This window comes from Phyllobates terribilis, unplaced genomic scaffold (genome assembly GCF_046119375.1).
Source record: "Phyllobates terribilis strain yellow unplaced genomic scaffold, ASM4611937v1 Scaffold_8__6_contigs__length_399053987, whole genome shotgun sequence".
NCBI classification, from domain to species: domain Eukaryota; kingdom Metazoa; phylum Chordata; class Amphibia; order Anura; family Dendrobatidae; genus Phyllobates; species Phyllobates terribilis.
This window is the reverse complement of record NW_027362768.1, coordinates 45,130,159-45,202,247: the sequence shown is the minus strand read 5'-3', so window position 1 is coordinate 45,202,247 and position 72,089 is coordinate 45,130,159. Positions and strand designations below refer to the sequence as shown.

The 72,089-nt window shown below is 44.8% G+C and overlaps 1 protein-coding gene and 1 long non-coding RNA gene across 2 annotated transcripts; one reads left to right on the top strand and one right to left on the bottom strand.

Annotated features, from left to right (window-relative positions):
- Nucleotides 1-39,458: 39,458 nt before the first annotated feature.
- LOC141156362 (uncharacterized) lies at nucleotides 39,459-42,930 on the bottom strand. The gene is made up of 3 exons (XR_012247594.1): nucleotides 42,644-42,930; nucleotides 42,391-42,456; nucleotides 39,459-40,170 (listed from the first exon to the last, which is right to left on the bottom strand). It is a non-coding gene; the product is annotated as an uncharacterized lncRNA (long non-coding RNA).
- A 3,881-nt stretch (nucleotides 42,931-46,811) lies between these two features.
- On the top strand, nucleotides 46,812-51,437 carry LOC141156361 (uncharacterized). Its single transcript, XM_073642555.1, has 3 exons — nucleotides 46,812-46,888; nucleotides 47,455-48,459; nucleotides 50,680-51,437. The coding sequence occupies exons 2-3, from the start codon at nucleotides 47,475-47,477 to the stop codon at nucleotides 50,745-50,747; spliced, it is 1,053 nt and encodes a 350-aa protein (XP_073498656.1). The 5' UTR covers nucleotides 46,812-46,888; nucleotides 47,455-47,474; the 3' UTR covers nucleotides 50,748-51,437.
- Nucleotides 51,438-72,089: the final 20,652 nt, after the last annotated feature.

The window sequence follows — 72,089 nt, the reverse complement described above, 5'->3', positions numbered from 1 at the left end:
GCCAACTGTGGGACTGTCGAGTCTTCAGCACTCAAACCATAACAGAAACACAGTATCTGCTGGTAACAGCAATTTTGTGCAATCATTTCACCACTTTTTTAGCCCATCCTTTGCAAGGCCACAGGAGAGAAGGAGTCTGACAGATAGTCAACGCCTAGAGACGATGGTACAGGAGTATCTCCGAGTGAACATCGAAGCCATGACTGTGTCACTGGACCCTTGCTCATTTTGGGCTTCCAATCTGGAAAAATGGCCTGAGCTCGCCTTGGAGATCTTGTCGTGCCCCGCAGCCAGCGTTCTCTCTGAACGTGTGTTCAGCGCTGCTGGTGGTGTGCTGACAGATAAGCGCACGCGGCTGTCCACTGAGAATGTAGACAGACTCACATTCATAAAGATGAACAAATCATGGATCCGCAAGGACTTTTCTACCCCTGTGTCATCCTGGGGATTGTAAAAGCTTGAGGTAAAATCACCTCACCAACCGTTTTAAGCAACTCTGTGGCAATTGATGCCACTTAAGTGGTGTCTGTGCCACAAATTTTTGGAAAAAATGGAGGCTCTTTTTGGAGTCCCCTTGCTGTGTTTTACGTGACGTTGGCATCGTCAATTACAGGTGGGTTGGGTCTTCCCCTCCCCCTTTTATCCGTAAGAAACTACATACACTATGGCTTGGGGTAACACAGATGGTTGATTCTGAAGAGCTGTTTACTCTTACTATAGCCTTGGAATCAGAGGTCTGCTGCAAAGCTTCAGTGTCTGCTAGTCAGCGGAGTAGCCACCGCCTGTAGATCTAATTACAAATTTTTAACTGCATCTTGCCCAGGCAATACATTGGGCCTAGTAGCAGTGTCAGCTAGTCAGCGGATTATCCCAGCTGTTAAGCAAGCTACACCACCTGAAGTTTGGACACCTAATTTTTTCAAAGGAAATGCTTCGGGCCCCCGGGACACTAAAAGCTTTTTAACTGCAGCAGCTTTAGTGGACGCTACTGGAGCTGGAATTACCACGGCTGCTGGCATCAAACTTGTCCTCCAATAGATCCTTGTAAAAGGATTTAAAGTGTACTCATTCAAATTAGAGAGACAATTTAAATTACAGAGTTTAGACCAGCCTCCACCGCGGGGGGGCTCGACCCACCAGCGGACAGGCACCAGTATTGGGAGAGGGGGGCTGGCCGTCAGGGTCCACAGCAGCTCTGGCACAAACCCGGTGACACGGACGTCGAACGGGCAGGAACGGACTGGCCGTGTCGGTTTCGCAGTTTTTTGGTTTTAGAAGGGCATGACATGCCTATATCTGTGTCTCCCCCTCCTTTTACTCCTCCACCTCTTTTATTTTCGCATGACTATATGTACTTGTCACTTTTCCATGTGTTAGTTGTGTCTTCTGAGCAGTTTGTCAGGTTTTGGACACCTTTGAAGGTGTTTTCTATGTGTTTCTCTGTGTTTTTGTTTGCCTGCCATTGGTTTTAACGGTGTTCGACGGTGTTCGACGAACAGTTCGGCGAACATACCGGTGTTCGACGAACCGAACCGAACCCGAACACTACGGGGGTGGCTCAACACTACTGATGAACTGGTCTGGTCCCACATTCCACCATCAGCATAAACAGAAGTGCTGGTCAGTTTGTGAGGAAAACTGCACTAACAAAAGCAAGTGGCCAACCTCTTTGATTGTTTTTGATCTTTTTGCGTTATTTGCATCTGGGTATAACTATATAGTTAGGCTATACTGTATATTTTACCATTTCAGTTGCCCCACAGTATACAGTAAATGCAGATGTTAGTATAAAAAACTTTAAAATGCCTGATAAAAAGTATTTCTGAATTTAAACTGAAAAAATAGACTGCATTTTATCACTATATTACAAATGGGACTCATTTACTTGAAATAACAAACAAGATCACTAAATAACATATCTATAAATTAGGTTTTCTTCTACATCCACACAATCTTGATATTAGCACAGTGAGTGTTATTACAGAAGTCTTTACAAACTTTTCACAGTTTTTCAGAAAAGTGTGAATGATTCTTCATTTTGCTGACATTTTCATATGGTGTACACCAACTGCAGATGGTTGAAAAATCTAATCACGAGATTTTGTACAAATCAACAGAAAATCTCTGGCTAGCAATGGCTCTGGGTAAAAATATAAAACAGCCATATGTCCTTCTTTCTTGTTTGATGTCCTAATCTGATGTTCAAGCACCATTTCATCATCTAGTATATTTCTTTAGTCAGCAGTTCTAAGCACTAATAAATTCTCTGTAGAAGATAAAATATTCACATTTCTTAGTATTTTCCTGTAATGTTACTTTATCAGTTTATAGTTAAGGCCACAGGATGAAAACAAATTGAAACGATAATGGTAGATAAGTTAAGAAAGTAGAAATAGATACATTAGCACCATATTGAATAAATGGATAGTTAGATAAAATGATAAATAGATATGAGATAGACAGATTATAGAGATGAGATATACAGACAGACAGACAGACAGACAGATAGATAGATAGATAGATAGATAGATAGATAGATAGATTATCGAATCAATCCGCTTCAAATTGGATACTTGTTGAACTTCCTGAAATTCGCAGATTTTGGTAAATTTATGTTAAGGGCTCACCTGGTCAGGTGGATATTCTAAGCAAAGGTCAGGGTGGACACATGAATCCTGGGCATTGATACAGTTACAGGCAGGCACATATGGAGCGAGAACTTGAAGCACTGGAGACCACAGGCAGATGGGACACAGGAAAACCTAAGACTATTGAGGCAGAGGCAAGCCAGGAGCAAGTAGTGGTGGACAGTGAAACAAACAGAATGAAGAGTCTAAATACCAAGACACAGGTATGTGTCTTTGTAGGCCTTTTATAGAATAAGCAAGAAGATGACATGGGAGCATGCAGAGCCACTTGTAAAACCAGACACGGAGCACAGCAGAGGGCAGTGGCAACAGGGGAAAGTGATGTAGCCCTGCCAAGCCAAGTCAAATGCGTACCCCCCTTTTTGGGACCGCTCCCAGATGATTCGGTAATAAATGAAACGAAGCTTTGCACAAAATTTCCTGAGAAACAATGGAGCATCTACGTCTTTCTTAGGCACCCAGCATCTCTCCTCGAGACCACAAGTCATTTTATAATCATGAACTTGTTTGACTTCATACTCTGTAATTGGAAAAGAAGCAGAAGCAGAAATTGTTTTGACTGTAGAAGAAGACTCCTGAGGGTCAGATGATAACCTTCAGATGGCAAGTTGGAAAACGAAGAAACAGAAGCAAGGACACACTCAGTCATGGAAGACAAAAAGGGGGTGGGGTGGAAAAGCGCAGTGCTTGTGTGAACCTGTATGGAAGTGGAATATGCGTGCAGATACAGTGGTCTGCTCACCTGGGTGGGTTGTGCAGACTGCACAACCCAGGTTGAACAGCTGCTGGTGCTGATAGCACTGCCATGATGCCTTCAGCGTCTCCTCTGGGTTAGCAGACGGAGCTTCCAATCACGTGGTTCCGGGAGGGATCACGTGGGTGATGACATCAGCGCAGGTCCTACAGGTCCTGCAACTGAAATTGTATCCAGATCTCCGTAGCCCCGAGCCACAACTGCCAAGGGAAAAGTGAACAGTGTGCAAATTGAGGTGGTCAGTGGGGTGCTAGAAACTGGATAAGGCGCTGGAAAAGGATAAAACAAACCTCTTTATTGAAGTTCTAGCGCCCACCACGCGTTTCTGCAGCGATCTGCTGCCTTCATCAGGTAGAGTTATGGGAAAATGGCAGAAACAGGCACTTTTATACATAAAGCAAGGGAACTCAATGGGAGGTACCAAGGGAAAATTTGGTACTTAACCCCTTAATCAACATTCAAATAAACAATTACAATTTAATAACAAAGAGTTCTTAGAAAAGCATTACGGGTGAATAACTACACATTATAAGCTTACTATGAAGATACAAGATGTAGACATTAACGGCAATGCTTTAGAAATACATACATGTAAAAATACATATATAAATGAGGGTAAATAAGCATATTACATAAAAATTGGTGAGGCATATCCTAAGTATACACCTCGACCAGTCTTTATCTCAAGAAAATATATATATATTAATATTAATAATTCATCTGCACACATTATGAATCGCTAAATTCAAACCTTCCGGATATAATGTACCCAATTTAAAAATCCAAAAATTCTCTTTCTTCATAAGATAATTAAGCCGATTTGTTACATTATCAGGGACTTGTTCTAAAATCGTGAGTATCAAGCTACTGGGATCCCTCTGGTGGGCAGTGCTTGGAAACACTATGCTGCACATACCCATTCTTAATATTAGAGCGATGTTTATTGAGGCGAGCCTGCATTCTTTGTATGGTTCGGCCCACATATTGCAAACCACATCCACACTGCAACAAATAGACCACATAGTCAGAATAACAGTCTACTTTACAGGTGATGGAGAATTGTTCACCAGTGGTTTGCGAGCAGAAGGATACTGCCCCATGATTAATGGTACTACAGCATAAACAGCCATGAGATCTGCAAGCAAAACAACCTACTCCTTCTTGCCTTTGCCTCCCATATCTCCGTACTGAAGCTGCAGATTTCAATGTTGTGTTACTGGGCCATATAAAGGACCGTAAATTCCGATTCTTCCTATAAACAATCCTGGGTTTACTTGGCAAATGCTTGGACAAAAGCGGATCCCCCAACAGGACGCACCACTGACGACTTAATAGTTTCTGTATGTACACTCTAGATTTATTGAAAGTAGTCACTAAACTCCAATCTTGATATCCTGTATTCGCATGCTGCCTTATATTGTGTACCAGCCCTTGCTGCACTCTGGTACTGACTCTGCCTGCTGCACTCTGATAGAGACTCTGCCTGCTGCACTCTGATGCAGACTCTGCCTGCTGCACTCCTGATACTGACTCTGCCTGCTGCACTCTGATACAGACTCTGCCTGCTGCACTCCTGATACCGACTCTGCCTGCTGCACTCCTGATACAGACTCTGCCTACAACACTCTGATACCGACTCTGCCTGCTGCACTCCCGATACAGACTCTGCCTGCTACACTCTGATATAGACTCTGCCTGCTGCACTCCTGATACAGACTCTGCCTGCTGCACTCCTGATATAGACTCTGCCTGCTGCACTCTGATACAGACTCTGCCTGCTGCACTCCTGATACAGCCTCTGCCTGCTGCATTCCTAATACAGCCTCTGTCTGTTGCACTCCTGATACAGACTCTGCCTGCTGCCCTCCTGATGCAGACTCTGCCTGCTGCATTCTGAGGCTATGTGCCCACGATGCAGAAATTCTCATGATTTTTTAATGAGCATTTCAGCATCTCCCTGGCAGAAAAAATGCATGTGGATTGTGCATGCATTTTTCCTGCCAGGGACATCCAGATGTGAAGCGTTCTTCACATGCATTTCCGTATGCAGGATGACAAGAGCTTTCCAAGCGATTTTAGCATCACTTGGAAAGTGCTTGTCAACTTGGTCACACTATATTAATCCATGCAAACGGCATGGATTTATATACTGTGACCTTAAAGAATGGTAAAAAATAAAAAAATAAATCTATACTTACCTTCCGATTGCCCCCGCAGTCTTGCTTCACTCTGTCCTGACTTGCCGGCAGCTCGTGGTACTCTACACTGAAGGACCTGCCGTCACATGACTATGACATCAGCGCAGGTCCTTCAGTCCACCATGAGCTGCCGGCAAGGGAAGACAAGCGCAGCGGGGGCCATCAGAAGGTACAGTTAGGTCCATATATATTTGGAGAGAGACAACATTTTTCTAATTTTGGTTCTAGACATTACCACAATGAATTTTAAACAAAACAATTCAGATGGAGTTGAAGTTCAGACTTTCAGCTTTCATTTGAGGGTATCCACATTAAAATTAGATGAAGGGTTTAGGAGTTTCAGCTCCTTAACATGTGCCATCCTGTTTTTAAAGGGACCAAAAGTAATTGGACAGATTAAATAATTGTAAATAAAATGTTCATTTCTAGTACTTGGTTGAAAATCCTTTGTTGGCAATGACTGCCTGTAGTCTTGAGCTCATGGACATCACCAGACGCTGTGTTTCCTCCTTTTTTATGCTTCACTGTGGTGGTTTTCAGTTGCTGTTAGTTTGTGGGCCTTTCTGTCTGAAGTTTAATCTTTAACAAGTGAAATGCATGCTCAATTGGGTTGAGATCAGGTGACTGACTTGGCCATTCAAGAATATTCCACTTCTTTGCTTTAATAAACTCCTGGGTTGCTTTGGCTTTATGTTTTGGGTAATTGTCCATCTGTAGTATGAAACGACGACCAATCAGTTTGGCTGCATTTGGCTGGATCTGAGCACACAGTATGGCTGGAGAGTGTTGTTCACTTGGTTGGCTGTTGTGAAGGGGTTTCTCTTCACCATGGAGATTATTCTGCGATCATCCACCACTGTTGTCTTCCGTGGGTGCCCAGGTCTTTTTGCATTGATGAGTTCACCAGTGCTTTCTTTCTTTCTCAGGATGTACCAAACTGTAGATTTTGCCACTCCTAATATTGTAGCAATTTCTCGGATGTTTTTTTTCTGTTTTTACAGCTTAAGGATGGCTTGTTTCACCTGCATGGAGAGCATCTTTGACCGCATGTTTACTTCACAGCAAAACCTTCCAAATGCAAGCACCACACCTCAAATCAACTCCAGGCCTTTTATCTGTTTAATTGAGAATGACATAACGCAGGGATTGCCCACACCTGTCCATGAAATAGCCTTGGAGTCAATTGTCCAATTACTTTTTGTCCCTATAAAAACAGGGTGGCACATGTTAAGGAGCTGAAACTCCTAAACCCTACATCCAATTTTAATGTGGATACCCTCAAATGAAAGCTAAAAGTCTGAACTTCAACTGCATCTGAATTGTTTTGTTTAAAATTCATTGTGGTAATGTCTAGGACAAAAATTAGAAAAATGTTGTCTCTGTCCAAATATATATGGACCTAACTGTAAGTATAATATTTATTTTTCAATTTATTCTTTTTTTTATGGTACCTGGGTCTGGAGGAGAGTGTCCTGTCCTCCAGACCCGGGTACCATGCGCACATTGAAACGCTTGGATTCCGCATCTACAGATGCAGTGATGCGTAATCCATGCGTTTCAATGCAAGTCAATGGTGGTGAAAACACAGCACTTCTGCAAAATTATTGGTAGTGCTGCGTATTTTTCTGCAATGATAACCCGCAGCAGAAATTTCCGCAGCATGTGCACAGCACATGCGGATTATCTTTGGGGAACATGGCAGGCCTTCTACCATGCATTTGTTAAGCATTTCTGCAGCATTTTTGCCGCTGCGGGAATGCTTAAAAAACGCATCGTGGGCACACAGCCTGATACCGACTCTGCCTGCTGCACACCTGATACAGCCTCTGCCTGCTGCACTCCTGATACAGACTCTGCCTGCTGCATTCCTGATACAGCCTCTGTCTGCTGCACTCCTGATACAGACTCTGCTGCACTCCTGATACAGACTCTGCCTGCTGCACTACGATACAGACTCTGCCTGCTGCACTCTAATACAGACTCTGCCTGCTGCACTCTGATACAGACTTTGCCTGATGCACTGTGATACAGATATGCCTGCTGCACTCTGATACAGACTCAACTTGCTACACTCTAATACAGACTCTGCCTGCTGCACTCTGATACAGTGTCTGCCTGCTGCACTCTGATGCAGACTCTGCCTGCTGCACTCCTGATACAGACTCTGCCTGCTGTCACAAGAAGGCAGATATGGGAAACTGCAATTACTGTCTCAAGAGGTGGATGATGATGAGACACAATTCAGGAGGAAGACCAGGGTGCGGAAGTGGAAGAAGAATTGGTGGACAATGAAGTCACTGACCCAACCTGGGAAGGTGACATGCACAGTGAGGACAGGAGTGCATAGGGGGAGGGATCCGCAGTACCACAACAGGCAGGGAAAGGCAGTTAGGTGGCCAGAGACACAAGGCGGGCAACTGTTCCCCAGGACACAAACACAATGGAAGTTTCCAGTCCAACTGTTAGGTTTTCCCAAGTCTGACACTTTTTTCAAGACTGTCCATATAACCAACTGTCCAAAAAAAGCCATTTGCAACATCTGGCATGCCAGCAACAGCAGGGGCAACATAACTACCATCCTGACCACCACGTGCATGCTCAGGCACATGACAGCAAAGCACCTGACTAGTTGGGCTAAATGCCAGTGTTCAGAAACAGTGTCTGCGGGTGACACCACTTCTCCTGTCCATGACGCAGATGAAGATGCCTCCCACACTGCATCTGTTGTTGCACACTTGCAACCATCGTCAGCACCCATGTCCACTTCTATCCCAGCACAGCATTAAGTTGTCCCTACCCAAGTCTTTGTAATGCAGACAGAAATACGCAGCCACCCACCCAGGCCACCATCCTAAATAGCAACATTTCCAGACTGGTTGCACTAGAAATATTGCCATTTTAGTTTGTGGAGACAGAAGCTTTCCGCAACCTCATGGCAACGGCTGTTCTTCTGTACTCAGTCCTCAGCTGACACCATTTCTCCTGGTGTGCCACTCCTGTTTTACAAAAGAACGCGTCCCATAACATTACCCATGCCCTGACCAACTCAGTTACAGGGACGGTCCACCTAACCACGGACACATGGACAAGCGCTTGTGGCCAGGGACGCTTCATTTCCCTGATGGCACACTGGGTGAATATTTTGGAAGCTGGGTCCTAGTCGGACCCTGGGAAGGAACACATGCTACTGACGCCAAGGACTGCGGGCCCTGATTCAATCAGGGTTGCCCCCACCTTCTACAGCAGTTCCTGTGCCTCCTTCTCCCCCTCCATCTTCAAAAGGCCAACATCAGTCGCAAGCTGGAAGAACTGCAGCGCTGCCTCAGCCAAGCGGCAACAGGCTCTCCTGAAGTTAATCTGCTTTGGTGACAAACCCCACACCACTGTGGAGTTGTTGAAAGCTTTACAGAGCAGACAGATCAGTCGTCTCCAGGTAGGCTAGCAGGCGAATAGCAGGTGAGCGCTCCCAGGTGAGCTGGTAAGAGTCTCTCGGCAGGTATCAGGCAGGTATCAGGCAGGTGCTTCCTGATCCGCAGGCGGATTAGTCCATAGACAGACTGGCGGATGCAGGTAGACAGACTATCGGACCGCAGGAATGCAAGCAGGAAGACAGAGCTGGAATGCAGACTGGCAACGGGACCTGAGGGCTGAAGCAGAGGTGAAAGGCTTTGCAACAACTTTGCTCGGGCACCTCCATTTTGGAGGAGGTGCCATATATATGGGAGCTCCACCGGCAATTGGCCGGGGACTCCTAAGGATGGCGCGCACGGCCCCTTTAAGAGAGAGGGAGCGCCCTAAGCACAGTGCCCGAGAAGCAGCGAGCTCTGCCAGCAGCACGGGAAGAGGACGCCGAGGACGGAGCAGGGAGGTGAGAGGAGTGGCGTCTCTGCCTAGCAGGAGGCAGGGACGCCGACGCTACAGTACCCCCCCCTTTAGGCCCCCCCTTTTTTAGGCCGGAGAGAAATTTATCAAGGATGAGCGGGGCATGGATGTTCTCCCGGGGCTCCCACGTTCTCTCCTCAGGACCAAAACCCTTCCAATCCACTAGAAAAAAAGTCTTTCCTCTTACCCTTTTGGTGGCCAGAATGCTCTCTACCTCAAACTCATCTTCAGCGGAAACCAGAGCAGGAGGCGTACCTGTAGACTAGGAAAAAGAGTTAAGTACCCCAGGTTTGAGGAGAGATACATGGAAGGAGTTAGGGATCCGCAAGTTGGCCGGGAGTTTCAATTTATAGGCCACCGGGTTGATTTGTTTGATAACTTCCAGTGGGCTGATGAACCGAGGCCCTAACTTGTAGGAAGGAATCTTGAGCCGGACATATTTGGACGAGAGCCAGACTTTATCTCCAGGACGGAATTGGGGCAGATCCAGACGTCTTTTGTCAGCCTGTTTCTTCATCCGCTTGGAGGACTGACGAAGTGCGGATCTGGTACTCTCCCAAATGGAGGAGAATTCGCTAACAAGAGATTCCGCGGCCAGATTATCCACCGAGGCGGAGACAGGAAACGGGATCCGAGGATGTTGACCGTAGACAATAAAAAACGGGGATTTGGAGGAAAACTCGCTCTCGTGATTATTATAGGAAAATTCGGCCCATGGTAAAAGATCCACCCATTCGGAATGGTGGGCATTAACAAAGTGCCGGAGGTAACTGGTTAAAGTTTGGTTGATCCGCTCTACTTGACCATTGGACTGTGGGTGATAAGCAGAGGAGAAGTCCAAGGTGACCACCAGCAGTTTACACATGGCTCTCCAGAAGCGAGAAGTGAACTGAACTCCTTGGTCGGATACGATGTGGAGAGGGAGACCATGAAGATGGAAAATATGATGGATAAAGTCTTTAGCCAATTCAGATGCAGACGGAAGGCCCAGCGGGGGGATGAAGTGAGCCATCTTAGAGAAGCGGTCAGCGACCACCCAAATGACCGTGCAACCAGCAGAGACAGGGAGATCCGTTATAAAGTTCATGGCTATATGCTGCCACGGGGCAGCAGGTATGGGAAGAGGCAGAAGGCGGCCGGCTGGCAGATATCTAGGAACCTTGTTGTGGGCGCAGGACGCACAGGCTGAGACAAAGTCTATTACGTCCTTGTGCAGGGTAGGCCACCATTAATGCCGGCTAATAAGCAGGAGGGTCTTTTTCCGGCCAGCATGGCCAGCTAGCTTAGACGAATGTCCCCAGTGTAGGACTTTCTCACAATCAGGTACTGTTACGAATGTCTTACCGGGTGGAAGACGATTTAGATCCACGGGAGACACCTGCATTACCTTGGCGGGGTCGATGATGTGCTTTGGCTCCTCCTCTAGATCGGAGAACAAAAAGGATCGGGACAAGGCATCAGCTTTGATATTTTTGTCTGCCGGGCGAAAATGAAGAATGAAATCGAAGCGCGCGAAGAACAAGGACCATCGGGCTTGGAGCGGAATAACTCTTTGGGCGCTCTGGAGATAAGCCAAGTTTTTGTGGTCCGTGTAGATTATTACTGGGTGAAGAGCCCCCTCGAGCAGGTAATGCCACTCCTTCAGTGCCAACTTAATGGCTAACAATTCTTGGTCTCCTATAGAATAATTGCGCTCAGATGAGGAGAAGAGTTTGGAGAGGTAGCCGCTGGTTACCATTCTTCCAGATGACGACTTTTGGGTGAGCACCGCTCCGGCTCCGGAGGAGGAAGCGTCTACTTCTAAGAAGAATTGTTTGTTGCTGTCCGGACGGTGCAGCACAGGAGCGGAGGAGAAAGCTTGTTTCAAAGACAGGAAGGTCTCCACTGCCTCGGGCGGCCATTCTTTGGGATTAGCGCCCTTACGGGTGAGCGCAGAGATAGGGGCAGTCCGGGAAGAGAAGTGCGGAATGAAGAGGCGGTAGTAGTTGGCGAAGCCCAGGAACCGCTGGATAGCCTTCAACCCCTCCGGTTGGGGCCACTTCTGGATGGCAGAAAGTTTCTCAGGATCGATTCGCAGACCGGTCTGAGAGATGAAGTAGCCCAGAAATGGAAGCGAGGTCTGCTCAAAGAGGCACTTCTCAAATTTTTGCATAGAGGTGGTTTTGCCTGAGCCTGAGCAGGACCTGACGAACCTCCCTCCGGTGTGTGGGGAGATCCGGAGAGAAGACCAAGATGTCGTCCAGGTATACCACCACGCAGGAGTAGAGAAGGTCACGGAAGATATCATTGACCAACTCTTGAAAGACGGCGGGAGCATTACAGAGACCGAAGGGCATTACGAGGTATTCATAGTGGCCGTCCCATGTGTTGAATGCCGTCTTCCATTCATTCCCCTGACGGATACGAACCAGGTTATAGGCCCCACGGAGATCCAGCTTGGTGAAGATTCTAGCACCCCTCAGACGGTCAAATAATTCAGGAATGAGCGGAAGGGGGTATTTATTCTTCACCGTGATCTGGTTAAGGCCTCTATAGTCTATGCAGGGACGGAGTGAGCCGTCCTTCTTTTTAATGAAGAAGAAGCCTGCTCCCGCCGGGGAGGTAGATTTCCAGATAAATCCCCGGGCCAGGTTCTCCTCAATATATTCAGAAATGGACCGGGTCTCAGCAGCGGGCAAAGGGTAGATACGCCCTCGGGGCGGAGTAGCGCCAGGTACCAAGTCGATAGGGCAATGTTATGGTCTATGAGGAGGTAATGTCTCTGCTTCCCTTTTATTAAAGACATCAGCATAAGACCAATAGGGTACCGGCAGGCCGGGTAGATTGGCTGGGGAAGGAGAAGGACGGGCAGGATGAACGGGAACTAAACAAGTCTTATGGCAGTCCTGTCCCCAGCGAAGGACTTCTCCGGTCTGCCAATCAAGCACGGGTGCATGTCTCTGGAGCCAAGGTAGGCCAAGCAAAAGGGCATGAGAGAGTCCAGGTACAACATGAAAGAAGATTCTCTCAGAGTGCAGCATTCCCACCTGCAGAGTTATGGGTTCGGTGATAAGTTGGATGGGATGCGGTAAGAGACCCCCGTCCACGGAGGCGACAGATAAGGGTTCGACCAGAGGTTTGGTGGGAATGCGGTATTTCTCTACCAGGGACTGAGAAATGAGATTTCCGGCAGCTCCAGAATTAAGTTGAGCTAGTTCAAAGTAACGATTCTCCCCGCAGATGATAGAGACCGACAGCATCAGAGATGGAGAGGGTTTATTCTTGTCTAGGATGACCTCTCTGAGCGATCCAAGACACAGGCGTTTCCCGACCTCTCCGGGCAGGAACGGATCCGGTGCTCCTTACTGCCACAGTAGAAGCAGCTCCCCTCGGCACGGCGTGACTCTTGACGGGTTTTGACCATCTTGGTCTGGTCGACCTGCATAGGCTCGGGTGAGTGCACCTAGGGAGTAACAGAGGAAGTGACGGGATTCTGGAAGGTAGGAGCAATGCGAGGAAACCTCCTCTCACGGGTGACCTCTTTGGTACGCTCCTGGAACCGGATGTCAATCCGGGTGGCAAGTGTTATTAAGTCGTCGAGAGTGGTAGGAATGTCCCGACCGGCAAGTTCATCTTTAATCCGGCCGGATAGACCCTCCCAGAAGACAAACACAAGGGCTTCGTTATCCCAAGCAAGCTCAGAAGCAAGGGTACAGAACCGTATGGCATATTGGCCCACGGCGAGAGTCCCTTGACGGAGGCGTAGCAGAGATGAGGCAGATGAGGTCTTTCGTCCTGGTTCATCAAAGACTTTCCGGAAGGCCGTGAGAAAGGCTGGCAGGTTGGACACCAGGGGGTCTCCTCTCTCCCATAGAGGATTTAGCCAAGCCAGCGCCACCCCAGTGAGATGGGACATGATGAAGGCCACTTTGGCTCGGTCGGTAGAAAACTGGTGTGCCAAAAGTTCAAAGTGCAGAGTGCACAGGTTAATGAAGCCCAGTGCCTGACCGGGATCTCCACCAAAACGAGGCGGGGCGGTAAGGCGGGGACCGGGAAGGGATGCCATGGTATTGATGGGCAGCGGCGCTGCCGGGGTAGTAGTTGTGCGAGTGGAAGCAGCTCCTGACGAGGCAGTCAGTGTGTCCAGGCGGGAGAGAACACTACGCAGGTGGCCCAAGATAGAGTCCTGTTGGGACCTCTGACGGGAAAGTTCACGACATAGGTCCGAGAGCGAGGGAGCTGGGTGCCACCGGGTTCCATGGCCCAAGCAAACTGTAATGGGTCTGGGAGGTGGAACCTCTGAGCTACTATACAAAGGGCAGTCCTTGTAAGGAAGCGGGTGGCTCCCAGGGAAGGTGGGTAGGTAGTCACGCCAAGTGACAGGAACAGTCTCTGGGTAGAAGGGCAGGAGGTCACGGCAAGTGATGGGAACAGTCTCTAGACAGGCGGGTGGTCACGGCAAGTGACAGCAGGATAAGAGTCTCTAGACAGGCAGGTGGTCACGGCAAGAGACGGCAGAGCCTCCAGGTAGGCTAGCAGGCGGATAGCAGGTGAGCGCTCCCAGGTGAGTGGGTAAGAGTCTCTCTGCTGGCTGGCAGGTGGTCACAGCAAGTGACGGCAGAGCCTCCAGGTAGGCTAGCTGGCGGGTAGCAGGTGAGCGCTCCCAGCTGAGCGGGTAAGAGTCTCTCGGCTGGCTGGCAGGTGGTCTCAGGCAGGTATCAGGCAGGTATCAGGCAGGTATCAGGCAGGTATCAGGCAGGTGCTTCCTGATTCGCAGGCGGACTGGTCCATAGACAGACTGGCGGATGCAGGTAGACAGACTATCGGACCGCAGGAATGCAAGCAGGAACACAGAGCTGGAAAGCAGACTGGCAATGGGACCTGAGGGCTGAAGCAGAGGTGAAAGGCTGTGCAACAACTTTGCTCGGGCACCTCCATTTTGGAGGAGGTGCCTTATATATGGGAGCTCCACCGGCAATTGGCCGGGGACTCCTAAGGATGGCGCGCGCGGCCCCTTTAAGAGAGAGGGAGCGCGTGCGCGCCCTAAGCACAGTGCCAGGGAAGCGGTGAGCGCTGCCAGCAGCGCGGGAAGAGGACGCCGAGGACAGAGCAGGGAGGTGAGAGGAGTGGCGTCTCTGCCTAGCAGGAGGCAGGGACGCCGACGCTACAGCAATCATGAGAAAAGCTACTTAAAGTAGCCACTTGCAAATTCTTCTCCTGTTTGAATCTCCTCTGAAGAGTGGCATCATGGGCTCCTCCAAACAACTGTCAAATGATCTGAAAACAAAGATTATTCAACATAGTTGTTCAGGGGAAGGATACAAAAAGGCTGTCTCAGAGATTTAACCTGTCAGTTTCCACTGTGAGGAACATAGTAAGGAAATGGAAGAACAGAGGGACAGTTCTTGTTAAGGCCAGAAGTGGCAGGCCAAGAAAAACATCAGAAAGGCAGAGAAGAAGAATGGTGAGATCAGTCAAGGACAATCCTCAGACCACCTCCAGAGAGCTGCAGCATCAACTTGCAGCAGATGGTGTCACTGTGCATCAGTCAACTATACAACGCACTTTGCACAAGGAGAAGCTGTATTGGAGAGTGATGCGAAAGAAGCCATTTCTGCAAGCACGCCACAAACAGAGTCGGCTGAGGTATGCAAAAGCACATTTGGAGAAGCCAACTTCTTTTTGGAAGAAGGTCCTGTGGACTGATGAAACCAAGATTGAGTTGTTTGGTCATACAAAAAGGCGTTATGCATGGCGGCAAAAAAACACAGCATTCCAAGAAAAACACTTCCTACCCACAGTAAAATTTGGTGCAGGTTCCATCATGCTTTGGGGCTGTGTGGCCAATGACGGCACCGGGAATCTTGTTTAAGTTGAGGGACGCATGGATTCCACTCAGTATCAGCAGATTCTTTACAATAATGTTCAAGAATCAGCAAGACAATGATCCAAAACACTGCTCCAAATCTACTCAGGCATTCATGCAGAGGAACAATTACAATGTTCTGGAATGGCCATCCCAGTCCCCAGACCTGAATATCATTGAACATCTGTGGGATCATTTGAAGAGGGCTGCCCATGCTCGGCGACCATCAAAATTAACTGAACTGGAAATGTTTTGTAAAGAGGAATGGTCAAAAATACCTTCATCCATGATCCAGGAAATCATTAAAAGCTACAGGAAGCGACTAGAGGCTGTTATTTTTGGAAAAGGAAGATCTACTAAATATTAATGTCACTTTTCTGGTGAGGTGCCCATACTTATGCACCTGTCAAATTTTGTTTGAATGCAGCTTGCACATTTTCTGTTAGTTCAGTAAACCTCATTTCAAGGCAGAAACATTACTGTGTCCAACAGTTATTACATATATCAAACTGAAATAGCTGTTGCAAAAACACCAATTTTTATAAAACATTAAGCTTAAGATTAATAGGGGTGCCCAAACTTTTTCATATAACTGTATCAGGCAGGCAGTGTATATAGGCAGGCAGGCAGTGTATATAGCAGACTGCAGTGCATATAGCACAAGAGGCTCCATTCCAGTTCTGCTTTCTGCTGCTGTTAGATATTTCTAGACAAAGGCCCAGGTCTCAGGGCCAGGAATATTTTTTTTTTGGATCTTAACCCTAGAACGCATTACCATAAAAATCTACACTTTCACATACCTGGGGCCTTTTAGGCCCGTGTGCAAATAATAAATAAATGACCAACTGGAAATGACAAACAACTATATACCTGAAGAATACCTAGAGTTTCAAAATTCTAACTAAAGAAATCTTGCAGAAAATAGAAAACAATTAACAGGGCGGGCCTGCGAGGCCCCAGGTATGCGTTCTAGGGTTGACCATCATTATTTGTTTAAAAAGCAATCCAGAGAACACCGTTTTTCTGCGCCATTTGCTTGTTGGCACTGCAGAATACAGCCAGGTCCTTTCCACATTACAGCGCTAAAAATCAAGCTATTTAAAACGGTGTTTTCTCTGTCACACGGATCACATATACGTTTTCAGAAAATACTGCCATTTCTGGCCTCCATTGAATTTTTTTTTCAGTGTGTCAGCAAAGTTTTTGACACCGGTTTGCTGTTCAAAATAGTTATCTACAGGCAAGGTATGTAAAACTGCGTTTTCTCCGTCACATGGATAACATATACGTTTTCAGAAAATACTGCCATTTCTGACCTCCATTAAAAATTTGTTTCAGTGTGTCAGTGAAGCAATTGACAGCAGCTTGCTGTTTTAAATAGTTATAGTGCAGAAGTGGAAGACGAGGTGGTGGATTATAGATGATATAGTAACTGACCCAACCTGGCAGGAGGACATGCAGAGCGACGACAGCAGCACACATGGGGAGGGAGGCAGAGCAGCCCAACAGGCAGGAAGAAGCAGTGTGGTGGCCGCAGAAAGAAGGCAGGCAACCACTCATCGAAACACCAACACGAAGGAAGTTGACAGTACAACTGTTAGGTCTTCCCGAGTCTGGTTGTTTTTTAAAGATTCTGCCGATAACCCTAAAAAGGCCATTTGCACCACCTGCCAGGCCAGCATTAGCAGGGGTGGAAAAGCGACCAGCCTGACCACCACCAGCATGATCAGGGATATGGCAGCAAAGCACCCAACTTTGTGGGCCGAACCCCAGGGTCCAGGAACAGTGTCTTCGGGTGTCACCATTGCTTCTTCCGCTGTTGTGCATGCATGACAATCCCCTGTCCTTGGTGAATGCGAAGATGCCTCCTGCCCCGTACCTATCATTGCACACTCTCAAGGAGCAGCATCAGGAAGCACGTCCACATCCTAGTCCCAGCGCAGCGTTCAGTTGTCCATACCCTAGTCCTTGGAACGCAAGCGCAAATACGCAGCCAAAGACCCACAGGCCACAGTACTAAATTCTCACATTTCACGACTGCTTGCGCTTGAATTGTTGTCTTTTTTGGGTCGTGGAGATGGAAGCATTCCACAACCTAATGGCGGCGACTGTCCCTCGGTACTCGGTCCCCAGCCGCCACTATTTCTCCGGGTGTGCCGTCCCCGCATTACACAAGCACGTGTCCCAAAACATTAGCCGTGCCCTCAACAATGCAGTTACAATGGAACACGTTCTCCCGACGCCATGGATTGCGGGCCCTAGGTAAATCAGGGTTGCCCCCAGAGTCTACAGCTCCTGCACCTCAACCTCCTCAGCCTCCTCCTCCTCTTCAGCCTCCATCTCCGAAATGACCACATCAGTAACAAGCTGGAAGCACTGAAGCACTGCCTCGGCCAAGCGGCAACAGGCTGTGCTGGAGCTAATATGCTTAGGTGACAAACCGCAAAATGCTGAAGAGTTGTGGACAGCTCTGAAAGAGCAGGCAGAACTGTGGCTCACACCGCTGAACCTACAGCCAGGCATGGTCATGTGCGACAATGGCCGGAACTTTTTGGCGGCTCTGAGGCGAGGCGAGCTCACACACGTACCATGCATGGCCCATGTGCTTAACCTCATGGTTCAGCGGTTTCTCAAATCCTACCCGGATCTGCCGGATCTGCTTGTTAAAGTATGCCACCTGTGTGCCCATTTTAGAAAGTAAGCTACAGCTTCCGCTGCCATTGCCGTGTTTCAGCAGCGTTTGCAGCTCCTGGCTCACAGACTGGTATTTGATGTCCCCACTTGTTGTAACTCTACACTGCTGATGTTGGGAAGGATTTGTGAGCAGAAAAGGGCAGTTGTTCAGTACCAGCATCAACAAGACCGTTAGTATTCAGTTCAGACTCCACACATAAGACCTCAGGAGTGGACATGGATGTCAGAAATATGTACCATCCTCCAAAACTTTGAGGACTCCACCAACATGGTGAGTGGCGATGACACCATAATTAGCGTCACCATCCCACTTTTCTGTCTTCTGAAATGCTTTCTGCTCACAATCAAAGAGGATGCTTGCAGGTGGAGCATGATGAGATGGAGCAAGGAAACATACAGCTTGATTACACACAGCCCAACGTGGATTGGGTGACAATGAGGAAGAGGAGGAGGAAGAAGAATAGGAGCTAGTTTCATGCGCTAAAGACAGTACCACCTGCACAACTGTCATACTGTCTGTTCAGCGTGGATGGCCAGAGGACAGAGAGGAGGAGGAGGAGATATGGTCAGTCATCCTCTTGGTAAGGACACGGAAGTCTTGCGTTTTAGCAGTCTGGCACGCATGGCTAAGTTTATGTTACGCTGCCTTTCTCATGACCCTCGCGTTCACAAAATTTTGGGTGACAGTCATTACTGGTTGGTGACACTTCTAGACCTACGCTACAAGGAGAACTTTATATGTCTTATTCCTGAGGCGGACAGGTCTAAAAAAATTTAACAGTACCAGAAGGCCCTTGTTGCGGAACTATTAAAAAAATTCCCATCAGAAAACGTTTGCGGCAGAGGTCACAGATAGTTGGACAACCAAGGAGTACAGGCGAGAGAGACTCAAATGCAAACCAGCAGAGGCAGGGCAACACTGTCAAAGTTCTGGGACAGATTTCTCAGACCCTCCCATCACACAGGCTCTGAGGTGAGGGGTACTCTCACAAGGAGTGCAAAGTTTGGGAAGATGCTGAGAGAGTACCTTGCCGAGCATACCAACTTCTTCCGTGATTCCTCTGTGCATTTTAATTACTGTGTATCCAAGCCGGATACGTGGAATAAACTGGCTTTCCACGCCTTGGAGGTCCTGGGCTACCCTGCCACCAGCGTTTTAATAGAGCGGGTTTTTACTGCCGCTGGTGGAATTATAACTGATGAGCGAATCCGCCTGTCAACTGAAAATGCTGACAGGCTGACTCTTATAAAAATGAACAAGGGCTGTATTGGGCCAGACTTCTCAACACCACCGAATGATAGCAGCATAATATAAACTCAAATACAGTGTCTTTTTTTGGGAGGTGTATCCCATATAGTGTTAAGCCACCCCCGTAGTGTTCGAGTTTGGTTCGGTTTGTCGAACACCCGTATGTTCGCCGAACTGTTCGTCGAACTGTTCGTCCAACACCGTCGAACACCGTTAAAACCAATGGCAGGCAAACAAAAACAAATAGAAACACATAGAAAACACCTTCAAAGGTGTCCAAAAGCTGACAAACAGCTCAGAAGACACAACTAATACATGGAAAAGTGACAAGTACATATAGTCATGCGAAACGAAAAGAGGTGGAGGAGTAAAAGGAGGGGGAGACACAGATATAGGCATGTCATGCCCTTCTAAAATCAAAAAAGTGCGAAGCCGACACGGCCAGTCCGTTCCTGCCCGTGCGACCTCAGTGTCGCCGGGTTTGTGCCAGAGCTGCGGTGGACCCTCACGGCCAGCGCCCCTCTCCCAATACTGGTGCCTGTCCACTGTTGGGTCGAGCGAGCCCCAATGCGGTGGAGGCAGGTCTAATCTTTTTAATTTAAATTGTCTCTCTAATTTGAATGAGTACACTTTAAATCCTTTTACAAGGATCTATTGGAGGGCAAGTCTCATGCCAGCAGCCGCGGTAATTCAAGCTCCAGTAGCATCCACTAAAGCTGCTGCAGTAAAAAAGCTTTTATAAGGATCGAGCTTGGCGGTCCACCGCAAGGCGTCCTACCGCCAGTCCCAGCCCCTGTGCCTTGGGGTGCCTCCCCGATGCTCTTCACTCAGTGTCCTGGGGGCCCGAACCATTTCCTTTGAAAAAATTAAGTGTCCAAACTACAGGTGGTGTGCCTTGCTTAACAGCTGGGATAATCCGCTGACTAGCAGACACTGCTACTAGGCACAAAGTATTTCCTGGGCTAGATGCAGTTAAAAATTTGTAATTAGATACTCTGTTTGGATGCTGAGAAAGCATTCCATAGAGTCTCCCGGCACGCCATTTATTATTCTCTTAAAAAGCTTGGGGTAGGGGTCTAGGGGACCCTTTTATAGGCAAAATCACGGCCCTGTATCGCAATACGTCACCTAGGCTGAAGATAAATGGAACATTTTCATCACCTTTCATAATTACCAATGGGACAAGGCAGGGATGTCCTCTGTCCCCTCTATTATACATACTAGTGATGGTGCACCTGCTCTCATCAATTCGCCATAACCCCAATATTAGGTGGATTGAGGTGGGTGGCACCGAGTACAAGTGCTCTGCATTTGCTGATGATGTCATAGTATATATCACTCAATCACATATATCCATCCCTGCTGTTATGGCTGAAATAGATCACTTTGTTACATAGTCAAATTTTAAAATCAATGCAGCGAAGTCTGAGGCCCTCGGTGTCTCCCTCCCCAAATCCATACAGGATTCCATCCAGTCCAACTTTCCCTTTGCCTGGCCCTCACAGGGTATCAAATACTTAGGAATTCCTATTCATAGAGACCTCTCCCGTCTATGTTATCTTAATTTTGGGCCCTTTATTGAACAACTCCATACAGACCACGGTTGGCAAGTTAGAACTGTAAGATTCACTACGTGAACCACTGGTGTTTTGTGGAAAAGCACATGTACACTGTGTTCCAAATTATTATGCAAAAAGTGTTTAGGAGTGATAAGGTAAGATTTTTTTTTTTGCCAGTTAAACTCATTGATGGTGATGTGTGTCATGGCTCTTTATATCACTGTAAGCAATTGCAGACACCTGTACTAATTAGTTTGGCAGGTGTGTCCAATGAAAGTCAAGACTACTTAAGAAGGCTGTCCCACATTATTAAGCAGCCTACATTTTCTGCCAAAATGGGAAAGAAAAAGGATGTGTCGGCTGCTGAGAAGCAACAAATTGTGGAGTGTTTAGGTCAAGGCATGACTACAATCAACATTGCCAAGACACTTCATCCTGATCATTGCACAATCAAGAAGTATGTAGCTGATTCACAGTACACATGTGTGCATGCTGATGAGGGAAAATTGAGGACTCTTTCCTACAGGCAATTACGTCAGGTTAAAAGAGCAGCGGCAAAAAGCCTTGTCATAGCAGCAGACAAGTTTTTGAAGCTGCTGGTGCCTCCAACGTCCCCCGAACAACAAGATGCAGGGTCCTTCAGAGGTTTGCAGCTGTGCGTAAGCCATCCTGTCGACCTCCTCTATCCACTGTACACAAGCAGAAACAGCTCCCGTGGGCCAAACAATACATGAAGACTGACTTCAAAACTGTTTTGTTCACCGATGAGTGCCGTGCAACACTCGATGGTCCAGATGGATGGAGTGGAGGACGGCTGGTTGATGGATACCCCATGCAAACACTGCTACGGCGCCAACAAGGAGGAGGTGGAGTAATGTTTTGGGCTGGAATCATGGGGAGAGAGATTGTCGGCCCCTTTAGGATCCCTGAAGGGGTAAAGATGAACTCCATAATGTATGTGGAGTTTCTCAAACAGCACTTCCTGCCCTGGTTCAAGAAGAACCGTGTATTCCGCAACAAGATCATTTTCATGCATGATAATGCACCGTCTCATGCTGCACATAACACACCTGCATCTCTGGCTGATATGGGCATAAAAGGGGACAAACTTAAGGTGTGACCCCCATGCTCCCCTGACCTCATCCCCATTGAGAACCTCTGGAGCATCATCAAAAGGAGTGTCTATGATGGAGGGAGGCAGTTCACATCTAAGCAACAGCTCTGGAAGGGAATTCTGTCCTCATGCAAAACAATTGAAGCAGAAACCATCCAAAACCTGACAAATTCAATGGACGAGAGAGTTCATAAGCTCCTTTCGAACAAGGGGTCCTATGTGCAAAAGTAACATCACCTAGAATAAAGTTTTGAGTTGAAAACTGTTTGATTTCAGTTTCTACTAACCCGCTAATGCTTATAATTTCAAAAATGACCATTTTTTTGTTCTTTATTAAAATGAAAAGGTTGATCGAAGAGTGTGGGGGATCTAAGAGTGTGGCAACCCAGTAGTCAGGATTATTTCGAATTCTGACAACCTGAGGGTCATGTTGCAGGTAGTGCAGCAAGAAGGCACTCATGTGTCTTGCGCATCTAGGAGCCCCACAATTTTTTTCCCGGCTAGATGCAGCTAAAAATTATTATTAATTTGAAAGCTGGTGGAGCATGGTATAGATGGCCTAATAGAATCAGTACTGCAAACTGCTACAAGGCCCAAATTATTTTCCAGCCAAGATACAGATAAACATGATTAGTAATTTTAAATCTGGTGGAGTTTAGTATAGATGGCCTAATAGAATTAGTACAGCAAACTGCTACAAGGCCCAAATTATTTTCCAGCCAAGATACAGATAAAAATGATTAGTAATTTTAAATCTGCTGGAGTTTAGTATAGATGGCCTAATAGAATCAGTACTGCACACTGCTACAAGGCCCAAATTATTTTCCAGCCAAGATACAGATTAACATGATTAGTAATTTTAAATCTGGTGGAGTTTAGTATCGATGGCCTAATAGAATCAGTACTGCAAACTGCTACAAGGCCCAAATTATTTTACAGCCAAGATACAGATAAACATGATTAGTAATTTAAAATCTGGTGGAGTTTAGTATAGATGGCCTAATAGAATCAGCACTGCACACTGCTACAAGGCCCAAATAATTTTCCAGCCAAGATACAGATAAACATGATTAGTAATTTGAAAGCTTAAAACGGTTGGTGAGGTGATTTTAACAAATCATCAAGCTTTTACTCTCCACATGATGACACAGTTGTAGAAAAGTCATTTCGGATACATGATTTGCTCATCTTTATGAACGTGAGTCTGTCTACATTATCAGTGGAGAGCTGCATGCGCTTATCTGTCAGCACACCACCAGCAGTGCTGAACACACGTTCAGACAGAACGTAGGCTGCGGGGCATGACAAGATCTCCAAGGCGTAAGTGGCGAGCTCCGGCCATTTATCCAGATTGGAAGCCCAAAAAGAGCAAGGGTCCAGTGACACAGTCATGGCTTCAATGTTTGCTAGGAGATTCTCCTGTACCATCGTCTCTAGGCGTTGACTATGTGTCAGACTTCTAGTCTCCTGTGGCCTTGCAAAGGATTGGCTAAAAAAGTGGTGAAATGATTCCGCAAAATTGATGTTACCAGCAGATACTGTGCTTCTGTTACGTTTTGAGTGCAGAACACTCGACGGTCCCACGGTAAGCAAGTTGGAACTGTGAGATTCACTACGTGCACCACTAGTGTTTTGTGGAAAAGCACATGTAAGATTCTGCAACAGTCTCTGCTGATACTCCTGCATGCGTGCATCTCTTTCTATGGCAGGAATAATTTCTGCAAATTTACTTTTGTACCGGGGATCAAATAGTGTGGCAACCCAGTGGTCAGGATTATTTCTAATTCTCACAAATCGAGGGTCATGTTGCAGGTAGTGCAGCAAGAAGGCACTCATGTGTCTTGCGCATCCAGGAGCACCAAGTCCCTGTTGTGTTGGTGCCAAGGTAAGAATCATGCTTCCTTCCTCTGCCCTCTCCCCCCAACCTCGCACAACAGAAATGTGATCAAGGTCTCCCTCATCTGATGAGTCTTCCATCAGTTCGTCCTCCACTTCTTCCAGAACTCCTGCACCTTCCTCACTAGTTTGGCTGCTACCATGCGCCCTGGTAAAACCATCTCCCCCACCCTCACATGCCTGCCGCCTTGGTGCTGCCGACCGTCTTGACCTTGCAGATGTTAGCCCTTCCGCATACAACTCCTCCTCCTCTACTTCCTCCACCTCCACTTGTGCCACCACCTGACTCCGAATTCTGTTTAACATGTGCTCCATCATGTAAATCACCGGAATAGTCATGCTGATAATGGCATCGTCAGCACTAAACATCTTCGTCGCCATTTCAAAACCGTGCAGAAGGGTGCATAGGTCCCTGATCTGAGACCTCTCCTCCAGCGTGATTTGCCCCACATATGGATCTCGTTGGCCCAGGCTATACGTCAGAACATATTGCACCAGGGCTTGTCGGTGCTGCCACAGTCGCTGCAACATGTGCAGAGTTGAATTCCACCGGGTAGGCACATCGCATTTTAGCCGGTGAAGTGGTAGTCCCAACGACTTCTGTAGAGATGTAAGTCGCTGAGCTGCGGGATGCGAATGGCTGAAGGGAGCACACAGCGACCGTGCCCTCTGCAGAAGGCCATCTAGTCCTGGATAGTAGGCTAAAAATTGCTGGACAACCAGGTTCAACACGTGAGCCATACAAGGCACGTGTGTGACATTGCCCAGGCGAAGGGCCGCACCCAGGTTTGCAGCATTGTCGCACACAGCCTTCCCTGGTTTCAGGTCCAGTGGAGAGAAAACATTCATGAAACTGGTTCTCCAGAGCTGACCACAACTCCTCTGCTGTGTGACTCACATTTCCCAGACATTTCAAAATAAAAACCGCCTGATGACGTTGAGCCCTGCTGCCAACATAGTAAGGAGGTTTGCAGGATCCCTTCTGCGCACTTAGAAAGCTTGTGGCATGATCAGACAGGCTTTGGGTGCAGGTGGAGGACCGAGAGGAGATTGAGGAGGCAGAAGCAGTGGAGGAACTTCGAGATAAAGAGGATTGACGCACAACTCGTGGGGACGGCAAGACTTGGACAGCAGCCCCTTGTCCTGCTGTCACCATAGTTACCCAGTGCCCTGTCAGCGACATGTAACGCTCCTGTCCATGCCTACTCGTTCAAGTGTCTGTGGTGAATTGCACCCTGTCACACACAGAGTTTCTCAAAGAAGTGGTGATGTTGTGTGCGGCATGCTGGTGGAGCGCAGGCACACCTTTCTTTGGGAAGTAGTGCCGAATGGGCATCTGGTACTGGGGCACCGTGACGGACATAAGGTCTCGAAAATCCTCTGTGTCCACCAGGCGGAAAGGCAGCATTTCTGTAGCAAAGAGCTTGCAGATGGTGAAATTCAACCTCTTAGCTTTCTCGTGGCTAGGACGAAATGGTCTTTTACTTCTGAGGGACCGAGGGCTGGCTGTTGTGCTTAGAAGGGGTTGAGAAGGGTGTCCCCAGAAAACTGCCGGTCTGTGAGGAAGATGCAGGTGGACATGTTAGGTTGCCTTGATCCAAAGCAGGTGCTATCGATGTCAGACAGCGCTGAACACCATGTGGTGTTTCCACCTCTAATGAAAATGATGACCTGCCAATCACGCTGGCTGTTGTGGGTAAAGAGGTGGCAGGTCTGCATCCCAAAACAGGTGTGACTGCTGTCCCCCCAATCACAGAGGATGAAGAGGCCGCGGATGCACAAGATGTGGCAGACGGTGGTTGGCCCTGCCGGCTAGGCCGCATTGTAGCACAGTGAGCTTCCCACTGCAACTTATGCTTCATATCCATGTGGCGGTTCATGCATGAAGTACTCAAACTATGTATTTTTTGGCTACTACTTAGCTTTTGCTGACAAATGTTACAGATAACACGAGTTGGGTCACCCTTATCGATCTGAAAAAATGCCCAGGCTATGCAAGGCTTATCACCCATGTGACCTGAAGAGCCACCACGACTTGTGGTCAGAGGCAGAGTTGTGTTTGAGGATGCAGTTGTTGACGTGCTTCCAGTACTACGTCTCTGTCCAGGAAGGCGCAACCTGACCTCGTCATCACTAGTATGCTCCTCAACCTCCTCTGCTGAACTCATCGACTGGCTGCCTGTGGGTTGACAGTAAGTGGGATCTCCAACCTCGTCATCATCACCCTGTGTGTTATCACACCCATCTTCCTCAGAGCCAACCTCTTCCTGCCCTGACAAAAAACTAAAATTGTCGCTCCAATCAGGTATTTGAGTCTCATCATCGTCTTCCTCATTGTCTCCACCAACAGGAGTTACAGTTTGGGAACGAAGGTCTACATTATGGTCAGAACCTTCTGCGTCTGGTCCTGGATCCGACTCATAAAGATTCTCGGCATCAGTACAGATCATTTCCTCGTCTGGATTCACAGAAGCTCTGGAGCCGACCTCTGATTCCCAGGCTATAGTATGAGTAAACAGCTCTGCAGACTCAAACATCTGTTCTACCCCATACTCAGACGGGCAGCTGGAGACTTGGGAGATGTGAGGAAGCAAGTGCGATTGGGGTGACACCTCTGAGGACTGGAGTATTTGTGATGTTGAAGTTGAGGTGGAGGAGAGCCCACTTAAAGGAGCACTTGATATCCGTTGAAGCACCTGCTGTTTTTGTGCCTCATCTGGAATTTGTAGCGATTGGCGTGGCCGTAAGAAAGGGATCTTATCACATTGTCTGCTAAAAGAAGTAGACATCTTAGTTTGGCTGGAAGATGGTCTTTCTTCTGCAGATGTTACTGTTGCTTTAACACCTACCCCACGGACACATCCTTTTTTTTCCCTTCCCAACACGCCTATTCCCCTTTCCACCAGAAGCAGGCCTTTTTCCACTCATTTTGGTGGTTAACTAATTGACAACTCTGGAGTTGTTTGCACAAAAAACAATGGATGGGAACGGAGCAGAGCTGAGTGGCAAAACTGTGGTATTAGCCCAAAAGTATTGGCTGGGCTATATGCTGATAAAAATTATTTTGAATTTGCAACCAGGTGGAGGTTAGTATAGATGGACTAATAGAACAAGTCCCACATACTGCTACAAGCCCAAGCCCAAATATTTTTTCAGAGCTAGATGCAGATAAAAATTTTTTTTTTGAATTTCCAACCTGGTGTAGGTTAGTATAGATGGACTAATAGAACAAGTCCCACACACTGCTACAAGCCGAAGCCCAAATATTTTTTCAGAGCTAGATGCAGATAAAAATTATTTTGAATTTGCAACCTGGTGGAGGTTAGTATAGATGGACTAATAGAATGATGCTATGCCCAAAAGGTCTTACTTCACTAGGTGCAGTAAAAAAAATTGTATTCTACACAGATAGGCTACTCCACTGACTAACACACACTGCAAGAGGTCAAAAAGGATTTGCTTTGCTAGATTTAGCCAAATGCTGTGAAAAAAAACTTGCACAGCACTGGCACAGACCTGCCTGGCAAAAAGTGATACGAACTGATATAACCTAGCCCTCAAAAGGACTGCAATTACAATTAGTCTATACTCCCAACCTATCTATTTAAGAGCACAGACCTGCCTGATAAAAGTGATAGGAACTGATGTAACCTAGCCCTCAAAATGACTGCAATTACAATTAGTCTTTACTCCCAACCTATCTATTTAAGAGCACAGACCTGCCTGATAAAAGTCGTAAGAAATTATGTAACCTAGTCCTCAAAAGGACTGCAATCACAACTATTCCCTACTCCCAAGTTATCTGTAGATTTGTGCGAAAATTGGCTTGAAATTAACACTGAAAGTATAGTGCACACAGCAACAGCAGTGCCGTCTAACACACAGCTGCAGCAGTGAGAAAATGGTGGCGACGGGGAAAATGGCTTTGTCTTATAGGGCAAGGACATGTGACATACACTGCCAATGACACATGCCCTTGCTTGTGTTAAAAAAAGCTCTTTGCTCCGTGTGTACGCTGCTGATAGGCTGACAGACTGCACCTCCCCACTGTAAATGCGGGAAAGAGAAAAAAAATGGAGATCTTCATTATTTATGCAGAGATCCATCCCCTGCCGCTCCCCACGCCCCGCTGTACACTCAAACTGCATATTAACATTAATTTTCAGCATTACTGAGAAAAAATCCAGTTATGATTTTGGTGCACGAACATTTATTGAACATAACCTCGAACAGCAGAATTTTTTTAAAATTGTTTGTGTTCGCTGAACGGCTCGAACACCGCCCAAAACAGCTCGAATTTGAGATTGGCGAACAGTTCAAGTCGAACACCGTTCATCTCTAATCCCATGCACCTCCTACACCCACACATGGGTATACGCTTCCTGATTTTGGCTATTTGCTCTTGTCCCTTCTCCTCATCCTCTACCACAATATCACCGGGGTGACCGTGGTCCGTGATGCAGCACCCACATCATTATTTTAAAGGGTGTTTATGATGCCCGTAAAAATATGTTTATGTAAACCCCCCTGGGGTAAATGTTTGTCTGCCCATACACTTAGTGCATGGGCATTCCAAGTATATGACACCTGCTCCTTTCTAATGGGAAAATTTTTTATGAGGCCCTCTAAGTCTCTTCCAAGGGGCAATGGAGTGCCACACAATTTTTGGCAGCCCTTGCATTCACTGCATAGGCCAACACTATGGGAGACCCTCTCCTTTCTCATGAGAATTTGTTGTTACTGTGGCCCTGCTCCATGTGTCTTTAAATTCTTAGTGGGGTTTTTCTTAAATTTGGTCAGCCGTTGGACTCACTGCATGCCCTATAACTGTATAGCAGACCCTCTCCTTTCTAATGGGAATTTGTCATTACTCTGGCCCTGCTCTATATGTCTTTAAATTCTTAGTAGGATTTTTAATAAATTTGGTCAGCCGTTGCACTCACTGCATACCCTATAACTGTATATCAGACCCTCTCCTTTCTAATGGGAACATGTCGTAGCTTGTTACTGTGGCCCTGCTCTATGTGTCTTTAAATTTTTAGTGGGGTTTTTCCTTAAATTGGTCAGCCGTTGGACTCACTGCATACCCTATAACTGTATAGCAGACCCTCTGTTTTCAAATGGGAATATGGCGTACTTGTTACTGTGGCCTGGCTCTGTGCGTCTTTAAATTCTTAATGAAGTTTTTCCAAAAATTGTTCAGCCGTTGGACTCACTGCATACCCTATAACTGCGTAGCAGACCCTCTCCTTTCTAATGATAACATGTCGCAATTGTTACTGTGGCCCTGCTCTATGTGTCTTTAAATTCTTAGTGGGGTTTTTCCTAAAATTGATAATCCGTTGGACTCACTGCATACCCTATAACTGTATAGCAGACCCTCTCCTTTCTAATGGGAATATGTCATATTTGTTACTGTGGCCCTGCTCTATGTGTCTTTAAATTCTTAGTGGGATTTTTCCCAAATTTTGGCAGCCCTTGCAGTCACAGCATGGGCATTACCACTATAGGAGTCCCGTTTCTTTATAATGGGAACATTTTTTTTACTGAGATTCTCCTCTATGTCTCTTCATATAGGGTATTGGATTGCTTCCAAATTTTTGGCAGCCCTTGCAGTCACTGCATATGCAATAACAGTATAGGAGATGCACTTGTTAATAATGGTATCAAGAAAGCAAAGCTGGCTGATGGCTCTCTAACAATAGCGAGGGCCGACTGCTGGCCTTTTAAGAATAATAAAGGCCGTCTGAAAGCGCTATAAAAATAGGCTTTATGACTTTCAGAGTCCCTCCATCATAAATAAAACAAGATGTGCCTGATGATGTGTCACACACCAAATTGCCAGATAAGGTTGTAAAATGTTAAAATGACATTTCCTGGTGAATGCTTTTGTCTTAAAAAATAACTTAAAAAATCAAAACAATAGTATAGTCTTTAGTATAAAAAACAGAGTCACTAATTTAACCTTAATGTAATCACATTGTTCAGCTACAGCACCTCCTCCTCAATCTCCGAAATAACCACATCAGTCACAAGCTGACAGTACTGCAGCACTGCCTTGGCCAAGCAGCAACAGGCTGTACTGAAGATAACATGCGTAATGCTTAGGTGACATACCGCCCAGCGCTGCAGAGTTGTTGAAAGCTGTAACACAGCAGCCTGATCTGTGGCTCTCACCGCCGAACATACAGCCAGGCATGGTGGTGTGTGACAATGGGCAGAATCTGGTGATGGAGAAATGACAGTCGGAGTAGATACTGTTTACCTCTATGCCAGTCCTTTCACCGAGCTAAAGAATATGGCTGTGGTGAAATACAACTCCCACTGAGAAGCTGTTTGAGATTGAAAAACATTGTGCCCACCAGAGGATTTGATTCTGAGGGCTCACCTTTCTCCCCCACTAAAGAGCCCCATAACAGCTGCAAAGTTAGCGCTATCATGAACTCTCCTGAGGTAGATGCCAAGGCACACAAGAGGATTCTCTGGTGGGTCCGTCCATCCCTGCCGAGAAGCATCCCTGGCTAAGAAAAGTGTGGAGGAAGGTTCCCGGACTCTATGGCTGCTTTTTTAATGTGGATCGGCCATGCTTATGCATGCTACTTCTCAATCTGCATTGCAGATCAGGCCATTGCCCAACTCTTTAATCATGAAATTAAATGCACAAAGAAAGATGTTTGTGTCAAAGCACCACCGACAAGTGCAAGTTGATGTTGGACGGGCTGCCATTGCTTCTGCAACAAGCTGCATTAGAGGACTTCTTGGGAGAAATGTCACCCAGAGTAGATACTGTTTCCCTCTATGCCTGTCCTTTCACTGAGCTAAATACAATTCAGCAAAAAAAGCTGTGGACTGGCTCCGTATCGTCACTGGCCACATTCACCTGTCCACGTGTTTGTGGTTAGGCAGTCCTTCCCAGTAAGTGCACTGGGGAGGGCACGGGTTATGTTGTGGGACCCGTGCTTGTGGAAGGTGGAGACAATACCACAAAAAATAGTGGCAGCTGGGGGCCGAGTATGGATACCCAGTCGCCGCCGCCATAAGATTGTGGACAGCTTCCGTCTCCATGAGCCTAAAAGGCCACATTTCAAGTGCAAGCGCTGACAAAAATTTGGCAGTATAGTACTGCAGCCTGTGGGAGGGTGGGTGGCTGGCTGCATACTTGCGATTGCATTCCAAGGAATGGAGTAGGGACTGCTGAACGCTGCACTTTGACAAAGACGTGGACGGTCATTGTTGCAAGTCTGCAACGACAGGTTCATGGCAGGAGGCATCTTTGCATGCGCCAAGGATCACTTTTGATGGGCACACTTTTAGGCAGTGACCTGGGAGTCAGAAATGCTTCCAGAGGTCTTCCCCATGCTGTTTCCATGTCTTTTCAGCACTGTATGCATGTGTCTGATGATGTGTCACACACCACATGGCCAGATAAGGTTTTAAAATGTTAAAATTACATTTCCCAGCGAATGCATTTGTCACGGTTGAAAGCAATGCAAAAGTGCAAAAACGCATCAAAAACGCTAGGTGTGAACATAGCCCAAGGTGTGGAGGAGTAATTTTGGTTTTGGTTATTTATTTTGCCTTATATACTAGTCATTACCCTGGAAATGATGTTCCTTAACATATTTCCCAGGAAAATCCATTTTGGTTTTGCTTTTGCATGTTTTATTGTGAGTCTGTAAAAGTGGCGTAATAATCTGACAACGTTGTTGACAGCAGTGACCTGGGAGTCAAAAATGCTTCCAGGGTTCTTCCCCATGCTGTTCCCATGTCATTTGAGCACTGTTCCCATCGATTTGGGCAATTTTTAGGCCCTCTACAGACCGCCGGGGGGAGCCACCTGAAAAATGCTCGAGTTTCCTTTAGACTTACATTAAGCTCATGGAGCTCCCGGGTATTCCAATTTGCTCGACCAGAGCAACGAGTACCCAAGCATTTTAGTGCTCGCTCATCACTAGTGACCTGCCTTCACTATCAGTCAAACTTGTTCATTTATATAAGCTTTTTACCACTGAGTTAATATATTTTTGGTACTATATGCACTAATTTGTTGGTAATAACACAACCAGTCTGATATTAGACCCTTATAGGCACTGTGTACTCAGCATAAGGTTACAAATTTATTTAGCCTATGGTTACAAATGTATATAGCTGTTTTTTCAGTCGTCTAATTTGTTTTGTGTATAGGGTACGATAAAAGTGATTGGGACGAGCCCTAAGGGGATCACCGCAATATATTTTATATTTTACATTTCACTTTCTAATAAAATCTTGTTGTCCAGTTGCGGACCCCGTGGGTTATGTCCCATACGTATATATTACCTTAGCATCATAGCGCAGTGGTACATTTATTTATGTTGATGTCTAATGCTTATTCATCAATCCAGGGGGTTATCTCCATTTGCTGCTTTGATGCTTTTTGGATTATAACACACTAGCTAGTACGGGTGTTTTTGGTTTTATTATCTTATAGGTCTAAGAAAATGTTGCAGTACCAGAAGGCCCTAGTTGAAGAATTATTAAAAAAATTCCCATCTGACAATGCTGGCGGCAGAGGTCACAGTTCCTTGGACAACCGAGGAGTACATGCTAGTAAGACGCATACCAGATGCAGCAGAGGCAGGGGAACACTTTCAAAGGCCCTGATGTGTGGGGTACTCTGACAAGAAGGGAAATGTTTTGGAAGATGCTGAAAGAGTGACCATACCAGCGTACTCTGTGATTCCTCTGTGCCTTACAACTATTGGGTATCCAAGTTGGACATGTGGCATGAACTATCTCTTTACGACTTGAAGGTCCTAGCCTGCCCTGCCTCTAGCATTTTGTCAAAGCTGGTTTTTAGTGCCATTATGGGTACTATAACTGATAGGCGCATCCACCTGTCAACTAAAAATGCTGACACGCTGACTCTTAGGCCACGGCCCCACTATCAGTATTTGGTCAGTATTCGGTCAGTATTTTTTCTCAAGAGAGGGAGCCAAAACCAGGTGTGGAACAATCAGAGAAAAGATATAATAGAAACAAGTGCACCAATTCTGCATGTATCACCCACTCCTGGTTTTCTCTCCCACTTGTGAGAAAAAATACTGACCGAATACTGACCAAATACTGATAGGGGGGCCGTGGCCTTATCAAAATGAACAAGGGCTGGATTGGAAAAGACTTCTCAACACCACCAGATGACAACAGTGAAACATAAACTGAAATCTATTTTTTTTTCTGGTCTAATCCCATGCACCCCTTCACACCCAGGCAAGGGTATACGCTTCAGGATTTCATCTTTTTTGTGTCATTCTCCTGTTCCTCCTTCTCATCGTCCACCACCATATCAACATGGTGGTCATCATGCAGCCCCCCATTCATTTTTTTATGGGTATTTCTGATGCCCGCATGAACAATTTTTAGATGCCTACCTCTAACATTCTTTAAAAATATACATATGTATACCCCGCAGGGGTAAATGTTTTTCAGCCCATGCACTTAGTGCATGGGCATTAGCAGTCTAGAAGACACAAAAGGGTATTGGGGTGCCCCCTAATTTTTGGTAACTTATTAACTTAGTGCATACGTATTCGCAGTCTAGAAGACACACTCGTTAATCAGTTTTAATAAAAAATTTCTGAGGGCCTTCACTACGTCTCTTCAAAGGGGTATTGGATATTCTAAAATATTGCCTCTCTTATCTGCAATTCGTGAGCTATTGTACTATTATACGCATGCAGCCAGTGATTATTGCCTTATTCTCCTTGCTGCTGCAACCAAACAAAAAAAAAATCTATGCTATTCTCTATTGATACCACTGTTAGCTACATTTAGAATAGGGAAATATATCGTCTGCTGGAAATGAGTGTTCATTCTGTTCACATACATCTCTTCCACAGTCCATAACTTGATTGATTTTTTTTCCATACACTTATTGACCGATTCAAAATTTTTACCGTGAATTGTACTCAGAAATTCATCAATGTTGACAGAAATGTTTTAAATTTGACAGAAATTAATCAAAGCTGAAAGAAATTCATCAAAGTTAACAAAATTCATCAGTTAATGTGCCATTCGCAGTTTCTCTTCAGAATCTGCATGTAAAAGTTAGTGGTGGGAGATTTGACACTACTGGAGCTGTAATTACCACTTCACAACTCTCCAGCACTTTGTTTATATCCATTTCTGGGTGCTTCTTTAGGGTTATTGTCCTGCTGTAAGACAAAAGACCTAGGATGGAAACCCAGCTTTATAACACTCGGCACTACAGAGCAACCCTAAATCCTTTGGGAATCTTCACATTTCATAATGCCTTGCACAGTCAAGGCACCCAGTGCCAGAGGCAGCAAAACAACCTCTAAATATCTTTAAAACTTCACCATATTTGACTATAAGTACTGTATTGTTTTATTTGTAGGCCTCATTCCATTTATAGTAAACATTTATTTGATGTGATTTAACAAAAAACGATATCTTATCTTGGTCTCATTTGTCAACAGCCCACCTGCTGCCCCTCTAAAAATTGTGAGGGCCACTTGCCGGCCCTCCAAGTTTCAGACTCTAAAGTATTAATATTATTAATACAAAAAATAAAAATTGACCACCTCAGATGGATAAATTATATTGCAGTAGCAATATACGGCTATACAAAGCATTACCGGCTGCTGGCCCTCCAAACAATGCTTAGTGAGGGCTGGCTGCTGGACCTCTAAAAATTTAGTGAGGGCCATCGGATGGGCCTCTGACAATAGTGAGGGCCAGCTTCTAGACTTCTAACAATAGTAAAGGTCGCCTAATGGCCCTCTACAAATAATGAGGGCTACCTGATGGCATAAAAAAAAAATCTGGGACATTTATAGAGTCCTACCTTCATAAATTGAACAGAATGTGTCTCAAACACCACATGGCCAGATAAGGTATTAAAATGTTAAAATTACATTTACTGGTGAATGTTATCCTGGAAAGAATGTTTTTAACATTTTTTCCAGTGAAATCTATTTTAGCTTTGATTTTGTATGTTTTATTGTCAGTCCGTAAAAGTGGCGTAATATTCTGACAACATTGTTCCCAGCAGTGACTTGGGATTCAGAGATGCTTCCAGGGGTCTTCCCCATGCTGTTCTCATGTAATTTCATTACTGTTTCCATCAATTTGACTAATTTTTAGACCCCATCCAGATCTCCAAGGGCGGTGCCGGAAAAATGCTCAAGTTTCCCGTTGACTTCCATTATACTTGTTACTCAGGTCGAGCACCCGAGCATTACGATTTGCTTGATCCGAGTAGACATAGCTACCTGTAATTGTTGAGTCATTCATAGAGGTTAGCTCTATGAATGTATACAAAGAAACTAAAGGAATTTTCAGCCTTTTAGGCCAAAGATAAGTGTATACATTTTACTGCTGTTCAATAGCAAGCTCAATAAACGCTTGTTCTGTGAACGCAGAGGAACTGTAAGAAATGGAAATAGGCATGAATAATTTATCTTTAGGGGAGAAAAGAATTAATCCCAGGGTGATATCTCCCTCTTTGCCCATGGTCTAAAGTACTCTCTGTTTGGCCTTCAATTTGGAAAAAATTGTGCGATGATAATCCCATTCACCAGAGTACAAACAATGTCAACCAGTATGGGATCTTTCAGCTATAGATAAACTGTTCCAACCGATCTCTTTAGGTTCCAGTTGTGTCATTTTGGGAGGAGATTTTGGAGACCTTTCATTATGTGATATGCAGGCATCAAGTCTTTTTCCCTTAGACCATTCTTTGACAGGCAAGACCACTAGAGTGGCAAGGGAAATAAAGTCATCCAGTGAGGAAGGCAAATCTCTGTCAACGAGTTCATCTTTGATTTGACTGGATAAACTAGCATAGAAAACAGCCAGAATAATATCATTGTTCCAGGCCAATTCAGCAGACAGAGCTAGTCCCTAATCTTAGCTGTAGTATGGAATCAGTGATGGAGTGGACACTACCCAGTTTGTCAAACACTTTAAGAATGGCAAACAGGAAATATTATTTTTCTTGTTAGAAAGACAAAAGAGAAATCCTGACATTCAAAAAATGTAAATGCAACTGTTAATCTCACAAGATTAGCGAATTAAAAAGAAAGTTAAAAAGGCTGTTACTGCTTTGGGAGGCCAAGTAGCTACCTGGTATTTGTGGTTGCATAATTTTCTGGAGGGCAGTAGGATTTATTTAGGATAGCAAAAAGTCTAAAAATTAAATTACAATAAATCAAGATACCGTATTTTGAGGACTATAGAAAATAGGAAAAAAAAAACTTTAATGAAATAGTGGTGCATCTTATAGCCCACTTTTATGATAGCTTATGGTGTCCACTGCAGTGAAAAGGATGGGAAGTGACTCTGCCGTCATTTTCTGAAAGCCTGGAGCCCTCCGCAGCCTCACACCACTGAACACCCCCTCCTCCTATCCTGGGGCCCACAGTATCACCCCACTCCTGCCGCTGCCAGCTTCCTGCAGCAACCCTGCCTCCTGGGACCCCACTTCACCACAGATGCCCCCTCGTAAGCTACATTTGGATTATAAGATGAACCCCCTATTTTTCACCCAAATTTCATTTGTTGGCACTGTCACATGAATGGAGAGGGTGATCATTTCAAGGAATAGAACTAAATCTCTGTTTCCATGGTCTGAAGACTATGTTACCCATGGAAAGTACAATCCAAAGTTCATAGGATGCACAGAGACTGAATGTTGCCACAAGAATGGAAGTTTTTCATCAAGTAAAGGACCCAGTGTGCATTGTTTATAAAATACATGGTGAATCAGAATTGGAGTAAACTACAGAGTTGGACATATGCCCCTGTGCAGGAAATTTTTATAATTCTCATAGACTTACAGGCAAAGACAGAATGGGTTGTTTGATCTATAAGAGGGATAATTTTTGTACATTTATTTTTAATTTTAGAAGCATACAAAGTCTGTTTGCACTGTTCCTTATTAAACAGGCTGTTGGTTACCACTGCTTATCAATTGTATACTTATTGGTACATTTTTAATTTTATTAAAGTATTAGCTTAAAACTAAATTTACTTTAATAAAATGCCAGAGTCAGCATGTGTGAATACCACGCTATCCAGGCCATTTCTTTGGAGTCACTATGTCTACGAATTTGCATATACAGTGATTTCAAAAAAATGGATCCAGAGATCGTGGTATGCGCACGCGCTGTCTCCAGAGCCATGTAATTAAAGCAATGTACTACAATGTCAACATAGCAATGAGCACGTACCATCCATAGGGATAATGGCGATGACCGGCGCGTGTGCACTGCAATGTTGACCTTGTAGTACAATTATTTAATAAAATGGCACCAAAAACAGCTCGTGTGCATTCCACGCTGTCCAGCACCATTTTTTTTAAGACACTGTGACTCTGACGCTATGCATATGTGCTGACTCCGGCGCCACACTGCGCAGGTGCAACCCGTCCCGACTTCAGACAGAAGAATGTGTCCAGTGTTATATATAAGATATATTATGAATTTAATTTATGTTGTTGGAATTTCCTGAGAAATTCATTTGATTTTTTTAAATATTTATTTACATAAAATTTGTTTAGAGCTAATGGGGCTGTACAAAACAGTTTTAAGGTTAATGTCACTTCTAGGAGAAGTGGGAGGGTATATAGAGAGATTAATTTTAGACATCTGAAATGCCTGAAAAAGGGCTTTACCCCGAAATGCGTAGCTTGTTTGTCTGTTTTTTTATGAATAAATAAAGTTGACTGAAGATTGCAGGGGAGATAATTACAGGGTGGAGTTGCCATCCAGACTAAAGAAAGGAAAAATGGAACAAGAAGGTCTGTTCTAATCAAGCAGGAGAATGAGTCTCCACAGGACTGCTGCGGGGGAAGGTCTCAGTCAGAGCTTCGGTGTGTTACCAGGATTTTGGGGGGGGGGGGGAGAGGATCTCCCCCCCCCATGCGAAGTAAGTGAAATGACATTGTACCTTTTGTGATAGATTTGCTTAGAAGTAGTGTCGGCTAGTGCTCCTTTTTTTCTTTTCTGTAACTGTGATTCTGATTATGGCTTCCTTACATGGATGACCGATGTGGAAGCTACTGGCCGACTGAATGCACTACAGGCTCTATCTGTGATGAGAGTGGTCTTGTGCCACTTACAAAGTGTAAGTTCCTTTACCCTTTTCTGGGGATGTTTTGTTGAAATGATCTTTTCCACGTCTAATTGAAAGCACTATGATTATGCCCTTTTTTTCTGTTGTTTCTTCATTATACTACATGGACGACAATGTGGGGCCCATTATACTATTTGGAAGGCTATGTGGGGGCCATTATACTGTATAAGGACTATAGAACTACCAGAGAAAAAAGCGAAGACCGAATCAACACTTCTATAGCAAAAAATGGTCAATATTTATTATGATACAAAGATCAGACATATACAAAGGTCAGTACAATATTATAAAAAAGGACAATAAAATCAATAACAGCCCTCTCTACATGTGACTCCACACAGGGACCCATAGTATAGGTAATCCATGGCAGACCCAGATCCTATGTATTTAGTTTTATTATATCATATCTGCTATATATATATAACACACATAAGCATTAAAATGGATATTATATATGCTGATTACCCTCACTGCTGTATAGTGGAAACCAGTAGAAGTCATTTACCATATCACCCTCCTATTATCTACTATTATTGTCATGTGCGGTGCACTAGATGAATAGAGGGAACATAAATGTCCCCATTGTATGCTTACCGCAGCTCTCCAGTGTCCAAATGTAATCACCAGGGGGCAATAGCACTGTTAGGGGTCCATAATGGGGAGGCACATGTAGAGAGACGCCCCTACGCGCGTTTCGGCTGTTCCCTTCGTCAGGGGGCGTGTTTATTGCATCTCTATTGCTTGTTTTTATAGGCACTGGAGGTGCCGTAAGACAGGAAATGATGTGTGTGTCGTCATAGTGATGAGGACACCAACAGGCCTCCGCATCACATGACCGCGGGTGGGCGGAGCTAAGTCCGCATCACATGACCACGTGTGGGCGGAGCTAAGTCCGCATCACATGACCACGGGTGGGCGGAGCTAAGTCACAACACCGTGAGACAGGACATGATGCGTGCATCGTCATAGGGATGAGGACGCCAACAGGACTCCGCATCACATGACCATGGGTGGGCGGAGCTGAGGCACAACATCAATATCACCACAGAAACAGAGGCCGACCAGCACCCCCGCCCACCTGTATGTACACAGCACACATTTTCCCTCTATGCAGATGCACATCGTAGTTGTTATCTCATAGCAAAGTAACATATATAAACTGTGGACAATAGAAAAACATGTAACAATACAGAGACACAACATATAACGGGACAACAGGGGAAAGAGAGGGGGAGAGAATAGAAGATACGGAAGGCAGGGGAGGAAAGGAGGGGGAAGGGGGAATGTGCCACATGTGAGGATGACAGATTCTAGGTAGAAAACCACCATAGGCAGCATGTATAGTAGAGAAATATCATATATACATCTATAAAGAGAGAAAATATATGGATGAGATGCACACCTTCCATATCTCATATCCAGTGTATCATGATATTAGGCATATCGTCCTCATGGTACACCTACAATGAATATATATATATATACACATTATATCCACCCTCCACATGTATATCATTGATAATCCACAAAAAAGCTAGTTGATTAGGGCCAATTACCCATATATCATATACTATATCCATGTATGCATACCACGAAATATCCACTACCTGTATGTATATTTTAGGGTCGCACCAAGGGGAAACCAATTGATCGGGACATATTCCATATCTAACACGATGTCTACCTGATACACACATACATATAAACATGATATCCACAATCAGAGTCACCCTCAGTACCCTCCCCAAGGATAGAAGTAATGCACATAGTACACATATTACATATCATTGAAATATATATACTGAACATAAATAGATATATATCCATATAGTTCACCCACCAACCTATGCACGCCATATATTACACCAGCATACATGAGTCCCACGCAACATATATCAAAACCATCATATAAAAGTCAATATAGAGGCGAAGACGAATACACATTATAACAAATCTATAGTGACATAATGTAGACAAATAGAATCCCCGAAACTACACTAGTAGGACCTCAATATATGCATACAGTCCTTTTAGCTATAATGTTTTAATGTCTCTCGCATCGACTTGTAGTCGGCGTTCCCTCGTCGTTATGTCAGGATCCAATGCGACATCACATCTAAGCCATCCTCACCCACCAGTAACAATCACCCTGCTGTCGACAGAAAGAAAGACGATCATGGATGCATAGAGAAATCCTGATAGATGCAAAAAGAGATAAAATCAATATATACACTTAATAAACATATACAGAATAAAATTGAACCTAGGTTGTAAAGGGCCACTCGCATTGAGATATTAATATTATGATTTTAATATATGGTATGGGTTTTAGAGAAAGGGGGAATAACTAATGCTCTCATTAAGACCCTTCGGTTGTAGTGTACCAAGGGTCCAAATCCAACGAGATTCTGTTTGCGCCAATTTTTGGCCAATCCTCCCACCACGAATGTTAGGTGTTATACAATCGATACCCCTAATCTGGAGTGCTGATGAGTCACAATTATGGTGGGTCTTGAAATGGCGGGGAAGGGTTTTGAGAGTGGATGCATCCACGTGGCCGGCCGCCGCAATAATGCCCAAAACGTGTTCACGGACTCGCACTTTGAATTGACGAGTAGTCATACCTATGTATATAAGCCCACATGGGCATGTAGCAAAGTATATGACATGTTTGGTGGTGCAGGTGATAAATTTCTTGATCTTATATATTTTAGATCTATCCGAACCAAAGAACGTATCACAACGTTCCACATTTGGGCATGCGACGCATCGGCCACAAGGAGTGCATCCACTCCTCCTCCTCTGAGTGTCCAAAAATGAAGCCACTTCCGACCCCTCATAGTGTGAGTGAACTAGATGGTCCCGCAAATTTCTTGACCGTCTAATTGTGATCAGTGGCCTCTCTGGAATAAACTTGGAGATGACACTGTCAGCTCTCAGAATGTGCCAAGATCTAGACAGTATCTGTCTCATCTTAGAAAATTGAGAATGATAATTGGTGATGAATCTCACTTTTTCATTTTCTTTAGCCCCCTCATCACTTCTCTTTCCATAGATAAGGTCATGTCTGGACGAGAATTTCGCTCTGTTATATGCCCTCTTGATCATACGACGGCTATATCCTCTCTCGAGGAATCTATCTCTGAGTTCAGAGGCCTGTCGTTCGAATTCGGTGTCGGTGGAGCAGATCCTCCGAACCCTGAGGAACTGTCCCACCGGCACCGATCTAATCATATGTTTAGGGTGGGATGATGTTGCATGTAGCAACATATTGGTAGATGTAGGTTTCCGAAATAGCGTCGTCTGTAGACAGTTGGTGTCATCCCTTATCAGTGACACATCCAGAAATTCAACTTGTTGTTCATTGGACTGATATGTAAGATGTATATTCCATACGTTCCCATTTAATTGGTCCATGAATTCTTTTAATTTTAGTGTTGAACCCTGCCAGATCATGAGGATGTCATCAATGTAGCGTGCCCAAAAGAGGACACTACCCATTGACTCCTCACGATCTGTCAGGCAGAGGTCTCTTTCCCACAGACCCAGGAACAGATTGGCGTAGGACGGCGCAAAAGCCGCACCCATTGCTGTCCCCTGGGTCTGCAGGAAAAAAGACCCCTTAAATGTAAAGAAATTATGATGCAAAGAGAACTCCAACAGTTCCAAGATCAAGGATCTTAAGGCATAAGGTACAGATGAGGTGCCCAAGAAGAACTTAGCCGCGGAAATACCATCCGCATGTCTAATATTAGTATAGAGTGACTCCACATCGGCAGTCACCAGGGTGGTATCATCCTCAACATATAGTCCATCCACCTTCCTAAGTAACTCGCCAGTATCTCTCAGAAAAGAAGGTAGGCATTCCACCAGTGGCTGCAGATGGGAGTCAATCCACCTATTGACATGTTCCAAGAAATTCCCCCTACCCGAAATAATGGGGCGTCCAGGGGGAATCTCGGCATTTTTATGGATCTTGGGGAGAAGATACAGGGTGGGAATTGTAGGTTCAACTACCAACAGAGCTGAAGCTAATTCTCTCGTAATGATATTCTCTGCAACAGCTCTGTTGATAATCACCTCCAATTCTGCCATATACGTAGTGAGGGGATTGAATGTCAATTTCCTATAGCAAATTTTGTTATTTAACTGTCGATATGCTTCCCTCTCATACATAGGTTTGGGCCACACCACAATATTCCCCCCTTTATCCGCAGGTTTGATAAGGACACCTGGTAAATTCTGAAGGAACATTAGCCTATCACGTTCCTCCTTAGACATGTTATCACGTGAGATATGACGCGGAATCGCCATTAGCTCATCAGCGACAATCTTGACAAATAAATCCACATTGGAACATGACGTTAGTGATGGAAACTTCTTAGATTTTGGTCTAATAGATTTAGGAATCTTACCTCCTAGGGGGGTATTATGTTCAATGGCCAAATCCTCCAGTATCCTCACCGCAGCTTGTTCTTCCTCTGTGGGAAAGAGATCATGGAGACCACCATCAAAGAAGTGTCTTTTGAAGATCAGGGCCCGTGCAAATATATGTAAATCTTTAATAGCTGTAAATGCATCAAATTGGGCACTCGGGGCAAAAGATAGTCCCTTACTAAGAAGGGCCACATCTGACTCAGTAAGAATATAGTTACTCAGATTAATTACCTTAGAGTCATTCCTCTTATGATCCGGTGATGTATATTCCTGTCGTTTGTAGGGATGGAAGTTATGTTCCCTCATTCTTTTATTAGAGGTACCGGATCTTGTAACTATGGATGAAGAGGATGCCTCCGAGTGATCACTAAGTGATGTAGCCGATGAATTCGAAAGTTTGCGTGAAAAATTGGGGCCCTGACCTCCTGGTCTGCGCCATATATATACTCTCTTCTGATGGTAGTCTCTCATGTCTCTATTGAATTTAGACACCTGTACCTCCTGGATCCTCTTGACTGTGGAATACAAAATTTTATCAATATGTATATTATAGTTAGAGAGTTTCTCCGTTGGACAATTGGATCTCAACTCTGTCTGTGCGACAATCTATTTGATTATCCAGGTCCATAATAGATTGTGAATTCAAATCCACCAATAGTTGCATCAACAACAATGAGCAATTTGTGCAAGACTCCTCCCATTTGGACATAAATGTTGCATCTTCAACTGGGAATGTAGGGGTAATGCGAATTCTCAGTCCTCGTGGGATCATTTGGCGGGTAATATATTTTCCCAAAAACGCCTTATTCCACCAAAGTTTCGTTCTTTTTATTAATAATTTCTGTATAAACGTGGATTTCTCATCCCATCCCTGTTCAACTGCTACTGGCCCATCAACCACTGAACCTCCGAATGTCTGATCAATTTGTGACAACCAGGATTTTTCCTTAGCCTTGTAGTCCATGTTATTAGAAAGGAAAATACCTGTGCAAAACACAGTAATAAGACTATAAAGAACACCAATCATAAATGGGTAGTATAAATCACACCATGTGTGTAGATATAGGTATGATATGTACCTTTTATTAATTACTACCCTATATGGACTAAATGCGACTCCATCGCCAAATATAGAACTACCAGAGAAAAAAGCGAAGACCGAATCAACACTTCTATAGCAAAAAATGGTCAATATTTATTATGATACAAAGATCAGACATATACAAAGGTCAGTACAATATTATAAAAACAAGACAATAAAATCAATAACAGCCCTCTCTACATGTGACTCCACACAGGGACCCATAGTATAGGTAATCCATGGCAGACCCAGATCCTATGTATTTAGTTTTATTATATCATATCTGCTATATATATATAACACACATAAGCATTAAAATGGATATTATATATGCTGATTACCCTCACTGCTGTATAGTGGAAACCAGTAGAAGTCATTTACCATATCACCCTCCTATTATCTACTATTATTGTCATGTGCGGTGCACTAGATGAATAGAGGGAACATAAATGTCCCCATTGTATGCTTACCGCAGCTCTCCAGTGTCCAAATGTAATCACCAGGGGGCAATAGCATCCTCATGACATCCTCATGATCTGGCAGGGTTCAACACTAAAATTAAAAGAATTCATGGACCAATTAAATGGGAACGTATGGAATATACATCTTACATATCAGTCCAATGAACAACAAGTTGAATTTCTGGATGTGTCACTGATAAGGGATGACACCAACTGTCTACAGACGACGCTATTTCGGAAACCTACATCTACCAATATGTTGCTACATGCAACATCATCCCACCCTAAACATATGATTAGATCGGTGCCGGTGGGACAGTTCCTCAGGGTTCGGAGGATCTGCTCCACCGACACCGAATTCGAACGACAGGCCTCTGAACTCAGAGATAGATTCCTCGAGAGAGGATATAGCCGTCGTATGATCAAGAGGGCATATAACAGAGCGAAATTCTCGTCCAGACATGACCTTATCTATGGAAAGAGAAGTGATGAGGGGGCTAAAGAAAATGAAAAAGTGAGATTCATCACCAATTATCATTCTCAATTTTCTAAGATGAGACAGATACTGTCTAGATCTTGGCACATTCTGAGAGCTGACAGTGTCATCTCCAAGTTTATTCCAGAGAGGCCACTGATCACAATTAGACGGTCAAGAAATTTGCGGGACCATCTAGTTCACTCACACTATGAGGGGTCGGAAGTGGCTTCATTTTTGGACACTCAGAGGAGGAGGAGTGGATGCACTCCTTGTGGCCGATGCGTCGCATGCCCAAATGTGGAACGTTGTGATACGTTCTTTGGTTCGGATAGATCTAAAATATATAAGATCAAGAAATTTATCACCTGCACCACCAAACATGTCATATACTTTGCTACATGCCCATGTGGGCTTATATACATAGGTATGACTACTCGTCAATTCAAAGTGCGAGTCCGTGAACACGTTTTGGGCATTATTGCGGCGGCCGGCCACGTGGATGCATCCACTCTCAAAACCCTTCCCCGCCATTTCAAGACCCACCATAATTGTGACTCATCAGCACTCCAGATTAGGGGTATCGATTGTATAACACCTAACATTCGTGGTGGGAGGATTGGCCAAAAATTGGCGCAAACAGAATCTCGTTGGATTTGGACCCTTGGTACACTACAACCGAAGGGTCTTAATGAGAGCATTAGTTATTCCCCCTTTCTCTAAAACCCATACCATATATTAAAATCATAATATTAATATCTCAATGCGAGTGGCCCTTTACAACCTAGGTTCAATTTTATTCTGTATATGTTTATTAAGTGTATATATTGATTTTATCTCTTTTTGCATCTATCAGGATTTCTCTATGCATCCATGATCGTCTTTCTTTCTGTCGACAGCAGGGTGATTGTTACTGGTGGGTGAGGATGGCTTAGATGTGATGTCGCATTGGATCCTGACATAACGACGAGGGAACGCCGACTACAAGTCGATGCGAGAGACATTAAAACATTATAGCTAAAAGGACTGTATGCATATATTGAGGTCCTACTAGTGTAGTTTCGGGGATTCTATTTGTCTACATTATGTCACTATAGATTTGTTATAATGTGTATTCGTCTTCGCCTCTATATTGACTTTTATATGATGGTTTTGATATATGTTGCGTGGGACTCATGTATGCTGGTGTAATATATGGCGTGCATAGGTTGGTGGGTGAACTATATGGATATATATCTATTTATGTTCAGTATATATATTTCAATGATATGTAATATGTGTACTATGTGCATTACTTCTATCCTTGGGGAGGGTACTGAGGGTGACTCTGATTGTGGATATCATGTTTATATGTATGTGTGTATCAGGTAGACATCGTGTTAGATATGGAATATGTCCCGATCAATTGGTTTCCCCTTGGTGCGACCCTAAAATATACATACAGGTAGTGGATATTTCGTGGTATGCATACATGGATATAGTATATGATATATGGGTAATTGGCCCTAATCAACTAGCTTTTTTGTGGATTATCAATGATATACATGTGGAGGGTGGATATAATGTGTATATATATATATATATTCATTGTAGGTGTACCATGAGGACGATATGCCTAATATCATGATACACTGGATATGAGATATGGAAGGTGTGCATCTCATCCATATATTTTCTCTCTTTATAGATGTATATATGATATTTCTCTACTATACATGCTGCCTATGGTGGTTTTCTACCTAGAATCTGTCATCCTCACATGTGGCACATTCCCCCTTCCCCCTCCTTTCCTCCCCTGCCTTCCGTATCTTCTATTCTCTCCCCCTCTCTTTCCCCTGTTGTCCCGTTATATGTTGTGTCTCTGTATTGTTACATGTTTTTCTATTGTCCACAGTTAATATATGTTACTTTGCTATGAGATAACAACTACGATGTGCATCTGCATAGAGGGAAAATGTGTGCTGTGTACATACAGGTGGGCGGGGGTGCTGGTCGGCCTCTGTTTCTGTGGTGATATTGATGTTGTGCCTCAGCTCCGCCCACCCATGGTCATGTGATGCGGAGTCCTGTTGGCGTCCTCATCCCTATGACGATGCACGCATCATGTCCTGTCTCACGGTGTTGTGACTTAGCTCCGCTCACCCGTGGTCATGTGATGCGGACTTAGCTCCGCCCACCCGTGGTCATGTGATGCGGACTTAGCTCCGCCCACCCGCGGTCATGTGATGCGGAGGCCTGTTGGTGTCCTCATCACTATGACGACACACACATCATTTCCTGTCTTACGGCACCTCCAGTGCCTATAAAAACAAGCAATAGAGATGCAATAAACACGCCCCCTGACGAAGGGAACAGCCGAAACGCGCGTAGGGGCGTCTCTCTACATGTGCCTCCCCATTATGGACCCCTAACAGTGCTATTGCCCCCTGGTGATTACATTTGGACACTGGAGAGCTGCGGTAAGCATACAATGGGGACATTTATGTTCCCTCTATTCATCTAGTGCACCGCACATGACAATAATAGTAGATAATAGGAGGGTGATATGGTAAATGACTTCTACTGGTTTCCACTATACAGCAGTGAGGGTAATCAGCATATATAATATCCATTTTAATGCTTATGTGTGTTATATATATATAGCAGATATGATATAATAAAACTAAATACATAGGATCTGGGTCTGCCATGGATTACCTATACTATGGGTCCCTGTGTGGAGTCACATGTAGAGAGGGCTGTTATTGATTTTATTGTCCTTTTTTATAATATTGTACTGACCTTTGTATATGTCTGATCTTTGTATCATAATAAATATTGACCATTTTTTGCTATAGAAGTGTTGATTCGGTCTTCGCTTTTTTCTCTGGTAGTTCTATATTTGGCGATGGAGTCGCATTTAGTCCATATAGGGTAGTAATTAATAAAAGGTACATATCATACCTATATCTACACACATGGTGTGATTTATACTACCCATTTATGATTGGTGTTCTTTATAGTCTTATTACTGTGTTTTGCACAGGTATTTTCCTTTCTAATAACATGGACTACAAGGCTAAGGAAAAATCCTGGTTGTCACAAATTGATCAGACATTCGGAGGTTCAGTGGTTGATGGGCCAGTAGCAGTTGAACAGGGATGGGATGAGAAATCCACGTTTATACAGAAATTATTAATAAAAAGAACGAAACTTTGGTGGAATAAGGCGTTTTTGGGAAAATATATTACCCGCCAAATGATCCCACGAGGACTGAGAATTCGCATTACCCCTACATTCCCAGTTGAAGATGCAACATTTATGTCCAAATGGGAGGAGTCTTGCACAAATTGCTCATTGTTGTTGATGCAACTATTGGTGGATTTGAATTCACAATCTATTATGGACCTGGATAATCAAATAGATGTCGCACAGACAGAGTTGAGATCCAATTGTCCAACGGAGAAACTCTCTAACTATAATATACATATTGATAAAATTTTGGATTCCACAGTCAAGAGGATCCAGGAGGTACAGGTGTCTAAATTCAATAGAGACATGAGAGACTACCATCAGAAGAGAGTATATATATGGCGCAGACCAGGAGGTCAGGGCCCCAATTTTTCACGCAAACTTTCGAATTCATCGGCTACATCACTTAGTGATCACTCGGAGGCATCCTCTTCATCCATAGTTACAAGATCCGGTACCTCTAATAAAAGAATGAGGGAACATAACTTCCATCCCTACAAACGACAGGAATATACATCACCGGATCATAAGAGGAATGACTCTAAGGTAATTAATCTGAGTAACTATATTCTTACTGAGTCAGATGTGGCCCTTCTTAGTAAGGGACTATCTTTTGCCCCGAGTGCCCAATTTGATGCATTTACAGCTATTAAAGATTTACATATATTTGCACGGGCCCTGATCTTCAAAAGACACTTCTTTGATGGTGGTCTCCATGATCTCTTTCCCACAGAGGAAGAACAAGCTGCGGTGAGGATACTGGAGGATTTGGCCATTGAACATAATACCCCCCTAGGAGGTAAGATTCCTAAATCTATTAGACCAAAATCTAAGAAGTTTCCATCACTAACGTCATGTTCCAATGTGGATTTATTTGTCAAGATTGTCGCTGATGAGCTAATGGCGATTCCGCGTCATATCTCACGTGATAACATGTCTAAGGAGGAACGTGATAGGCTAATGTTCCTTCAGAATTTACCAGGTGTCCTTATCAAACCTGCGGATAAAGGGGGGAATATTGTGGTGTGGCCCAAACCTATGTATGAGAGGGAAGCATATCGACAGTTAAATAACAAAATTTGCTATAGGAAATTGACATTCAATCCCCTCACTACGTATATGGCAGAATTGGAGGTGATTATCAACAGAGCTGTTGCAGAGAATATCATTACGAGAGAATTAGCTTCAGCTCTGTTGGTAGTTGAACCTACAATTCCCACCCTGTATCTTCTCCCCAAGATCCATAAAAATGCCGAGATTCCCCCTGGACGCCCCATTATTTCGGGTAGGGGGAATTTCTTGGAACATGTCAATAGGTGGATTGACTCCCATCTGCAGCCACTGGTGGAATGCCTACCTTCTTTTCTGAGAGATACTGGCGAGTTACTTAGGAAGGTGGATGGACTATATGTTGAGGATGATACCACCCTGGTGACTGCCGATGTGGAGTCACTCTATACTAATATTAGACATGCGGATGGTATTTCCGCGGCTAAGTTCTTCTTGGGCACCTCATCTGTACCTTATGCCTTAAGATCCTTGATCTTGGAACTGTTGGAGTTCTCTTTGCATCATAATTTCTTTACATTTAAGGGGTCTTTTTTCCTGCAGACCCAGGGGACAGCAATGGGTGCGGCTTTTGCGCCGTCCTACGCCAATCTGTTCCTGGGTCTGTGGGAAAGAGACCTCTGCCTGACAGATCGTGAGGAGTCAATGGGTCGTGTCCTCTTTTGGGCACGCTACATTGATGACATCCTCATGATCTGGCAGGGTTCAACACTAAAATTAAAAGAATTCATGGACCAATTAAATGGGAACGTATGGAATATACATCTTACATATCAGTCCAATGAACAACAAGTTGAATTTCTGGATGTGTCACTGATAAGGGATGACACCAACTGTCTACAGACGACGCTATTTCGGAAACCTACATCTACCAATATGTTGCTACATGCAACATCATCCCACCCTAAACATATGATTAGATCGGTGCCGGTGGGACAGTTCCTCAGGGTTCGGAGGATCTGCTCCACCGACACCGAATTCGAACGACAGGCCTCTGAACTCAGAGATAGATTCCTCGAGAGAGGATATAGCCGTCGTATGATCAAGAGGGCATATAACAGAGCGAAATTCTCGTCCAGACATGACCTTATCTATGGAAAGAGAAGTGATGAGGGGGCTAAAGAAAATGAAAAAGTGAGATTCATCACCAATTATCATTCTCAATTTTCTAAGATGAGACAGATACTGTCTAGATCTTGGCACATTCTGAGAGCTGACAGTGTCATCTCCAAGTTTATTCCAGAGAGGCCACTGATCACAATTAGACGGTCAAGAAATTTGCGGGACCATCTAGTTCACTCACACTATGAGGGGTCGGAAGTGGCTTCATTTTTGGACACTCAGAGGAGGAGGAGTGGATGCACTCCTTGTGGCCGATGCGTCGCATGCCCAAATGTGGAACGTTGTGATACGTTCTTTGGTTCGGATAGATCTAAAATATATAAGATCAAGAAATTTATCACCTGCACCACCAAACATGTCATATACTTTGCTACATGCCCATGTGGGCTTATATACATAGGTATGACTACTCGTCAATTCAAAGTGCGAGTCCGTGAACACGTTTTGGGCATTATTGCGGCGGCCGGCCACGTGGATGCATCCACTCTCAAAACCCTTCCCCGCCATTTCAAGACCCACCATAATTGTGACTCATCAGCACTCCAGATTAGGGGTATCGATTGTATAACACCTAACATTCGTGGTGGGAGGATTGGCCAAAAATTGGCGCAAACAGAATCTCGTTGGATTTGGACCCTTGGTACACTACAACCGAAGGGTCTTAATGAGAGCATTAGTTATTCCCCCTTTCTCTAAAACCCATACCATATATTAAAATCATAATATTAATATCTCAATGCGAGTGGCCCTTTACAACCTAGGTTCAATTTTATTCTGTATATGTTTATTAAGTGTATATATTGATTTTATCTCTTTTTGCATCTATCAGGATTTCTCTATGCATCCATGATCGTCTTTCTTTCTGTCGACAGCAGGGTGATTGTTACTGGTGGGTGAGGATGGCTTAGATGTGATGTCGCATTGGATCCTGACATAACGACGAGGGAACGCCGACTACAAGTCGATGCGAGAGACATTAAAACATTATAGCTAAAAGGACTGTATGCATATATTGAGGTCCTACTAGTGTAGTTTCGGGGATTCTATTTGTCTACATTATGTCACTATAGATTTGTTATAATGTGTATTCGTCTTCGCCTCTATATTGACTTTTATATGATGGTTTTGATATATGTTGCGTGGGACTCATGTATGCTGGTGTAATATATGGCGTGCATAGGTTGGTGGGTGAACTATATGGATATATATCTATTTATGTTCAGTATATATATTTCAATGATATGTAATATGTGTACTATGTGCATTACTTCTATCCTTGGGGAGGGTACTGAGGGTGACTCTGATTGTGGATATCATGTTTATATGTATGTGTGTATCAGGTAGACATCGTGTTAGATATGGAATATGTCCCGATCAATTGGTTTCCCCTTGGTGCGACCCTAAAATATACATACAGGTAGTGGATATTTCGTGGTATGCATACATGGATATAGTATATGATATATGGGTAATTGGCCCTAATCAACTAGCTTTTTTGTGGATTATCAATGATATACATGTGGAGGGTGGATATAATGTGTATATATATATATATTCATTGTAGGTGTACCATGAGGACGATATGCCTAATATCATGATACACTGGATATGAGATATGGAAGGTGTGCATCTCATCCATATATTTTCTCTCTTTATAGATGTATATATGATATTTCTCTACTATACATGCTGCCTATGGTGGTTTTCTACCTAGAATCTGTCATCCTCACATGTGGCACATTCCCCCTTCCCCCTCCTTTCCTCCCCTGCCTTCCGTATCTTCTATTCTCTCCCCCTCTCTTTCCCCTGTTGTCCCGTTATATGTTGTGTCTCTGTATTGTTACATGTTTTTCTATTGTCCACAGTTTATATATGTTACTTTGCTATGAGATAACAACTACGATGTGCATCTGCATAGAGGGAAAATGTGTGCTGTGTACATACAGGTGGGCGGGGGTGCTGGTCGGCCTCTGTTTCTGTGGTGATATTGATGTTGTGCCTCAGCTCCGCCCACCCATGGTCATGTGATGCGGAGTCCTGTTGGCGTCCTCATCCCTATGACGATGCACGCATCATGTCCTGTCTCACGGTGTTGTGACTTAGCTCCGCCCACCCGTGGTCATGTGATGCGGACTTAGCTCCGCCCACACGTGGTCATGTGATGCGGACTTAGCTCCGCCCACCCGCGGTCATGTGATGCGGAGGCCTGTTGGTGTCCTCATCACTATGACGACACACACATCATTTCCTGTCTTACGGCACCTCCAGTGCCTATAAAAACAAGCAATAGAGATGCAATAAACACGCCCCCTGACGAAGGGAACAGCCGAAACGCGCGTAGGGGCGTCTCTCTACATGTGCCTCCCCATTATGGACCCCTAACAGTGCTATTGCCCCCTGGTGATTACATTTGGACACTGGAGAGCTGCGGTAAGCATACAATGGGGACATTTATGTTCCCTCTATTCATCTAGTGCACCGCACATGACAATAATAGTAGATAATAGGAGGGTGATATGGTAAATGACTTCTACTGGTTTCCACTATACAGCAGTGAGGGTAATCAGCATATATAATATCCATTTTAATGCTTATGTGTGTTATATATATATAGCAGATATGATATAATAAAACTAAATACATAGGATCTGGGTCTGCCATGGATTACCTATACTATGGGTCCCTGTGTGGATTCACATGTAGAGAGGGCTGTTATTGATTTTATTGTCCTTTTTTATAATATTGTACTGACCTTTGTATATGTCTGATCTTTGTATCATAATAAATATTGACCATTTTTTGCTATAGAAGTGTTGATTCGGTCTTCGCTTTTTTCTCTGGTAGTTCTATATTTGGCGATGGAGTCGCATTTAGTCCATATAGGGTAGTAATTAATAAAAGGTACATATCATACCTATATCTACACACATGGTGTGATTTATACTACCCATTTATGATTGGTGTTCTTTATTGTATAAGGACTATGTGGGGTGCATTATATTATATGAAGGATAATATGTGGTACCCAAACACAAAAGGGGAAGTTATAGATCACACATTCTAAAACACAAGGAAGCATTGTGAATCTTAAAATTAAACACAAGAATACCAAAGGATATGAATGTTAGAACAGATTTAATATATATATTTATATATATATAAATTAATTTACCATTTGAAAGCATTATAAAATTAGTCATTTAAAAATAACAGAATTTTTTTTTTCTTTTTCAATTTTTTTCCAGAAAATTTAAAAAAAAATGGATTTTTTTCCTAATGCTAATGAGCAGTTGTCCACTGATGTCATATCCTGCATAGTCACTATATAAAACAACCTCTGTGAATGAGAGTACTATACTATACTATATATATTGTTGCTGGATACACTCCTTGAAAACATTATACTATATAGACGACAATGTGGGGAGAATTACACTACATGGGGCCCTATGTGAGGCCCATTATACTACATGGAGGGCTATATAGGGCTAATATACTACATAGAGGGCTATTTGGGTCACATTATATTGTATTGAAGGCAATGTGTGGGCCATTATAATATTTGGAGGTCAATGTGGGGGCCATCATACTAAATGGTGGGCTATGTGGGGCCAATTATACTATGTGTGGGCCTTTATATTATATGTAGGGCTATCTATGAATATTTATACTTCATGGAGGCTATGTGGAGGACCATTATATGGTTTTCAGGGCTATGTGGGGGCCATTATGCTATTCACAGAGTTATATGGGTCCCATTACACTGTTTGTAGGGCTATTATGGGGGCTATTATACTGTATGCGAGCAATTATATAGTGTGAAGGTTTGTGTGGGGTCAATCATACTATGTGAATGGCTGTGTGTGGCCATTATGCTTTTTGGAGAACTGTGTGGGGGCCATTATGCTGATGGAAAGCAGTGTGGGGGCCACTCCGCTGTTTGGAGTGCTGTGTTAGAGACATCATACTGTGCGGAGAGTTGTATTGGGGCCATCATACTGTTTGAAGGTTGTGTTGGGGCTATTATACTGTATAAAGGGCTGTTTTGGGAGTTACAGTTGGGCCATCATACTGCGTTGGGGTCACCATGCTTTGTCATTGGGTATAGTAGGGTTATTATACTGTGGAGGAATTCACTGTGGGGGTATCACACTGTGTTTGAGGGGCACGTTTGTTGGAATCAGACTTTATGGGGGCAATGAAAGGTGAATTTAGAGGCTTCAATAGTAGGAACATTACTTTGTAAGGGCTGCAAAGTTGTGAGATATGCTCTTCTGTGATCCCACCGAATATTAATTTTTTTTTGGCGGGGAGAACCCAATTAGAACATCCGCTATGTTGCCCCATGATTTCTGTGTATGCCCCTGATGAAAGTGGTACTGATTGGGGAACTAACATGTATCAAATGCAATCAAAATAAACAAAGGGACTATCATATACAGTAGAAGTTGATAAACTGCAAAAAAAGACTAAAACTTTACGATTAAAAATGGATAAAAAACAACAGTATGTTCTTGCGTTTCAAAATAATTCAGCAAAAAGTACCAAAGATGTCAAACCCATATTAGTATTGAGCTATTGTATGCAAGCTCAGGGTATCAGTACTATCTCTCATGTATGTTAACGTGAACTTGACAGTTCCCTATAAAAACTTACCTAGGTGAAACCTTTTACTTCCACAACTAAAGCATGCTTGATAAAGGCTTCACCTGTGAAACTGAAATGTTCTACCTATATGGGAGCATGAAACTCCACTGTATTTTCTGTTGGACTCCTAGTGTGCTGGCTCCATGTTTTCTTTTTTGTAAACTTAATTTATTTTTTTTTACTACTGCCTTAAGGCAGAGAGCACCATAGTCTGAAGGCTTTGCTGCTATTTTTGGTTCTCACCATCTTGTAGGGTTAAATAATATATATTTTTCTTAAACTATGCATCTTTATTGGATATAAAAAAAAAATACTGAAGAGCATGAAATTGCTACTGTCTTATCTGCTAAGCTTTGGAATGTATAAGTAGAGGAAAAACAAGCAAATTATGCAAATGACAAACATTTTAAAAATACTAATGATATTATTGAATATATATCAATAGGGCAGATTATAAAACTTCAAGTATACTTTGTTTTATAAAAGTTTGGTAGGTGACATTTGAAAAATTTTAAATGCATAGAATTCTGATATTTCTCCACAGCTTTATTTTATTTTGGGTAATACATATGTGCATATGGTACCATAAAAGTAGATTTCAATTAGCCAATTTGTCAGGTTTGAAGCACGCCTACACAGGTATTAGCATACACTGTGCAATTTTCAAAGTAAAAAGATGGTTTTATACTAGTGAAATCATTCCATAAAAAAGAAAATGCATTTGTCAATGTCTACCACTATATTTTACTATTATTTCTAATGAGATAATGGTAGGTGAGCTTAGTTGCTATGTCAATTACACTTTTCAATTACTCTTGACATATGATTAAACATTTACTGGCAAGAAGGTTTTGTCATTATTTGAAACTTACATGAAAGCATTGGTAGGTTCTAATGATAAGTGGGATATCATGGGGCAATGACAATGGTAAGGGTTTTCCAATAGAATATTCTTTGTATAACTCAAATTTTTTTATTGTGAGCTACTGTTTGTTAGGTAATGTTAGGCTTTCTCTTTGGGCATGTACACAATTAATATAAGTGGATCTTTTGAAATTCAAATTTGCAGACTTCGCCAAATTCTTCCCAAAAATCTGATACGTAGTGATTAAATTAGCACGGATTTCAATACTGGAAAGCTTTGCATTTGATAATAAAATTTACATGTGTAGAAGAAAGAGACAGAACCTTGCTGACCATAAGAGTTTGCACTCTACCAAAGATAGAGAGGACCCACTGACCATTATAACTTACATACTACAGTCGAGAGAGACTTATTGTCTCTGGAGATGGAAAATGACTTTGCCATACAAACTGTGCTCCGCTGGCAATCGCTGATCTATGATGGCCCAGGTATTGACCACGTCTGTACAAGGTATAATAAGCCGTAAGATGTCATAGCTGCAGGGAATTATTGGGAAGCCCATGTAGCAATACAAAATGACACTTGCTTGCTGTCTGATGCTAGAAGTGTGATAAATTGAGAAGGGCAAAGGTTTTTTTTCAGAACTGCGAATTAAATCTCAAAATGTTTGACTGTGAAACAGTGAATTTCAGGAAATTCGACTTAAACTTGATCCTCCACAAATTGATCCTCTCATAACTAGTAGACTCCAATCAATATTTAGCTGGAGGGTCTAAGAATCTCAAGTATACCAGCACCAAGTCAAGAGTAGAGATGAGCGAACATGTTTGGAAAATGTTCACCAATCTCATATTCGGCACGAACATTACACATTTGGATTAGTGTTTGGATTCACCTACACCTAATCCCCGATGCCTTTGTCCCCTGTAAAAAATAAAAAAACACTATATACTCACTTTAACGCCTAATCCCCGATGCCCATGTCACCTGTAATAAAGAAAAAATAATAGAGTACCATTAACTCACCTATCCGCCATAATCCCTGTAATGTGTCCCACGCAGATCTCATTAATAGAACAGCCACATCGGGAGATGTGACTGCTCTATTTAGCAACCTGCAATTCTCTGACAGGAGCATAATCGCTCCTGCAGTGTAAAGCATTGAGCTGCCGTGAGAAAGGTCACTGGAGTTCATCAGCTGATGTTGCTCCAGTGATCTCACTTTCAGCACCGCTGAAAGAAAATTCTAATTTATTGCATTATAAGAAGTGTGAAAAGTGAAGGCAGCAATCAGATGTTCCAGAGGCTTATAAGTAGAGATGAGCGAACATTTCAATGTTCGGTTCGGAAATGTTGCCTGAATATTTAGGCATTCGCCAAATTTTTTTGTCGATTAATTTGTCGAACATTACCGAAAGCCATAGGATTCAATAGGGGGATAAAAAAAAGCATATGCAACACCTTCAAATGGGCCCAAAAGCTGCCAAAACACATCAAATAAGGGGTAGACACCAGGAAAGTGCCATAAATTGACCCAGAGTACAAGTACTATAATAATTGTTGCCATTACAGCGACATTTATTCGTGGCGCTTTATATGTGAAAAGGAGTCACCAACTGATACAAGAGGAGAGAGGACCATGCACGCACAAACATTCTACAAGGGATGATTGAAGGTACAGTAGGTCAGGGTACAGTAGGTCAGGGTACAGCTAGTCGTGCAGCAGTATGCTAGAACGAGGCTTACTGCAGATTGTACGCTTGTCACAAGAAGAGGGTCTTCAGATTCCTTTTTAAGGTTTGCACAGTAGGCGAGAGTCTGATGTGTTGCGGTACAGCAATACACAGTAGCGGAGATGCACGGGACAAATCTTGTATGCGATCATGACAAGAAGAGATAAGAGGGAAGTAAAGAAGGAGATCTTGGAAGGATGGGAAGTTGCGTACAGGTAACTAGTACAGGGAGACTAGGTCACACATGTATGGAGTAGACAGGTTTTTGATGGCTTGGTATGCCAAATTTAGGCTTTTGAACTGAAGTCTCTGGGCAACAGGGACCCAGTTCTGGGATTAATAGAGGGGAGAAGCCTGGGAATAGCGGGGTGACAGGTGGATTAATCAGACAGAACAGTTTACGATAGATTGGAGGGGTGCGAGAGTGGTAGAAGGGAGGCCACAGAAGAGGAGCTTGTAGTAGTCGAGGCAGGAGATGATTAGGGTGTGCACTGGTGTTTTTCTAAATTCATGGTTGAGGAATGTGCGGATTCCCGAGATACTTTGGAGTTTGAGTCAGCAGCAAGTGAAAAGAGCTTGGATCTGACGTTTGAAGGACAGATCAGAGTCAAGCTTGCAGGACTGGGGAGAGTGGGCAGTCATTCACTTTGATTGATAGGTCAGTTGGGGGGATGAATGAGATGGTGGAAAGATGATGGATTCTATTTTATCCATGTTAATTTTTACAAATCTAGTAGAGAAGAAAGATTAAATACAGGACACACTTTGTGGGATTCTGGTTAGTAAGGAGGTGATATCAGGTCCAGAGAGGTAGATCTGTGTGTCATCAGCATAGATGTGATACTGAAAGCCACGAGATTATGAGCTGTCCCAGGCCAAAGGTTTAGATGGAGAAAAGCCTGGGTCCTAGAACTGAACCTTGGGGGACACTGACACATCGGAGGTGAGATGAGGAGGTGATGTGTGAGTGGGAGACACTGACTGTCCTGTCAGTTAGGTATGAAAAGATCAAAGACAGAGCCAAGTCTGTGATGCCGAGAGATGAGAGTCTGTAGTTAGAGGGTATGGTCTACTGTGTTGAAGGCAGATGACAGGTCTAGGAGGAGGAGGCAAAGTACTCTTGGTTGGATTTGGCAGTTAGTAGGTTGTTGGTGACTTTAGTCAGTGCAATGGTGAGGTTGGAAGGCAGATTGTAAGTGGTCAAAGAGGGAGCAGGAGGAGAGGTAGGAGGACAGTTCAAAAAGGACATGTTGATCTAGTAGTTTGGAGGCATAGGGGAGAAGTGAGATGGGGCGATAGCTAAACATAGGATGGGTCAAGGGAAGACTTTTGGAGGATGGGTGTGATTGAAGTATGTTTGAATCATGAGGGGAAGATGCCAGTAGTTAGTGACAGGTTGAAGAGGAGGGTTAGGCTTGGGGTGAAGTCTGTGGTATGGTTTGGAATGAGGTGGGATGATATTGGATTCACAGGTAATGAGATGTGATTTAGAGAGTAAAGATGATCTTCTGTAATGGCGGAGAAACTAGTTTGAGGGTTTAGTCATTATGAGAAGGGGCTGTTGGGACTTTAAGCAAAAGCTTTGCCCTATGTTGTCAATCTTCTGCTTGAAGAATGAGGCTAAGTCTTCAGATGAGATGAGAGGAGAGGGAGGGGAGCTGGTTGACAGAGGAGGGACTTGGAAGTACTGAATAGCTGTTTAGGGTTGTGAGACATGTATGATATGAGAGATGAGAAGTAAGTTTGTTTTGCTGCAGTGAGCAATTGTGCACCATTTTGAAAACTTCTGTTACTGGACTCCACTCTCTTTCTTTGGCAGTTGAACAGAGGTATACCTTGTAGATGAGGGGCAGGAGGAACATGTGCTCCAGTAGATGACAAGCTCCATCAAGTGGCCTCTGTTCCTCTTCCTCCACCTTAACATCACACACAGTACAGTCCTCAAAGGTGGCACCCCAATTATCCTTGTTTTTATCCATGTCACAACTCTCCAACCGGCCAAATGACTGTGGGGAAGCACAGATGGGTGAGTCTGCAGAGCTGTTCACACATTCTATTCTGGAGCATCAGAGGTCTAATCCAAAGCTTCACAGACTCGAGAGGGGGAAAGCATGTGTAGCGATACCAAAAATTTTCTTCAGTTGATCCAGGCCCAGATCAAGTAGAGGTCTAGAAGAATCCAAACCTTGTCACCAGACGTTAACCCCTGGGGGTGGGCATGGATGGGTTGGAGAAAGAAATAAATACACATCAGAACATGGAGGACTAAACTAATATACAACAGGGGTTGGAAAACGAAACTACTAAACAGCTAAGGTTGGAGAAAGAAACAAATACACACCAGAACATGGAGAACTAAACTAATAGAAAACAGGGGTTGGAGAACTATACTAATAAGACAACAGGGGTTGGAGAACTAAACTATTAAACAGCAAAGGCTGCAGAATTAAACAAATACACAACAGAACATGGAGAACTAAACTAATAGAGAACAGGAGTTGGAGAACTAAACTAATAAGACAACAGAGGATGGAAAACTAACCTACTAAACAGCTAGGGTTGGAGAACTAAACCACTACACACCAGGGGATGGATAATTAAACAACTAGACACCAAGGTGTCACTAGACAGCAAGTGTTGGAATCCCCAATGCTTGCGGGACAAACATCTGTATCTAACATTTCCTCCAGTGCTTCTGCATCCTCCACCTCCTCTATGGCCTCCACCTGTGCCCTCAACCTCTGCCTTAATGAGACACACATTCCAAAAGTGCAGAGAGAATCCCCCTACCTCCATACTGCGCAGCCAGGGTTCACCGCAATCAGCCAGCGTTAAAATCAATATGCCTTGGAGATCGCAGTCATACAGCTGGAGAATTGTGGATAGCTTTCCAGGCCAAGTTTGAGCAATGGCTGTCTCCACTGAACCTGGAGCAAGGGAAGGCCATGTGCGATAACGTTGCAAACCCAGTGGTGGCCCTAAGCCGGGGCAACTTCAGACACGTGCCTTGCATGGCTCGCATCCTTAATCTGATGGTGCAGCAATTTCTCCACCAATATTCCAGCCTGGAAGCACTGCTGCAGAAACCATGGTCTCTGTGTGCTCACTTAAAACTATAAAAATGAGCTGGATCTTTAGTATAAAAGCCAGACTACTAGACAACGAGCAAACTCCTTCATGATGATAGAGGCCACCATCTCCTTAGCTTGCTGGTACTTTTCTATGGGAATGAGCTTGTCCCTAACCAGCCAGGAATATCCAGTGAATGGCACACCACAGTTTGGTATTAGTAGACAGTACCAGAAGCAAAGCCATCCACAATTTCCGTACCTCAGGAATTTTATTTGGTAGACTAGCTGACCAATCATTAGTTTCTCACAAAGGAGCTGAAGACACTGAGTGACAGTAGGTGCAATTTCTCCAGCATGAACTGTTTGTTATTGTTAGATATCATAGCCATAACTGGGCTTTGCCAATGTGCCATATTGCATCTAAAGTCTTATAGACCCTGCACTTGTGGCCTTACATTCCAAAGGATGGTGGGGAAGGAGACAGTAGGTTGTGGAGTTGTATTAGCTCCATTGGTGTTGAGATGGCATTGAGGCAATGGCAGGCTGTAGGCTGTCTTGAAGAGATGGGTTTTCAGGTTGTGTCTGAAGGATCCGAATGTGGTGGCTAATCAGACGTGTTGAGGCACAGAATTCCAAAGGATGGGGGATATTTGGTATAAGTATTGGAGCCGATTGGGTGAGGGAAAAAAAAAATGTGGAGAGGAGGAGGTCTTGGGAAGACCAAAGATAATGTAAAGGAATATATCGGGAGATTAGTTCAGAGATGTATGGAGAAGAAAGGTTATGGATGGCTTTGTACGTCAGTGTTAATAGTTTGAACTGGATACGCTGGGCAATTGGGATCCAGTGAAAGAATTTTACAGATTGCAATCTAATGGATTGCTGGAGCCAGTCCACAGTAAAAAAAAGCAGCCAGTGTGTCCGGGAACCTTCACATAGACTTTTCTTAGCCAGGGCTGCTTCTCGGCTGGGTTGGACGGCCCCACCAGAGAATCTTCTGGTGGGCCCTTGCTTCTCCATCAGGAGAGTTCATAGTGCAAACATTGCAGGTTGTGATGATAATGAGGCCTTCCATCGCCTTAGTTTTCTATTACTTGGAATGCAAGCGCAAGTATGCAGTCAGCCACCCACCCACCCACAGGCCGCAATACTAAACTGCAACATTTCTGGACAGCTTGTTAGGCCGGTACGCAGGAGAAGGGCTTTCTGGTGGCGTTCGGCCAGGCCCTTTCCTGCTGGTCAGTAATTGTCAGCATTTAGGTTCCGTTGTAGGGATTCTAAGTGTGGTTTCTGCTCATGTGCCGCTAAGCCACGCCCCATTGTGGCCATGTGCCACCAAGCCATGCCCCCTTGTGGTCATGTGCTGCTAAACCACGCCTCTTGTGGTCATGTGCCGCTAAGCCACACCCCTTGTGGTCATGTGCTGAGTGGTTGGTTGTCCTGAGGATCTGGGGCTCTCTCTAGTGTATTTAAGGACTCTGTGGGCTCTGCCCCCATGCATAGTCTATCTCTTTCTAACCTGGGGTGAGGTCTCTGGCAGTAAATGCAGTGTGTGAGAGTCGTTTTCAAGGGTTTCTGCTGAAAGCTCCCTAGTCATCCTAGCCATCAATTAGGGCTAGGAAAATGCGTTGAACAGCACGCTCTACAGTGTCGGTTCACCAGTTGGTGTCCACACCATGGAGGCGTCCTTGCTACCGATCCAGTATTCCAGGGTCCGCCATTGTATGTGTGGTCACACTGCCACTTTTACACCCATGTGTTGGGTGCTGCAGAGATTCTCCCCCTCTTTAGGAACTTAGGTTCCAGGCCTTTCCTGGCCTACAGCTATCTGCAGCTCTATAGGCCGCCATCTAGTGCTCAGGCGTTTCATGCTGCCAAATCCTTCCTGCTCTGCACAGCGGTGTCTTGCAGTGCAGAAGTTTATTAGTTTCTTTTCTGGAGTATTGTTAACTCTCGGCATTGTACCTTGTTTAGCTACTACTAGTGTGTGCACTTAACACAATAGTTCATTTCTTTCTCTGTGCTTAGCTGAACATTCCTCTGGGACTCAGCTGCTGCAGCTCCTCTGCAGTCTGGTGGACCCCGACGTGTCCTTTAAGTTTTATTTTATTAAAGGACACGCCAGCGTAACACAGCTGCTTACACTTGAAATGCTGTCTTTTAGGCTCGTGGAGGTGGAAGCTTTTCACAACCTCATGGCGGCGGCCGCGTCTCCATACTCGGTCACCAGCCGCCACTATTTCTCCCAGTGTCGTCCCTGCCTTCCACAAGCACGGGTCCCAGAACATTACCCGTGGCCTCCCCAGTGCACTTAGTGGGAAGGACTGCCTAATGACAAACACGTGGACAAGTGAATGTGGCCAGGGACGGTACATCTCACTGGAGCCAGTCCACGGTATAAAAGCAGCCATAAAGTGTTCAGAAACATTCCCACAGACTTTTCTTAGCCAGGGCTGCTTCTTCGCATGGTTGGATGGGCCCACCATGGAACCGGAGAATCCTCCGGTGGGCCCTGGCTTCTCCTTCAGGAGAGTTCATAGTGCCAAGGTTGTGATGATGATAGAGGCCACCATCTCCTTAGCTTGCTGCTGGTACTTTTCTATGGGAATCAGCTTGGCTCCAACCAGCCTGGAATATTTCCAGTGAATTATGACGCAATGCCACGGTATTAGCAGTGCCCCTAGTACCAATAGCGAAGCCATCCATAATTTCCTTCTCAGGAATTTTATTTGGTAGACTGAGTGGCTGCCCAAATACATTAGTTTCTCACAAAGGAGCTGAAGATACTGAGTGGCAGTAGGTGCAAGTTTCTCGAGCATGTTAGATATCAGAATGAGAACAGAGAGGGCAGCACAGTGGTTCAGTGGTTAGCACTGTATCCTTGCAGCAATGGGGTCCTGGGTTCAAATCCCACCAAGGACAACATCTGCAAGGATTTTTTATGTTCTCCCCGTGTATGTGTGGGTTTCCCCCTCAGTAAAAAAGCAGCAATAGATGTCCAGGAACCTTCACAGAGATTAGCCAGGGCTGTTTTTCGGAAGGGTTGAACGGCCCTAATTAGTGGCAGACACTAGCAAAGTGGTATCAATTTCAGTACAGTAGAAATTGTAGAATTAAGAATGACATCTCTTCTCCTACAACCAACATAATAGATGGAGACCAAATCAGGATTCTCTACATTTACAAGAATAAATGGCAGTCACCAGCAAAGTGTCATCAATATCACTACAGTAGAAATTATAGAATTAGGAACCAAAACCTCCTCCACTTCTCCACTACAGTCAACCCAGCAGATGGAGACTCAATCAGGAGTGCACCATCCTCTCCAGTCGTTCACCACATGTCAGACTTGTATTCTGTTGTGCAGGTGCACGAGCTGGTCTAAAAAATGTGTGAAAGGACTCACAGAAATTGATTCTGCCACTTACACTACTGCTGCTGCTAATATTTTTGCGTTGACGAATTGACGTGATAGAAGTTGGAAGTGTAGAGTTGCAATGAATTCTGTGTGCCTCACTACTGGCTTAGGGAAAACCTATCTTAAGGTTGTGTAAAAGCGTGTTTCGATTCTCCAGCTTTCATGAGTCCCTTTCCAGGGCTGGAAGCATCTGCTAAAATTTAGTTTTATAACATGGATCTAACAGAGTGGCAACCCAGTAGTCAGCACTATTTCAAATCATAACTATACGGGAATCATGTTGCCGATAGTGCAGCAATAATGCACTCATGTGTCGGGTTCTTTCATGTGGTTCAAGCCCATGCTGTGTTGGTGGCTGGGTAATTCTGATGCTTGTTTCCTCCGTCCTCTCCCGCCAAACACAAACAGAGAGGGAATGATTATCCTCTTCATGTTCTGACCATTGCTCACCCATCACCTCTTCCTCTTCCATTTTTTACTCACCTTCCTAACACCTTAACTAACAGTTTTTATGGTATCACCAACCCCCCTCAATCGCAGTGAACCACCCTCCCTTGGCACCCTGAGATGTCCCCTACTATATCGATTGAAGGTATACTCCTGCATGGAGCACAATACGTCCGTTGCACAACACTGTTCTATGGCATGGGCCCTGCTCTTTCTGTCAGAATCTCAGTAATTGCACAAGAAAACAAAAGTGTGCTGCAAGGTCAATTGAACAGGTATGCAGCAGAGGACTTATCTACACTATCTGACTTCCAAACAAGCACCCATCTATCTAGGTACACGGGCGCACACTGAGCAGCGTCTGTCTACTGCAGTGATATGAATAAAATGGCGCTGAGGGAACATGGCCACTTTTTATATAGAGAGGACATGTAATTTCAGCAGCCAATTGCAGAAGCGCTTGAGTCTGGACACTGTGGATTCTTCCTGCGCTCTGATTGCCTAGCCGTGCCTTCCTGACTTCCCGCCTACAGGAAGAAAAAAAATTTACCAGCACACAGCTGATCTGACCTGTTCTGAGCTATCATCAGCCCCCCCACTCATCTACCACGTCCCCTCATCATACACAAGCACTTTGCTAGCCAAACTGTTCAAAATGCTGTAGTTGCCCCGAAATCACGTTCTTGCATTTATTCGCCGAAAGTTGCTGATTTTTCCCGAATTTAAGAAATTTTGCTCACATTTTCCGATCACGAATCCAAATGTGCCATATTCGTGTCGAATTTAAGTTGTAATTTCGGATTTCGAACAAATTCACTCATCACTACTTAAAAGTCTAAATTTAACTCTGTTAGGTTTTTGTTGAATATGTCATCCAAAATTCGAACAGTTCGTGGACGGTACAGGAATGATCCTGATATATTCTGTTACATTTGTGGTTGTTTTACCACACCCAAACAAAGGACAAATATATGTGACTTTGTGCGTTAAACTTATCATGTATATTTTATGATTAAACTGGGTGACCTTGGACACCACATAAAGTGTGCAGGACATGCATTGAAAACCTGAGACAGTAGACTCAGAAAAAGTCTTAGCTTTTCAGTACCAATGGTGTGGTGAAAGCCTAAAAAATATTACATGCAGGAACACAAAGACAAAATCTTCCATTCTGTACCAAAAACTCCACTCAGCTCTAAAACTAGTTGCTCACTGCAGCAAAGTTCCTGTGTCTGCACTACTTTGGAAATTTATGACAACAATGAATTCTGTCAGTCAAATTTTTCAAAAGACACAGATGATGAAGGTTTTGTGGACTTAGAAGTTGATGTCAGAATGTGCCAGCCATTTACTCAAGCTGAGTTGAATGACTTGGTACTAGATCTTGATCAACCAAAATTAACAGCAGAGTTACTTGGTTCAAGGCTAAAGAAAAAGAAGAATGCCAAGAGTGTGCAAAGCAGTCATCAAAGCAAAAGGTGGCTGCTTTGAAGAACCTAGAATATAAGACATATTTTCAGTTGTTTCACACTTTTTTATTAAGTATATAATTCCACATGTGTTAATTCATAGTTTTGATGCCTTCAGTGCGAATGTACAATTTTCATAGTCATGAAAATACAGAAAAATCTTTAAATGAGAAGGTGTGGCCAAACTTTTGGTCTCTACTGTATATATACTAGCTATTGAACCTGGTTCTATGCCCGGGTAGCGAGAATTTTTATTGGTATATGGTCTCCCATGCTGGTATGTGCTGCCCCCTCCAGGTATTTCAGCTGCCCCAATCTTGTTATTTATTCTTCCCCCATCCTGGTATTTGTGCTTCAGAATACTGTTCCCCCATCCTGTTATGGCACCCCTCATCCCTATTCTGGTGAGCATGGTACCTCTCATCCCTATCCTGCTGTGTATGGTACCACTCATCCCTATCCTGGTATGCAAGGTACCCCTCATTCTGGTATGCATGGTACCCTCTCATCCCTATCCTGGTATGCATGGCACCCCATTTCTCATACTGGTAAGTATGGTACCCCTCATCCCTATCCTGGTATGCATGGTACCCCTTATCTGAATCCTGGTATGCATGGCCCCCCCACATCCCTATCCTGGTATGCATGGCACCCCTCATCCCTATTCTGGTGTTCATGGTACCTCTCATCCCTATCCTGCTGTGTATGGTACCACTCATCCCTATCCTGGTATGCAAGGTACCCCTCATTCTTGAATGCATGGTACGCTTTCATCCCTATCCTGGTATGCATGGCACCCCATCTCTCATACTGGTATGCATGGTACCCCTCATCGCTATCCTGGTATACATGGTACCCCTTATCTGAATCCTGGTATGCATGGCCCCCCACATCCCTATCCTGGTATGCATGGGACCCCTCATCCCTATCCTGGTATGCCTGGTCCCCTCACCCTCCAATCCTGGTATGCATGGTACCCCCTCATCCCTATCCTGGTATGCATGGCACCCCTCACCCCCAATCCTGGTATGTATGGTACCCCTTATATCCAATGCTGGTGTGCATGGCACCCCTCACCCCACAATCCTTGTATGCATGGCCCTCTCATCCCCCAATCCTGGTATGCACGGTCCCCTCACCCTCCCAATCCTGGTATGCATTGTACACCCTCATCCCCATCCTGGTATGTATGGTACCCCCTCACCCCCCCAATCCTGGTATGCATGGCACCCTCACTCCCAATCCTGGTATGTATGGTCCCCTCACCCCCCAATCCTGGTATGTATGCACCCCATGCCACCCAATCCTGGTATTCATGAGCCCTTCACCCCCCAATCCTGATATGTATCGTCCCCTCACCCCCAATCCTGGTATTCATGGGCACCTCACCCCACCAATCCTGGCATGCATGGCACCACATCACCCTCCAGTCCTGGTATGCACGGGCCCCTCACTCCCCAATCCTGATATGTATGGTAACCCTCATCCCCTAATCCTGGTATATATGGCACCCCTCACCCACCAATCCTGGTATGTATGGCACCCCTCACCCCCCCAATCCTGGTATGCATGGTCCCCTCACCCTGCAATCCTGGTATGCATGGTTCCCTCACCCTCCAATCCTGGTATGCATGGTACCCTCTCATCCCTATCCTAGTATGCATGGTCCCCTCACCCCCCAATCCTGGTATGCATGGTACACCCTCATCCCTTCCCTTGTATGTATGGTACCCCCTCATGCCCCAATCCTGGTATGCATGGCACCCCTCACCCCCAATCCTGGTATGTATGGTATCCCTCATCCCCAATGCAGGTATGCATGGGTCCCTCACCCCCCAATCCTGGCATGTATGGCACCCCTCACCCCCCAATCCTCGTATACATGGTCCCCTCATCCTCCCAACCCTTGTATGAATGGTCCCCTCACCCCTCAAAACTGGTATGCATGGTACTCCTCATCCCTATCCTGGTACGTATGGTCCCCTCACCCCCCAATCCTGGTTTGCTTGAGCCCCCCCACACCCACCAATCCTGATCTGCATGGTCCACTCAACCCCAAATCCTAGTATGCATGGTACCCCCTCATCCCTATCCCGGTATGTATGACACCCCTCACCCCCCAATCCTGGTATGCATGGCACCTCTCAGTCTCCAATCCTGGAATGCATGTTCACCTCACCCCCAAATCCTGGTATGTATGGTCCCCTCACCCCCCAATCCTGGTCTGCATGGTACCCCCTCATCCCTATCCCAGTATGCATGGCACCCCTCACCTTCCAATCCTGGTATGCATGTTACTCCTCATCCCCAATGCTGGTAAGCATGGCACCCCTCTCCCCCCAATCCTGGTATGCACAGTCCCCTAACCCCTTCAATCCTGGTATGCATGGTCCCCTCACCCCCCAATCCTGGTATGTATGGTCCCCTCACCCCCAATCCTGGTATGCATGGTACCCCCTCATCCCTATCCTGGTATGCAGGGCTCCCTCTTCCCCCAATCCTGGTATGCATGGTACCCCTTCATCCCTATCCTGGTATGCATGGCACCCCTCACCCCCCAATCCTTGTATGCATGGTACCCCTTATCCCCAATGCTGGTATGCATGGCTCTCCTCATACCCCAATCCTGATATGCATGGCCCCCTCATCCACCAATCCTGGTATATACGGTCCCCTCACCCCCTCAATCCTGGTATGCATGGGTCCCTCACCCCCTAATCCTGGTATGTATGGCACCCCTCACCCCTCAATCCTGATATGCATGGTTCCCTCAACTCACTGTCCTGGTATACATAGTACCCCCTCATCCCTATCCTGGTATGTATGGCACCCCTCACCCCCCAATCATGGTATGCATGGCACCTCTCACCCCCCAATCATGGTATGCATGGCACCCCTCAGCCCCCAATCCTGGTATGCATGGTCCCCTCACCCACCAATCCTGGTATGTATGATCACCTCACCCCCAATCCTGGTATGCATGGTACCCCCTCATCCCTATCCTGGTATGCATGGTCCCCTCACCCCCCAATCCTGGTATGCATGGTACCCCCTCATCTCTATCCTGGTATGCATGGCACCCCTAAACCCCCAATCCTCAGTTATATGGTACCCCTCATCCCCAATGCTGGTATGCATGGCACCCCTCACCCCCCAATCCTGGTATTCATGGCCCCCTCATCCCCCAATCATAGTATGTATGGTCCCCTCGCCCCCAAATCCTGGTATGCATGGTCCTCTCACCCCCCAATCATGGTATGCATGGTCCGCTCACCCCCCCAATCCTGGTATGCATGGTACCCCCTCATCCCTATCCTGGTATGTATGGCACACCTCACCCCCCAATCCTGGTATGCATGTTCCCCTCACCTCCCAATCCTGGTATGAATGGCACCGCTCATCCCTATCACGCTGCACACATACAAAATGATAAACACTTATATTCACCTTTGTTCCCTGTGCTCCAGCGCTGTGTCCCGTTCTGCCGGAGGCCGGGGGAGGAGTGCGGCGCAGGAGTACACACGTGCCCACACCACGCTGTCCAGCAACATTTTGCTGAAGACACGCTGCAAATGTGTTTTCAGTAAAATGGCACCGGATGGCTCTATGTGCATGTGCCGAATCCGATGCCTCACTCCTGCCTCGGTCTCCGGCGAGAAGAGAGTCGCCGCAGCAACGCTTCTCCCGGTCAGGTAAGTATGTAAGTATGGCACCAGAGATCACGGTATGCGTTCAGTGCCTACCGACGCCATACACACTCCTCTTACCCTTGACGGCTCCATGCATTCTTCTGTCTGGAGCCAGACTGTCAGGCGTGTCACCCTTGCGCAGTCTATAAAGGCTTCAGACAGAGGGACGCATCTCAAGTTATATTATAGATACATATACCGGGTGGGCCATTTATATGGATACACCTAAATAAAAAGGGAAGGGTTGGTGATATCAACTTCCTATTTGTGGCACATTAGTATATGGGAGGAGGAAAACTTTTCCAGATGGGTGGTGACCATGGCGGCCATTTTGAAGTCAGCCATTTTGGATCCAACTTTATTTTTTTCAATGGGAAGAGGGTCATGTGGCACATCAAACTTATTGAGAATTTTACAAGAAAAACAATGGTGTTCTTGGTTTTAACGTAACTTTATTGTTTGCCGAATCTAGCACACCCAACATATAATTATCCATGTGAGAAGCAATCCGTGTCTAGATTTAAACCACAAAATTCTAAAGATTGTCCCTGAGCTTCGTTCATGGTGATTGCAGACGCCAATCAAATTGGGAATTGCAATATGTATATATATATATATATATATATATATATATATATATATATATATATATATATACTTTTATTTTTATTAATATAGATATATACACTGCTCAAAAAAATAAAGGGAACACTCAAATAACACATGCTGGATCTAAATGAATGAAATATTCTTATTGAATACTTTGTTCTGTACAAAGTTGAATGTGCTGACAACAAAATCACGCAAAAATCATCAATGGAAATCAAATTTATTAACCAATGGAGGCCTGGATTTGGAGTCATCCCCAAAAAATTAAAGTGGAAAAACACACTACAGGCTGATCCAACTTTGATGTAATGTCTTTAAAACAAGTCAAAATGAGGCTCAGTATTGTGTGTTGCCTCCACTTGCCTGTATGATCTCCCTACAACGCCTGGGCATGCTCCTGATGAGGTTGGGGATGGTCTCCTGTGGGATCTCCTCCCAGACCTGGACTAAAGCATCCGCCAACTCCTGGACAGTCTGTGGTACAATGTGACATTGGTGGATAGAGCGAGACATGATGTCCCAGATGTGCTCAATTGGATTCAGACCTGGGGAATGGCCGGGCCAATCCATAGCTTCAATGTCTCCATCTTGCAGGAACTGCTGACAATCTCCAGCCAAATGAGGTCTGTCATTGTCCTGCATTAGGAGGAACCCAGGGCCAACCGCACCAGCATATGATCTCACAAGGGGTCTGAGGATATCATCTCGGTACCTAATGGCAGTCAGGCTACCTCTGGCAAGCACATGGAGAGCTGTGCGGCCCTCCAAAGAAATGCCACCCCACACCATTACTGACCCACTGCCAAACCGGTCATGCTGAAGGATGTTGCAGGCAGCAGATCACTCTCCACGGCGTCTCCAGACTCTGTCAAGTCTGTCACATGTGCTCAGTGTGAACCTGCTTTCATCTGTGAAGAGCACAGGGCACCAGTGGCAACTTTGCCAATCCTAGTGCTCTGTGGCAAATGCCAAGCATCCTGCACGGTGTTGGGCTGTGAGCACAACCCCCATCTGTCAACGTCGGGCCCTCATACCACCCTCATGGACTCAGTTTCTAACAGTTTGTGCAGACACATGCACATTTGTCGCCTTCTGGAGGTAATTTTTCAGGGCTCTGGCAGTGCTCCTCCTGTTCCTCCTTGCACAAAGGGAGAGGTAGTGGTCCTGCTGCTGGGTTGTTGCCCTCCTACGGCCCCCTCCACGTCTCCTGGTGTACTGGCCTGCCTCCTGGTAGCACTTCCAGCCTCTGAACTCTACGCTGACAGACAAAGCAAACCTTCTTGCCACAGCTCGAAATTGATGTGCCATCCTGGATGAGCTGCACTAACTGAGCAACTTCTGTGGGTTGTAGAGTCCATATCATACTACCACGAGTGTGAAAGCACAACCAACATACAAACCATCAGCCAGAAAGTATTGGTACTGAGATGTGGTCTGTGGTCCCTACCTGCAGAACTACTCCTTTATTGAGTGTGTCTTGATAATTGCCAATAATTTCCATCTATTGTCTATTCCATTTGCACAACAGCATGTGAAATTGATTGTCAATCAGTGTTGCTTCCTAAGTGGACAGTTTGATTTCACAGAAGTTTGATTTACTTGGAGTTATAGTCTGTTGTTTAAGTGTTCCCTTTATCTTTTTTGAGCAGTGTATATATATCAGATGGGGCAATACTGGCACTGTTGATAGTTGTGCCCATCAGGCAGGCATGGTGGCAGCCTGTACCCTGTGACCCCTGCAGGCCTGTACTCTGCACTGTCAATCAGTGAATGTGAATAGCGGTATCAGAGCGCCAATAATAGGGCAAAAATTAATTAAAATGACTGATTTATTAATACACACAACGCGTTTCAGTGGACAAGGCCACCTTCATAAGGTGGCCTTGTCCACCGAAACGCATTGTGTGTATTAATAAATCATTCATTTTAATTCATTTTTGCCCTGTTATTGGAGCTCTGATACCGCTATTCACATTCACTGATTGTCTTTCTCCCCCTGCTGGGGTGCGGTAGAGCTGCCTTTATTTACTTGTTCAACCACCTGTGGGATGAAGTTAACTAAGAGTTACTACCCTGGTTTCCAAGCTGTGCTGCCCTAACCCCTCTGGAACACTGCCGTGAGTGGTGGTGAAGCTGGGCGTCCATCTCGGCAGTATGCACAACTAACCTGATCACGTGACCCACCACCGTGAGATCAGGATCTGTGAACGCCTCTGAAAGTAGATGTCAGCCACCAACAGAGCAGAGCTTGCTGAGCTTTACACTGGGGTTGTGCAGAGGTGCACAACTTC

Coding starts and splice junctions, on each gene's coding strand:
- LOC141156361 (XM_073642555.1), top strand. CDS start 47,475: ATGGACTACAAGGCTAAGGAAAAATCCTGGTTGTCACAAATTGATCAG. Junction 48,460..50,679: donor ACATAATACCCCCCTAGGAG/GTAAGATTCCTA, acceptor TGCATCTATCAG/GATTTCTCTATGCATCCATG.